Source organism: Phyllobates terribilis, unplaced genomic scaffold (genome assembly GCF_046119375.1).
Source record: "Phyllobates terribilis strain yellow unplaced genomic scaffold, ASM4611937v1 Scaffold_3__8_contigs__length_932513732, whole genome shotgun sequence".
Classification (NCBI taxonomy): domain Eukaryota; kingdom Metazoa; phylum Chordata; class Amphibia; order Anura; family Dendrobatidae; genus Phyllobates; species Phyllobates terribilis.
In genome coordinates this window covers 232,092,930-232,165,018 of record NW_027362763.1, presented here as the reverse complement: position 1 = coordinate 232,165,018, position 72,089 = coordinate 232,092,930, and the positions used below count along the sequence as shown (strand labels likewise).

Sequence of the window (72,089 nt, the reverse complement as noted above, 5' to 3'; positions counted from 1 at the left end):
CTCTTGTGCCACCACCTGACTCCGAATTCTGTTTAACATGTGCTCCAGCATGTAAATCACCGGAATAGTCATGCTGATAATGGCATCGTCAGCACTAAACATCTTCGTCGCCATTTCAAAACTGTGCAGAAGGGTGCATACGGTCCCTGATCTGAGACCACTCCTCCAGCGTGATTTGCCCCACCTCTGGATCTCGTTGGCCCAGGCTATACGTCAGAACGTATTGCACCAGGGCTTGTCGGTGCTGCCACAGTCGCTGCAACATGTGCAGAGTTGAATTCCACCGGGTAGGCACATCGCATTTTAGCCGGTGAAGTGGCAGGCCCAACGACTTCTGTAGAGATGTAAGTCGCTGAGCTGCGGGATGCAAACGGCGAAAGTGAGCACACAGCGACCGTGCCCTATGCAGAAGGCCATCTAGTCTGGGATAGTGGGCTAAAAATTGCTGGACAGGTTCAACACGTGAGCCATACAAGGCACGTGTGTGACATTGCCCCGGCGAAGGGCCGCACCCAGGTTTGCAGCATTGTCGCACACGGCCTTCCCTGGTTTCAGGTCCAGTGGAGACAACCATTCATGAAATTGGTTCTCCAGAGCTGACCACAACTCCTCAGCTGTGTGACTCACATTTCCCAGACATTTCAATGTAAAAACCGCCTGATGACGTTGAGCCCTACTGCCAGCATAGTAAGGAGGTGTGCAGGATCCCTTCTGCGCAGTTAAAAAGCTTGTGGCATGACCAGACAGGCTTTGGGTGCAGGTGGAAGACCGAGAGGAGGTTGAGGAGGCAGAAGCAGTGGAGGAACTTTGACATAAAGAGGATTGACGCACAACTCGTGGGGACGGCAAGACTTGGACAGCAGCCCCTTGTCCTGCTGTCACCATAGTTACCCAGTGCCCAGTCAGCGACATGCAACGCCCCTGTCCATGCCTACTCGTCCAAGTGTCTGTGGTGAAATGCACCCTGTCACACACAGAGTTTCTCAAAGAAGCGGTGATGTTGTGTGCGACATGCTGGTGGAGCGCAGGCACACCTTTCTTTGAGAAGTAGTGCCGACTGGGCATCTGGTACAGGGGCACTGCGACGGACATAAGGTCTCGAAAATCCTCTGTGTCCACCAGGCGGAAAGGCAGCATTTCTGTAGCCAAGAACTTGCAGATGGTGAAATTCAACCTCTTAGCTTTCTCATGGCTAGGAGGAAATGGTCTTTTACTTGTCCACATCTGAGGGACCGAGGGCTGGCTATTGTGCTTAGACGGGGTTGATAAGGGTGTCCCCGGCAAACTGCCGGTCTGTGAGGAAGATGCAGGCGGACATGTTAGGTTGCCTTGATCCAAAGGTGGTGCTATCGATGTCGGACAGCGCTCAACACCAGCTGGTGTTACCACCTCCAAAGAAAATGATGACCTGCCAATCACACTGGCTGTTGCGGGTAAAGAGGTGGCAGGTCTGCACCCCAAAACAGGTGTGACTGCTGTCCCCCCAGTCACAGAGGATGAAGAGGCCACGGATGCACAAGATATGGCAGACGGTGGTTGGCCCGGCCGGCTAGGCCGCATTGTAGCACACTGAGCTTCCCACTGCAACTTATGCTTCATGTCCATGTGCCGGTTCATGCATGTAGTACTCAAACTATGTATTTTTTGGCCTCTACTTAGCTTTTGCTGACAAATGTTACAGATAACACGAGTTGGGTCATCTTTATTGATCTGAAAAAATGCCCAGGATATGCAAGGCTTAGCACCCATGCGACCTGAAGAGCCACCACGACTTGTGGTGAGAGGCAGAGTTGTGTTTGAGGATGCAGTTGTTGACGTGCTTCCAGTACTACGTCTCTGTCCAGGAAGGCGCAACCTGACCTCGTCGTCACTAGCATCTTCCTCCACCTCCTCTGCTGACCTCATCTCTTGGCTGACTGTGGGTTGACAGTAAGTGGGATCTCCAACCTCATCATCATCACCCTGTGCGTTATCACACCCCTCGTCCTCAGAGCCAACCTGTTCCTGCCCTGACAAAAAACTAAAGTTGTCGCTCCAATCAGGTATTTGAGTCTTATCATCGTCTTCCTCATTGTCTCCACCAACAGGAGTTACAGTTTGGGAATGAGGGTCTACATTATGGTCAGAACCTTCTGCGTCTGGTCCTGGATCCGACTCATAAAGATTCTGGGCATCAGTGCAGATCATTTCCTCATCTGGATTCACAGAAGCGCTGGAGTCGACCTCTGATTCCCAGGCTATAGTATGAGTAAACAGCTCTGCAGACTCAACCATCTGTTCTACCTCATACTCAGACGGGCAGCTGGAGATTTGGGAGCTGTGAGGAAGCAAGTGCGATTGGGAAGACACCTTTGAGGACTGGAGTATTTGTGATGTTGAAGTTGATGTGGAGGAGAGCCCACTTAAAGGAGCACTTGATATACGTTGAAGCACCTGCTGTTTTTGTGACTCATCTGGAATTTGTAGCGATTGGCGTGGCCGTAAGAAAGGGATCTTATCACATTGTCCGCTAAAAGAAGTAGACATTTTAGTTTGGCTGGAAGATGGTCTTTCTTCTGCAGATGTTACTGTTGCTTTAACACCTACCCCACGGACACAACCTTTTTTCCCCTTCCCAACACGCCTATTCCCCTTTCCACCAGCAGCAGGCCTTTTTCCACTCATTTTGGTGGTTAACTAATTAACAACTCTGGAGTTGTTTGCACAAAAAATCAATGGATGGGAACCGAGCAGAGCTGAGTGGCCAAACTGTGGTATTAGGCCAAAACTATTGGCTGGGTTAGATGCAGAAAAAAATTATATTCAATTTGCAACCTGATGGAGGTCAGTATAGATGGACTAATAGAGAAAGTCCCACACACTGCTAGAAGGCCAAATATTTTTTCAGAGCTAGATGCAGATAAAAATTATTTTTAATTTGCAACCTGATGGAGGTCAGTATAGATGGACTAATAGAGAAAGTCCCACACACTGCTAGAAGGCCAAATATTTTTTGAGAGCTAGATGCAGATAAAAATTATTTTTAATTTGCAACCTGATGGAGGTCAGTATAGATGGACTAATAGAGAGAGTCCCACACACTGCTAGAAGGCCAAATATTTTTTCAGAGGTAGATGCAGAAAAAAATATATTCAGTTTGCAACCTGATGGAGGTCTGTATAGATGGATTAATAGAACAAGTCCCACACACAGCTAGAAGCCCAATATTTTTTCAGAGGTAGATGCAGAAAAAAATATATTCAGTTTGCAACCTGATGGAGGTCAGTATAGATGGACTAATACAACAAGTCCCACACACAGCTAGAAGCCCAATATTTTTTCAGAGGTAGATGCAGAAAAAAATATATTCAGTTTGCAACCTGATGGAGGTCTGTATAGATGGATTAATAGAACAAGTCCCACACACAGCTAGAAGCCCAATATTTTTTCAGAGGTAGATTCAGAAAAAAATATATTCAGTTTGCAACCTGATGGAGGTCAGTATAGATGGACTAATACAACAAGTCCCACACACAGCTAGAAGCCCAATATTTTTTCAGAGGTAGATGCAGAAAAAAATATATTCAGTTTGCAACCTGATGGAGGTCTGTATAGATGGACTAATACAACAAGTCCCACACACAGCTAGAAGCCCAATATTTTTTCAGAGGTAGATGAAGAAAAAAATATATGCAGTTTGCAACCTGATGGAGGTCAGTATAGATGGACTAATACAACAAGTCCCACACACAGCTAGAAGCCCAATATTTTTTCAGAGCTAGATGCAGAAAAAAATTATATTCAATTTGCAACCTGATGGAGGTCAGTATAGATGGATTAATAGAATGATGCTATGCCCAAAAGATTTTACTTCACTAGGTGCAGTAAACAAATTGGTATTCTATACACAGGTGGTATATCTTGCAACACAGATAGGCTACTCCACTGACTAACACACTCTGCAATAGGCCAAAAAGGATTAGCTTTGCTAGATTCAGCCAAATGCTGTGAAAAAAACTTGCACAGCACTGGCACAGACCTGCCTGGCAAAAACTGATAGGAACTGATGTAACCTAGTCCTGAAAAGGACTCCAATTACAATTAGTCTTTACTCCCACAATCTATCTATTTAAGAGCACAGACCTGCCTGATAAAAGTCGTAGAAAATGCTGTAACCTAGTCCTTAAAAGGACTGCAATCACAACTATTCCCTACTCCCAAGCTATCTGCAGATTTGTGCGAAAATTGGCTTGAAATTAACAAGGTATAGCGCACACAGCAACAGCGGTGCCGTCTAACACGCAGCTGCAGCAGTGAGAAAATGGTGGCGACGGGGAAAATGGCTTGGTCTTATAGGGCAAGGACATGTGACATACACTGCCAATGACACATGCCCTTGCTTGTGTGAAAAAAAGCACTTCGCTCCGTGTGTGCGCTGCTGATAGGCTGACAGATTGCACCTCCCCACTGTAAATGCGGGAAAGAGAAAAAAAAAATGGAGATCTTCATTGTTCCTGCAGAGATCCATCCCATGCCCCTCCCCCCACCCCGCTGTACACTCAAACTGCGTATTAACATTAATTTTCATCATTACTGAGAAAAAATCCAGTTATGATTTTGGTGCACGAACAGTTATCGAACATAACCTCGAACAGCCGAATTTTTCTCAAATTGTTCGTGTTCGCCGAACGGCTCGAACACCACCCAAAACAGCTCGAATTTGAGATTGGCGAACAGTTCGAGTAGAACAACGCTCATCTCTACTCTTAACAGTTGTTGTAGAGATGTGTCTGCTGATAGAACTCTGTGTGGCATTGACCTGGTCTCTAATCTGAGCTGCTGTTAACCTGTGATTTCTGAGGCTGGTGACTCGGATAAACTTATACTCAGAAGCAGAGGTGACTCTTGGTCTTCCTGTCCTGGGGCGGTCCTCATGTAAGCCAGTTTCTTTGTAGCGCTTGATGGTTTTTGCAACTGCACTTGGGGACACTTTCAAAGTTTGCCCAATTTTTCAGACTGACTGACCTTCATTTCTTAAAGTAATGATGGCCACTTGTTTTTCTTTACTTAGCTGCTTTTTTCTTGCCATAATGCAAATTCGAACAGTCTATTCAGTAGGACTATCAGCTGTATATCCATCAGACTTCTGCACAACACAACTGATGGTCCCAACCCCATTTATAAGGCAAGAAATCCCACTTATTAAACCTGACAGGGCACACTTGTGAAGTGAAAACCATTTCCGGTGACTACCTTTTGAAGCTCATCAAGAGAATGCCAAATGTGTGCAAAGCAGTCATCAAAGCAAAAGAAGAACCTAGAATATAAGACATATTTTCAGTTGTTTCACACTTTTTTGTTAAGTATATAATTCCACATGTGTTAATTCATAGTTTTGATGCCTTCAGTGTGAATGTACAATTTTCATAGTCATGAAAATACAGAAAAATCTTTAAATGAGAAGGTGTGTCCAAACTTTTGGTCTGTACTCAGTATTCTGTATTCTGCGGGGGCCCCATGAGCAGACGCACAAGAGGGGGGCCCCAACGGAGCTCCGGGGGGGCCCCGGCCGGCCGGGTTCCATACTGGAGTCAGGACAGTCATGCCCTGATGGCGGCCCTGCTGGAGTCTGGAGGGAACCCCTCTCCCTCGGGGCCCCCGTTCAATGAACGGGCTGCACGGGCGGTAGGTCCGCCCCTGTTTCACTCATCTTTCTTTGTATCCTGAATGGAAAGCCTGCGTGTCCATGAGTGAGATACATATATGTATATTCTTTATGTATATACTACAGAATCCAGTTGTATCAGTAGTAGTGTTGAGCCACCCCCGTAGTGTTCGAGTTCGGTTCGGTTCGTCGAACACCCGTGTGTTCGCCGAACTGTTCGTCGAACTGTTCGTCGAACACCTTCGAACACCGTTAAAACCAATGGCAGGCAAACAAAAACACATAGAAACACATAGAAAACACCTTCAAATGTGTCCAAAAGCTGACAAACTGCTCAGAAGACATAACTAACACATGGAAAAGTGACAAGTACATATAGTCATGCGAAAATAAAAGAGGTGGAGGAGTAAAAGGAGGGGGAGACACAGATATAGGCATGTCATGCCCTTCTAAAATCCAAAAAGTGAGAAGCCGACACGGCCAGTCCGCTCCTGCCCGTGCCACCTCCGTGTCGCCGGGTTTGTGCCAGAGCCGCGGTGAACCCTGACGGCCAGCCCCCCTCTCCCAATACTGGTGCCTGTCCGCTGGTGGGTCGAGCGAGCCCCCCTGTGGTGGAGGCAGCTCTAAGCTTTTTAATTTAAATTGTCTCTCTAATTTGAATGAATACACTTTAAATCCATTTACAAGGATCTATTGGAGGGCAAGTCTCATGCCAGCAGCCGCGGTAATTCCAGCTCCAGTAGTGTCCACTAAAGCTGCTGCAGTTAAAAAGCTTTTATAAGGATCGAGCTCGGCTGTCCACCACAAGGCATCCTACTGCCAGTCCCAGCCCCTATGCCTTGGGGTGCCTCCTGATGCTCTTCACTAAGTATCACATGGTCCCGAAGCATTTCCTTTGAAAAAATTAAGTGTCTAAACTACAGGTGGTGCAGCTTGCTTAACAGCCGGGATAATCCGCTCACTAGCAGACACTGCTACTAGGCACAAAGTATTTCCTGGGCTAGATGCAGTTAAAAATTTGTAATTAGATACTCTCGTTGGATGCTGAGAAAGCATTCCATAGAGTCTCCTGGCACGCCATATATGATTCTCTTAAAAAGCTTGGGGTAGGGGTCTAGGGGACCCTTTTATAGCCAAAATCACGGCCCTGTATCGCAATACGTCACCTAGGCTGAAGATAAATGGAACTGTAGCACCCTGAGGGCTCGGTTGCTACAGACGTATTGCACCTCACCCAGAGGTGTGATATCTCACTCTCAGGTAAGGATGGAGTGTGGATCAGGACCCGACACCTGCATGCATTACACCACATTGCCGTGGGGCAGGGCGACCAATATGCCCCTGAGATGGGCACGACAGTCCCTGTCCCTGGCTGGAGTGGGGGGAGTGAACACTGAGGAAGGGGAACCCTGTAGTGCAGGAGCAGGGAGGAAGCAGTTCCTGGGTGCATTGAGAAGGGAGTATAAAAGGTGGGCACCATCTTAGTTCAGTGCAGAGAAGTCTGAGCAGAAGTGGCAGGGAGCAGGGGCTCTGCATGAGCTCTGCTCCGGAGGCGGGCCTAGTAACAGAGGCCCAGGCCTGGAAGAGGGAGAAGGAAGGAAGAGGAGCGGAGAAGGCTCCAGGAACGAGGAATGAAGGGATCCCAGGGGTGCGGACGGGCGAGTCGCCACCGCACGCCCGAATCCACCTGCGTGGAGGGGTCAGGCCAAAGGGGGAGACCGGTCCCCGAACTAGTGGAGGCAGGAAACGACCCTCAGCTAGAAACCGGAGGCTCTGACATTTTATGTGGCGCAGCCCCTCGCTACACCCGCTAGGAAGGCACCACATAGGGTCAGGGAAACTGGCGCCAAGTTTACCAAGAGGAGGCCCAAGGCAGCCGGACAGAAGTGTTGGTAAGAAAGGCCAGACAAAGGACACACAAAGGGGGTCCTGTGAAGTGCTCCAAAGTTATCTGGGAGTTGTCTGAGCCCCTCACCTGGTGAGCACAGTACGACGTGGGCAGCCGTTACCTGCAGACGTGGTCTGGATAATAAGAACTGTGAGTAAAGGCCCTGAACTGCATCACTGACTCCGTGTCGTTACTGCTGCTGCCCTGCACCATCACCCCCATCCTCCGCATACACTGCCCTGAGGCTATACTCCTCCCGTGGGGAGTTATGCTACGCTCTGCTGCACCCACAACACCAGCCTCAGTGGTCTGCCCTGTAGCGGCGGTTCACTCTGACCGCAATCCACGGGTGGCGTAGTCGGACATTTAAACATGAAAACCACATAAATAGTTCCGCCACTGGTTTGACCGCCCTGAGCCACGGAACTGGGTCGCCGCCACGAAGACTACAACCACCAGCATCCACCAAAAAGGGTCCGGCTCCGGGTGTCCCAAGGCCCAGGGGGTGCGTCAGAACATTTTCATCACCTTTCACAATCACCAATGGGACAAGGCAGTGATGTCCTCTGTCCCCTCTCTTATACATCCTAGTGACGGAGCACCTGCTCTCATCAATTCGCCATAACCCCAATATTAGGTGGATTGAGGTGGGAGGCACCGAGTGCAAGTGCTCTCTATTTGCTGATGATGTCCTAGTATATATCACTCAATCACATATATCCATCCATGCTGTTATGGCTGAAATAGATCAATTTGTTACATGGTAAAATTTTAAAATCAATGCAGCGAAGTCTGAGGCCCTCGATGTCTCCCTCCCCAAATCCATATAGGATTCCATCCAGTCCAACTTTCCCTTTGCCTGGCCCTCACAGGGTATCAAATACTTAGGAATTCCTATTCATAGAGACCTCTCCCATCTATGTTATCTTAATTTTGGGCCCTTTATTGAACAACTCCATACAGACCACGGTTGGCAAGTTAGAACTGTAAGATTCACTACGTGAACCACTGGTGTTTTGTGGAAAAGCACATGTACACTGCGTTCCAAATTATTATACAAAAAGTGTTTAGGAGTGATAAGGGAAGAATTTGTTTGTTTGTCAGTTAAACTCATTGATGGTGATGTGTGTCAGGGCTCTTTATATCACTGTAAGCAATTGCAGACACCTGTGCTAATTAGTTTGGCAGGTGTGTCCAATGAAAGGCAAGACTACTTAAGAAGGCTCTCTCACATTATTAAGCAGCCTATATTTTCTGCCAAAATGGGAAAGAAAAAGGATGTGTCGGCTGCTGAGAAGCAACAAATTGTGGAGTGTTTAGGTCAAGGCATGACTACAATCAACATTGTGCGATGATCAGGATGAAGTGTCTTGGCAATCAAGAAGTATGTAGCTGATTCACAGTACACACGTGTGCGTGCTGATAAGGGCAAATTGAGGACTCTTTCCTACAGGCAATTACGTCAGGTTGAAAGAGCAGCGGCAAAAAAGCCTTGTCATAGCAGCAGACAAGTTTTTGAAGCTGCTTGTGCCTCCAACGTCCCCCGAACAACAAGATGCAGGGTCCTTCAGAGGTTTGCAGCTGTGCATGCGCCATCCTGTCGACCTCCTCTATCCACTTCACACAAGCAGAAACGGCTCCAGTGGGCCAAACATTACATGAAGACTGATTTCAAAACTGTTTTGTTCACGGATGAGTGCCGTGCAGCGCTCGATGGTCCAGATGGATGGAGTGGAGGATGGCTGGTTGATGGACACCCCACGCAAACACGGCTACAGCGCCAACAAGGAGGAGGTGGAGTAATGTTTTGGGCTGGAATCATGGGGAGAGAGATTGTCGGCCCCTTTAGGATCCCTGAAGGCGCTAAAGATGAACTCCATAATGTATGTGGATTTTCTCAAACAGCACTTCCTGCCATGGTTCAAGAAGAAGAACCGTGTATTTCACAGCAAGATCATTTTTCTGCATGATAATGCACCATCTCATGCTGCACATAAAACATCTGCATCTCTGGCTGATATGGGCATAAAAGGGGACAAACTTATGGTGTAACCCCCATGCTCCCCTGACCTCTACCCCATTCAGAACCTTTGGAGCATCATTAAAAGGAGTGTCTATGATGGCGGGAGGCAGTTCACATCTAAGCAACAGCTCTGGGAGGGTATTCTGTCCTCATGCAAAACAATTGAAGCAGAAACCATCCAAAACCTGACAAATTCAATGGACGAGAGAGTTCAGAAGCTCATTTCGAACAATGGGTCCTATGTGAAAATGTAACATCACCTAGAATAAAGTTTTGAGTTGAAAACTGTTTGATTTCAGTTTCTAACAACCTGCTAATGCTTATAATTTCAAAAATGATCATTTTTTTGGTCTTTATTAAAATGAAAAGGTTGATCGAAAAGTTTGGGGGATCTAAGAGTGTGGCAACCCAGTAGTCATGATTACTTCGAATTCTGACAATATGAGGGTCATGCTGCAGGTAGTGCAGCAAGAAGGCACTTATGTGCCTTGCGCATCTCGGAGCCCCAAAATTATTTTCCGGGCTAGATGCAGCTAAAAATTATTTTTAATTTTAAATCTGCTGAAGCTTTAGTATAGATGGCCTAATAGGATCAGTGCTGCACACTGCTACAAAGCCCAAATTATTTTCCAGTCAAGATACAGATAAACATGATTAGTAATTTGAAAGCTTAAAACGGTTGGTAGGGTGATTTTAACCAATCATCAAGCTTTTACTCTCCCCAGGATGACACAGGGGTAGAAAAGTCGTTTCGGATCCATGATTTGTTCATCTTTATGAACGTGAGTCTGTCTACATTATCAGTGGAGAGCCGCGTGCGCTTATCTGTCAGCACACCACCAGCAGCGCTGAACACACGTTCAGACAGAACGCTGGCTGCGGGGCATGACAAGATCTCCAAGGCGTAAGTGGCTAGCTCCGGCCATTTATCCAGATTGGAAGCCCAAAAAGAGCAAGGGTCCAGTGACACAGTCGTGGCTTCAATGTTTACTTGGAGATACTCCTGTACCATCGTCTCTAGGCGTTGACTATGTGTCAGACTTCTTGTCTCCTGTGGCCTTGCAAAGGATGGGCTAAAAAAGTGGTGAAATGATTCCGCAAAATTGATGTTACCAGCAGATACTGTGGTTCTGTTACGGTTTGAGTGCTGAACACTTGACGGTCCCACGGTTGGCAAGTTGGAACTGTGAGATTCACTACGTGCACCACTGGTATTTTGTGGAAAAGCACATGTAAGATTCTGCAACAGTCTCTGCTGATACTCCTGCATGCGTGCATCCCTTTCTATGGCAGGAATAATTTCTGCAAATTTACTTTTGTACCGGGGATCTAACAGTGTGGCAACCCAGTAGTCAGGATTATTTCTAATTCTCACAATTCGAGGGTCATGTTGCAGGTAGTGCAGCAAGAAGGCACTCATGTGTGTTGCGCATCCAGGAGCACCAAGTCCCTGTTGTGTTGGTGGCGAGGTAACAATCATGCTTCCTTCCTCTGTCCTCTCCCCCCAACCTCGCACAACAGAAATGTGATCAAGGTCTCCCTCATCTGATGAGTCTTCCATCAGTTCGTCCTCCACTTCTTCCTGGGCTCCTGCACCTTCCTCACTAGTTTGGCTGCTACCATGCGCCCTGGTAAAACCATCTCCCCCACCCTCACATGCCTGCCGCCTTGGTGCTGCCGACCGTCTGGACCTTGCAGATGTTAGCCCTTCCGCATACAACTCCTCCTCCTCTACTTCCTCCACCTCCTCTTGTGCCACCACCTGACTCCGAATTCTGTTTAACATGTGCTCCAGCATGTAAATCACCGGAATAGTCATGCTGATAATGGCATCGTCAGCACTAAACATCTTCGTCGCCATTTCAAAACTGTGCAGAAGGGTGCATAGGTCCCTGATCTGAGACCACTCCTCCAGCGTGATTTGCCCCACCTCTGAATCTCGTTGGCCCAGGCTATACGTCAGAACGTATTGCACCAGGGCTTGTCGGTGCTGCCACAGTCGCTGCAACATGTGCAGAGTTGAATTCCACCGGGTAGGCACATCGCATTTTAGCCGGTGAAGTGGCAGGCCCAACGACTTCTGTAGAGATGTAAGTCGCTGAGCTGCGGGATGCGAACGGCGGAAGTGAGCACACAGCGACCGTGCCCTCTGCAGAAGGCCATCTAGTCTGGGATAGTGGGCTAAAAATTGCTGGACAACCAGGTTCAACACGTGAGCCATACAAGGCACGTGTATGACATTGCCCCGGCGAAGGGCCGCACCCAGGTTTGCAGCATTGTCGCACACGGCCTTCCCTGGTTTCAGGTCCAGTGGAGACAACCATTCATGAAATTGGTTCTCCAGAGCTGACCACAACTCCTCAGCTGTGTGACTCACATTTCCCAGACATTTCAATGTAAAAACCGCCTGGTGACGTTGAGCCCTACTGCCAGCATAGTAAGGAGGTGTGCAGGATCCCTTCTGCGCAGTTAGAAAGCTTGTGGCATGACCAGACAGGCTTTGGGTGCAGGTGGAAGACCGAGAGCAGGTTGAGGAGGCAGAAGCAGTGGAGGAACTTTGACATAAAGAGGATTGACGCACAACTCGTGGGGACGGCAAGACTTGGACAGCAGCCCCTTGTCCTGCTGTCACCATAGTTACCCAGTGCCCAGTCAGCGACATGTAACGCCCCTGTCCATGCCTACTCGTCCAAGTGTCTGTGGTGAAATGCACCCTGTCACACACAGAGTTTCTCAAAGAAGCGGTGATGTTGTGTGCGACATGCTGGTGGAGCGCAGGCACACCTTTCTTTGAGAAGTAGTGCCGACTGGGCATCTGGTACTGGGGCACTGCGACGGACATAAGGTCTCGAAAATCCTCTGTGTCCACCAGGTGGAAAGGCAGCATTTCTGTAGCCAAGAGCTTGCAGATGGTGAAATTCAACCTCTTAGCTTTCTCATGGCTAGGAGGAAATGGTCTTTTACTTGTCCACATCTGAGGGACCGAGGGCTGGCTATTGTGCTTAGACGGGGTTGATAAGGGTGTCCCCGGCAAACTGCCGGTCTGTGAGGAAGATGCAGGCGGACATGTTAGGTTGCCTTGATCCAAAGGTGGTGCTATCGATGTCGGACAGCGCTCAACACCAGCTGGTGTTACCACCTCCAAAGAAAATGATGACCTGCCAATCACGCTGGCTGTTGCGGGTAAAGAGGTGGCAGGTCTGCGCCCCAAAACAGGTGTGACTGCTGTCCCCCCAGTCACAGAGGATGAAGAGGCCGCGGATGCACAAGATATGGCAGACGGTGATTGGCCCGGCCGGCTAGGCCGCATTGTAGCACACTGAGCTTCCCACTGCAACTTATGCTTCATGTCCATGTGCCGGTTCATGCATGAAGTACTCAAACTATGTATTTTTTGGCCTCTACTTAGCTTTTGCTGACAAATGTTACAGATAACACGAGTTGGGTCATCTTTATCGATCTGAAAAAATGCCCAGGCTATGCAAGGCTTAGCACCCATGCGACCTGAAGAGCCACCACGACTTGTGGTGAGAGGCAGAGTTGTGTTTGAGGATGCAGTTGTTGACGTGCTTCCAGTACTACGTCTCTGTCCAGGAAGGCGCAACCTGACCTCGTCGTCACTAGCATCTTCCTCCACCTCCTCTGCTGACCTCATCTCTTGGCTGACTGTGGGTTGACAGTAAGTGGGATCTCCGACCTCATCATCATCACCCTGTGTGTTATCACACCCGTCGTCCTCAGAGCCAACCTGTTCCTGCCCTGACAAAAAACTAAAGTTGTCGCTCCAATCAGGTATTTGAGTCTTATCATCGTCTTCCTTATTGTCTCCACCAACAGGAGTTACAGTTTGGGAATGAGGGTCTACATTATGGTCAGAACCTTCTGCGTCTGGTCCTGGATCCGACTCATAAAGATTCTGGGCATCAGTGCAGATCATTTCCTCGTCTGGATTCACAGAAGCGCTGGAGTCGACCTCTGATTCCCAGGCTATAGTATGAGTAAACAGCTCTGCAGACTCAACCATCTGTTCTACCTCATACTCAGACGGGCAGCTGGAGATTTGGGAGCTGTGAGGAAGCAAGTGCGATTTGGGTGACACCTTTGAGGACTGGAGTATTTGTGATGTTGAAGTTGATGTGGAGGAGAGCCCACTTAAAGGAGCACTTGATATCCGTTGAAACACCTGCTGTTTTTGTGCCTCATCTGGAATTTGTAGCGATTGGCGTGGCCGTAAGAAAGGGATCTTATCACAATGTCCGCTAAAAGAAGTAGACATTTTAGTTTGGCTGGAAGATGGTCTTTCTTCTGCAGATGTTACTGTTGCTTTAACACCTACCCCACGGACACAACCTTTTTTCCCCTTCCCAACACGCCTATTCCCCTTTCCACCAGCAGCAGGCCTTTTTCCACTCATTTTGGTGGTTAACTAATTCACAACTCTGGAGTTGTTTGCACAAAAAAACAATGGATGGTAACCGAGCAGAGCTGAGTGGCCAAACTGTGGTATTAGGCCAAAACTATTGGCTGGGTTAGATGCAGAAAAAAATTATTTTGAATTTGCAACCTGATGGAGGTCAGTATAGATGGACTAATACAAATAGTCCCACACACTGCTAGAAGCCCAAATATTTTTTCAGAGGTACTGTAGATGCAGATAAAAATTATTTTTAATTTGCAACCTGATGGAGGTCAGTATAGATGGACTAATAGACCAAGTCCCACACACTGCTAGAAGCCCAAATATTTTTTCAGAGCTAGATGCAGAAAAAAATTATTTTTAATTTGCAACCTGATGGAGGTCAGTATAGATGGACTAATAGACCAAGTCCCACACACCGCTAGAAGCCCAAATATTTTTTCAGAGCTAGATGCAGAAAAAAATTATTTTTAATTTGCAACCTGATGGAGGTCAGTATAGATGGACTAATAGACCAAGTCCCACACACTGCTAGAAGCCCAAATATTTTTTCAGAGCTAGATGCAGAAAAAAATTATTTTTAATTTGCAACCTGATGGAGGTCAGTATAGATGGACTAATAGACCAAGTCCCACACACCGCTAGAAGCCCAAATATTTTTTCAGAGCTAGATGCAGAAAAAAATTATTTTTAATTTGCAACCTGATGGAGGTCAGTATAGATGGACTAATAGACCAAGTCCCACACACTGCTAGAAGCCCAAATATTTTTTCAGAGCTAGATGCAGAAAAAAATTATTTTTAATTTGCAACCTGATGGAGGTCAGTATAGATGGACTAATAGACCAAGTCCCACACACCGCTAGAAGCCCAAATATTTTTTCAGAGCTAGATGCAGAAAAAAATTATTTTTAATTTGCAACCTGATGGAGGTCAGTATAGATGGACTAATAGACCAAGTCCCACACACTGCTAGAAGCCCAAATATTTTTTCAGAGCTAGATGCAGAAAAAAATTATTTTTAATTTGCAACCTGATGGAGGTCAGTATAGATGGACTAATAGACCAAGTCCCACACACCGCTAGAAGCCCAAATATTTTTTCAGAGCTAGATGCAGAAAAAAATTATTTTTAATTTGCAACCTGATGGAGGTCAGTATAGATGGACTAATAGACCAAGTCCCACACACTGCTAGAAGCCCAAATATTTTTTCAGAGCTAGATGCAGAAAAAAATTATTTTTAATTTGCAACCTGATGGAGGTCAGTATAGATGGACTAATAGACCAAGTCCCACACACCGCTAGAAGCCCAAATATTTTTTCAGAGCTAGATGCAGAAAAAAATTATTTTTAATTTGCAACCTGATGGAGGTCAGTATAGATGGACTAATAGACCAAGTCCCACACACTGCTAGAAGCCCAAATATTTTTTCAGAGCTAGATGCAGAAAAAAATTATATTCAGTTTGCAACCTGATGGAGGTCAGTATAGATGGACTAATAGAATGATGCTATGCCCAAAAGATTTTACTTCACTAGGTGCAGTAAAAAAATTGGTATTCTATACACAGGTGTTATATCTTGCAACACAGATAGGCTACTCCACTGACTAACACACTCTGCAATAGGCCAAAAAGGATTAGCTTTGCTAGATTCAGCCAAATGCTGTGAAAAAAACTTGCACAGCACTGGCACAGACCTGCCTGGCAAAAACTGATAGGAACTGATGTAACCTAGTCCTGAAAAGGACTCCAATTACAATTAGTCTTTACTCCCACAACCTATCTATTTAAGAGCACAGACCTCCCTGATAAAAGTCGTAGGAAATGCTGTAACCTAGTCCTTAAAAGGACTGCAATCACAACTATTCCCTACTCCCAAGCTATCTGTATATTTGTGCGAAAATTGGCTTGAAATTAACAAGGTATAGCGCACACAGCAACAGCGGTGCCGTCTAACACGCAGCTGCAGCAGTGAGAAAATGGTGGCGACGGGGAAAATGGCTTGGTCTTATAGGGCAAGGACATGTGACATACACTGCCAATGACACATGCCCTTGCTTGTGTGAAAAAAAGCACTTCGCTCCGTGTGTGCGCTGCTGATAGGCTGACAGATTGCACCTCCCCACTGCAAATGCGGGAAAGAGAAAAAAAAATGGAGATCTTCATTGTTCCTGCAGAGATCCATCCCCTGCCCCTCCCCCCACCCCGCTGTACACTCAAACTGCGTATTAACATTAATTTTCATCATTACTGAGAAAAAATCCAGTTATGATTTTGGTGCACGAACAGTTATCGAACATAACCTCGAACAGCCGAATTTTTCTCAAATTGTTCGTGTTCGCCGAACGGCTCGAACACCGCCCAAAACAGCTCGAATTTGAGATTGGCGAACAGTTCGAGTAGAACAACGCTCATCTCTAATCAGTAGTGGCAGCCCTCGTGGAAGACCAATAGCTTTCATATACAACCCCTGGCAAAAATTATGGAATCACCGGACTCAGAGGATGTTCATTCAGTTGTTTAATGTTGTTGAAAAAAAGCAGATCACAGACATGGCACAAAACTCTGAAAGAAATCAAGAAAAAAATGTGGTACTCAGTAAGGGTAATTTTTTTCTGACCAAGCTGAGGAAAAAATATGGAATCACTCAATTCTGAGGAAAAAATTATGGAATCATGAAAAACAAACACACAAAAGAACAGTCCAATACATCACTAGTATTTTGTTGCACCACCTCTGGCTTTAATAACAGCTTGCAGTCTCTGAGGCATGGACTTAATGAGTGACAAACAGTACTCTTCATCAAACTGGCTCAAACTTTCTCTGATTGCTGTTGCCAGATCAGCTTTGTAGGTTGGAGCCTTGTCATGGACCATTTTCTTCAACTTCCACCAAAGATTTTCAATTGGATTGAGATCCGGACTATTTGCAGGCCATGACATTGACCTTATGTGTCTTCTTTCAAGGAATGTTTTCACAATTTTTGCTCTATGGCAGGATGCATTATCATCTTCAAAAATGATGTCATCATCCCCAAACATCCTTTCAATTGATGGAATAAGAAAACTGTCCAAAATATCAATGTAAACTTGGGCATTTATTGAAGATGTAATGACAGCCATCTCCCCAGTGCCTTTACCTCACATGCAGCCCCATATCATCAATGACTGTGGAAATTTGCATGTGCTCTTCATGCAGTCATCTTTATAAATCTCATTGGAACGGCACCAAACAAAAGTTCAAGCATCATCACCTTGCCCAATGCAGATTCGCGATTCATCACTGAATATGACTTTCATCCAGTCATCCACAGTCCACGATTGCTTTTCCTTAGCCCATTATAACCTTGTTTTCTTCTGTTTAAGTGTTAATGATGGCTTTTGTTTAGCTTTTCTGTATGTAAATCCCATTTCCTTTAGGAGGTTTCTTACAGTTCGGTCACAGACATTGACTCCAGTTTCCTCCCATTTGTTCCTCATTTGTTTTGTTGCGCATTTCCTGTTTTGGAGGCATATTGCTTTAAGTTTCCGGTCTTGACGCTTTGATGTCTTCCTTGGTCTACCAATATGTTTGCCTTTAACAACCTTCCCAAGTTGTTTGTATTTGGTCCAGATTTTAGACACAGCTGACTGTGAACAACCAACATCTTTTGCAACATTGCGTGATGATTTACCTTCTTTTAAGAGTTTGACAATCCTCTCCTTTGTATCAATTGACATCTCTCGTGTTGGAGCCATGATTCATATCAGTCCATTTGGTGCAACAGCTCTCCAAGGTGCGATCACTCTTTTTTAGATGCAGACTAACTAGCAGATCTAATTTGATGCAGGTGTTAGTTTTGAAAATGAAAATTTACAGGGTGATTCCATAATTTTTTCCTCAGAATTGAGTGATTCCATAATTTTTTCCCTCTGCTTGGTCTGAAAAAAATTACCCATACTGAGTACCACATTTTTTTTTGTGTTTCTTAAAGCCATAAAGTTGCCATTTGAAATGACTTTAGTTTTGTGCCATGTCTGTGATCTGCTTTTTTTCAACAACATTAAACAACTGAATGAACATCCTCCGAGCTCAGTGATTCCTTAATTTTTGCCAGGGGTTGTAGTACTAATATTTGTTGTATGTGGTGTGTCAATTACGATCAGGGTTGCCGTCTTGACTTTTTAATTTTTTTGGACGGCTTAGCAAAAATAATCACAGACAGACAATTTTTATTATTGTGAAACCATGATAAATCATTATGATTATAACTGATATATTTTGTCAAGATATCGCAGCTCGGGAAGGTCACGCAGAACCACCCACTGTGATTTTTGTGTCGAACAGCTTTCTGCTGCCCCCTATCATCTGGTCAATTATACGATTGGCTGACGGTTAACGGAGGAGGCCACGGGCTTTCACCACTACTAGGCCAGTTATCAGGAAACTAACAGCGAGTGTATGGTATATGCACTTCCGATTCTAACACATGGAATGTATGTATATACCTCCGATATGATCACTGTGAATCCACAACAACCCAAAAAAGATAATTAGCTGCCACGACAAGTCGCTTATATAAGCTGACAGGAGACCTGGTAGGTAGCGTATGGCTTCGAGGCACAGTTTACGGAACAAAAAGAACATTTTATATTTTTTCAAAAAGTGGTAGTGTTTATGAAAATATACAAAAGATTTTACAAAGGGGACAAAACAATACAGCATATACAGTTACAGAAAAGAAAAAGGATTAACCAAAGTACTTACTATGCCGTTCACAGAAATGAGTCAACTTACTGTATGGACGTTGAAAACATCTGGCTAACGGGATCAAGCCTACACTGTCATGTGTATTCCTCAGCATTGAACACAGATCATAATTTGCCTTGATCTTTTATGAGCACCAGAGTTACACCCGCCTGGGATGACCTCACATGAACTGGGTTGTGGACTGTCCTCAGCCCTTCAGGATTTTATGAAAATTCCAATTTATGAGAGAACTTCTCTCTGGATGATTGGTGAAGTTCAAGATCACTGCCATATTTTTTATTGGGATTTTAACATTACTCAAATATGACCTGGCTCTTGTCAGTTATCTGGTCACTATTGATTTGTGGGTTATAGGCAGAGGTTACAGTTACAAAAAAAATATTAATCTTCTTCCCTGATTCACCCTGAAGGTGAAATGTATGTCCCATCCCTATCTGATTGATACAAACTTCAATATTCATAATTTTCTTTTGGAGACATACATCTGCCAAACTCAAAATAATTTGTAGAAGTTTCTTCAGCTTCATAAAAAATCATAGACCCCTTAAATTTTTTTTACAGACAACTCCTGGAGTATGGACAAGTTATTTTTACAGACTGTTCTGGAGTTTTTGCACATTTGGCATCCCTGATTAGAATTCGCAGGATACGACAGACTATAGCAATGCATCTATAAGATGGGGACTAAGGTTCAAGATACTGTGCAGTGCCCGGCTTTATCTGGCATTCTTCATAGTCCATTGTCTGTTTAGGAAGCATATTTCAGTTGCTCTTAGTAAGATACTCCCTAACGAGTATGACTGGGGCTTGTAAATCTGATTATAATCCTTAAAGGGGTTATCCACTACTCGGACAACCCCTTCTCAATCTGAGCGTATGCCCCGGTAAAATAAAAATACTTAAACTCACATCTGGTGCCGTTCCAGCAGTGTCGTTACTCTTGTTCCCGGGCACACGTCACATTGTTATGTTATGTGAGACTTGTGGACAAATCGAACATCAAGAGGAAGTCAGAGAGCAGCCGCAGTCCTGTTCGAAACATCCAAAGGCGGGCCAGTGAAGCCAGCGCTGATTGTGTGGAGGGCTTACCTGATGTAACAACCTCGTGTGATCCTCAAGAACGTGAGTGCCAACACCGCTGGAATGGCACCGAAGGTGAGTATTCAGTTGTGCTCAAAAGTTTTTGAGTTGCGCAGAATTTTTGCTTTCTTGGCCTTGTTTTAGAGAATATGAATGGTAACAAAAAAAAATTTTTCTCCACTCAAGGTTATTGGTTGGGTGAAGCCATTTATTGTCAAACTACTGTGTTTTCTCTTTTTAGATCTTAATGACAACCAAAAACATCAAAATCACTTAGATCAAAAGTTCACATTCCCCAGTTCTTAATACCGTGTATTGAACTCTCTAACATCAAGGACAGCTTAAAGTCTTTTGTGGTAGTTGTGGATGAGGTTCTTTATTTTCTCAGATGGTAAAGCTGCCCATTCTTCTTAGCAAAAAGCCTCCAGTTCCTGTAAATTCCTGGGCTGTCTAGCATGAACTGCACGCATGAAATCTCCCCAGAGTGGCTCAATGATATTGAGATCAGGAGACTGAGGTGGCCACTCCAGAACCTTCACTTTGTTCTGCTGTAGCCAATGACAGGTCGACTTGGCCTTGTGTTTTGGATTGTTGTATGTTGGAACGTCCAAGTACATCCCATGCGCAGCTTCAGTGTTGATGAGTGCAAATTTGCCTCCAGTATTTGCTGATAACATGCTGCATTCATCTTTTCTTCAACTTTTACCAATTTTCCTGTGCCTTTGTAGCTCACACATCCCCAAAACATCAGCAATCCACCTCCATTTTTACAGTAGGAATGGTGTTCCTTTCATCATAGGCCTTGTTGACCTCTCCAAATGTAACATTTATTATTATGGCCAAAAAGTTACCTTTTGGTCTCATCACTCCAAATTACACTGTTCCAGAAGTTTTGAGGCTTGTCTCTGTGCTGTTTGGTATATTGTAGGCGAGATACTTTGTGGCATTTGCACAGTAATGGCTTTATTCTGGCAACTCGACTATGCAGCCCATTTTTCTTCAAGGCCTCCTTATTGTGCATCTTGAAACAGCCAGACCGCTAGTTTTCAGAGAGTCCTGAATTTCAGCTGATGTTATCTGTGTGTTTTTCTTTGCATCCCGAACAATATTCCTGACAGTTGTGGCCGAAATTTTGTTGGTCCACCTGACCGTGGTTTGGTTTTTACAGATCAACTGATTTTCCATTTGTTAATCACAGTTTGAATGCTGCTGACTGGCATTATCAATACCTTGGGTATCTTTTTGTATCCCTTTCCTGTGTTATGCAGCTCAACTACCTTTTCCTGTATATCCATTGACAATTCTTTTGCTTTCCCCATGACTCACAATCCACAAACGTCAGTGGCTAGATGAAAGATGCAAGAGTCTGTCTGGATCCCAGAAACTCATTTAGCTTTTATGCACACACACTGATTACAAGCAAACAGGTCACTGGTGAGGATGTTACCTTTAGTAGCCATTCAAACCCATTTGTGTCAAATTCTGTGCATGTTATCAGGTCAAAATCACCCAACTTTTGATCAGGGTCATTTGGATGTTTTTGGTTGTCATTAAGATTTAAAAATAGAAAACACAGTAGTTTGATAATAAATGGCTTCACGCAACCAATAACCATGAGTGGAGAAAAAGTTTTTTTTGTTATAATTCATATTCTCTGAAACAAGGCCAAAAAAGCAAAAATTCTGCCAGGGTATGTAAACTTTTGAGCACAACTGTTAGTGTTTTTATTTGAACTGGGTGCAAACATTCAGATTCAGATTAACAATGATCATAGCATCAATAAGTTATCTGTAGGTTCATCATCCTCCAGTCTTAATATTTTTTGGTATAAGGGAATATGTTGAAGTCTCAAACGCTTTTTGCTATGTTTTCACATGTCATTTACACGCATTTGAAGACAGCAAAGTGGGTCTGTGAGCTGTGCTGCATCAATTGGATTGTAGAAGTCTGAGTTTATCTCTTTATTTAACTTTTATCTTTTATATAGTGCCCGTACAGACATCATTCATTATCACTGTCCCCACTGGCTCACAATCTAGATGAGTTATGCAGCAAGGGGCCACAGTGGTTAGTAAGGTGCTGCTGTTGGCACCTCACTGCTAAGGATTACCAAGGTGCCAGTTTGTAGACAGCCCAATAGTGTCTTTAATATCAAAGTTGAAATATAAAAAGGAATATATCGTTTGATCAAATGACAAGTACAGTCTTCAATTTTGTCTTGCAAATCTGTCATCACTGATGTGCCATTTATACACTCTGTAAAGAGAGAAAATATACCAAATATTAGAGGGAATAAATATGTGTCGGACTGTGTTTACACAGTATATGGAGTTCTACACCATAAAATCTGTGAAATGTACAGTGTGATACAGCCAAATCTTGCTCTTCAAAGCCATACTATCATGCTGAGTAAAAAAATCTTTAGATTTTCAATTTGCCCGAAACACCGTGTCTGCAAATTGAGATTCTGTTTTGGCTTTTATCCTAAGTCATATTGCACGACTCGTTAAAGGGTTGATTGTGACTTGTAGGATTGCTGCTTCCAATAGGTGGCGCTATAGAGTACAAGTCCTCTTTTTCTCTGAAGAGGCAATTTGCATATTAAATTTCCCAGAGGAGCATTGCATGGTGAATAAGCCTCCTTACCTTGACGTGCCAGAGCTGGTGCGTCACTCTCCATAAGGAGAAACGCTACCAATTTGCCTGTACGATCTATTCTACCATTATTTTTTGTTTACATTTAAAACTGGATTTAACTCTTTCTATTGCACAGCCAAATCAGCAGATACATTTCTGACAATATCGACTTTCATGCAGTGCTCAAGAACCCAGTACATCGAGCATGGGTCGGACCCATAGTGTCATCTGAGGTGGCCTTGCCTGGTGACAGACGCACTGATGCAATGGTGGGCACATGGCGATAAATGTGCGAGTATGATGTCAGCATTACTGTTCCTATCTGTATAGCACTAAAGGTTTTAATGAAAGTGCCACAGACAGTGATACCTCTCCCCCTCCCAAACCCAGTTTACACCCCCATCCCTGCTTTTAATGGCCACCTTTCTCTTCTATTGGCTCAGAAGCCTTGCCAATAGATTTGGTTCTGCCCTCTGGGTTTATAGACTTCTGATATCCAGACTCCATCCTCTTCCCCCATTACCTGGGATCTGGTAGCATTTCCTTCCCTCCCAATTTTCATGTTTCATTACATCAGATCAGTTGGTTAATGGTGTTTTCTTTGTTATTTCCTAACATTTCCTATGGAATTCTATTTGTAACAAGTCACAGCAACGTTCAAAATGATAAAAATCCGGGCTTAGTGCGAAATTCCGCACCAGGATCGGTGTCGGCATATCCCTTATGGCCAGTTGTGTTGGAGGTGGATTGCTGATGTTTTGGGGATGTGTGTCTGTCATTTTTATGGCTTTTATGGGAAGGGGTGAAATTGATATTTTGCTGTTATGTCTTCACAGTCTGTCACATTAGTGGTAAGGTTAACCCTTTATTGCCTGCTGGGTATTATACAATAAAACAGTGCAATAATTCAAGTATTTATGTCATATTTCATGAACATATAACATTCTGGGGAATTACACTCGCAGCTTTGATTTACGGGCTTTGATTGGTTCAACAGTGGAAGTTTTGGCTTGTACGGCACTGTTTGGACTTTCTTAATGAACTATGGGCCACGATCTCTTGGGCTTCAAACATTTACTTATCATCAATTATGGTAGAGCAAAAGAATATTCTTAATAATAATACAAAATATTAGAAGGAAGTAGCAAAATCTGAAATTTTATGCTTTACGAAGTCTATTTTAGGCTGTACTGTCAAGTACTGGCAGCCATCAGGAAAATGACAAAACTAGTATTTCACCTGTAATTACCAGGAAGACAACCTGTTTTTAAAACAAACAAACAAACAAACAAACAAAAAAAACAGTAATTCAATATAAAGAATGCAAATATTTGTCTCATTGATCCTACCAATGAGAGTACACCCATAAAGTGACACACTCTGGCATAGCTATTTTAATGATTAACTAAAAGATTAAACTTACAAAAAGTAAGCAGGCTGCTAGAATCGCCGCCTTCAACTTCACATCAAGGTCCGAAGAAAAATGAGCATGAAAATTTCTTTGAATTTTACACATGCCGTCCCAAGAGCTCCACACAATCCTTCCAACCTCAGATTTATCCTGAACAAATGTTATCTGTGAATGAGATGTTAAAATTAAAAAAAAATAAGGTAAGGTGTACACATCAGTTGAAGAGACAATTTTATACTTTTATTACCGGGGACATAACTTTGGAACACAGGGGCACAGAAGAAAAATCAAAACTGTTACAGAACCAGTGGAGCAGCAATAATTAAAAGAAGTATTCTGTTTAAATTAAAAATTCAAATGAAAGATCCTCTTTAATTAGAAATTAGTCTATGAAGTGCAAGCAATAGTCAGTGTGCTCCACAAAATTTTGGTTCAATAACCTCAAATGTCTTTTAATAGGCTCATCTATATCACTGTTAAAACAGCACAACTACGTGCATCACAAGTCTGCGCCCTGGCGAAGAAAGCTGGGTCAATACAGGGGGATTTTTTTTGTCCTGGAGACCGCCTTATACCTAGCCTAGGACATCACACTTCTAGACCTGGGGGGGATTTTTTTGGACAAGTCTACATGGATACCATGTTTCTGCTTGGAATATGCGCCATATAATATGGATTTACCAATAGTAACCAAAAACCAAGCATCCCTATTTACTAATCCTAGGAAGCCTCAGCTGTTGACATTGGTTAGAAGGGACTAATAGAAGAGGCATGCGTGACCCAATGTCAGACTGAGTAGCCTCACTTATACCATTTACTCAGGTGAGGCTACTTATTTCTTGTATGTGGTCATTCTGCTATTGTATCCATCCAATCAACTGGGATAAAAACAAAAAAGACCCATAGAAGGTATTGCTTGGACTAGTGGTTGTATTGTTTTCACAGTGGTATATGTGCAAATCCGAGCAAATTGGAGGTTACTGAACCAAGATTACTTGGTGGGTACACATCATGGACTTAAAGAATATATCCCAGAGGTTAGTGACAACTTAGTCTGCAGCAGCCTTCATTTTGTACTAACATTGCTAGATGGCGTAAGTGTTATGGTTTATATTCCAATGAAAAATAAGGTTTGAAAAATTCCTGTAATTTACCATTAAATCTTCAGTTATTTCCAGCACTTCTTCGCTGTTCTCATTCAGAATTCTAATTGTCGTTGTACATAGAGGGTGTTTTATAACTATATATGCCATGGGCTCCCCAGATGCTGTCCTCACTTCAACCTTTAGAAAATAAAACAAGTCTAAATATTAATTATCAACTATTAGCAACCCTCTGTCTTCAATATTCCCTGATAATGTCAGAATTTAAGAAATTGGTTGGTAAGATACAAGACTGCTGCCCTAGTGATTAGTCATCAGTATTTATGCGCGTGTTCCCCAATGCATTGGCCTTTTTATCTTGTAAATAGTATAATTTTAATCAGAATGTGCTGATTGTTTCCCCATTTTTCTCCTTGACATTTGTTTCAGCTTACAGTTGGTATCACCAGTCGGTGGCAGCTCTATTTATTGAAGTAAACAGTGGGCAAAGTTATTGCAAGATCTTACTCTTTGAAGATACAAGATATGTTAAAACCAAGCACACCATTGTTTTTCTTATGAAATTCTCAATAAATTTGATGTGTCACATGACCCTCTTCCCATTGAAAAAAATAAAGTTGGATCCAAAATGGCCGACTACAAAATGGCCGCCATGGTCACCAACCATCTGGAAACGTTTTCCCCCTCCCATATAGTAATGTGCCACAAACAGGAAGTTGATATCACCAACCATTCCCATTTAATGTAGGTGTATCCATATAAATGGCCGACCCTGTACATGCTGACACTACATTAAATCTACATATGATTTCATGATTGCTTCTCTCGCAGTGGCATGGTTAATTTATTCTACATTTGGGTGGGGTTTATGAGAATTCCCAACTACCACTGCAGCACTCTCATTGATTTGGCTGTGCCAAACCATTATATTTACTGATCTCTGTGGATGGTGCTGACTCAAGGGTTGAGCCGCAATAATTTACAGCACCTACACTGCAACAGACAGAAGTTCATATACCATTTATGTTCACATGCCATTCTCATTCTATCAACTGTGGAGAGCTTTGTGTGTAAAAGTGATCAGTTTATATAGGATTTTGTAGTGGATGCCCGGGTTACCGCCATCTGTGCCAGTCTGTTCTGTGTGTAAGGGTTGCAGCATCATCAACGGCAATTTCCAGTGTTTTATTATAATGTTTCAGAGTTGATTCGGGACTTGAGTAAGAGAAGATTGGGACCAATGATGACTGTAGATTGTTCATAAGTTGCTGGATATTGATGGGATATATATTTATATAAGTGCAGTAAGTAGGGGTTTCCTGAGCGGGGTGGCATTTATTGACAGAGAAGGAAAGAAGGTTGTGGTCAGAAAGAGGGAGAAGGGAGTTAGTAAATCATGCACTGAGCAGAGCCAGGAGAATACTAGGTCCTGTGTACGCCCAAGCTCCCAAGTTAGCAAGCTGTGAAAGGCCAAGAGATGAGGTTATAGACAGGAGATGAGGTTATAGACAGGAGATGAGCGTCAGATGGTGAGATCAGATCATCAATGGAGATATCAAAGTCCCCCAAGATGAGTGTAGGAGTGTGCACAGGGTAGATAGTGAGGAAGCCTGGTGGCATACAGTGATCCAAGAACTGGTGGGCTTGGCCCAGAGGGTGGTAGAGAGCCTCCACTTACAGGGAAAAGAGCCGGAAAAGTCTGACAGTGTGGACCTCAAAAGAAGGGAAGATAACTGAAGGTACAGGGGGATGACCTAAAAAGCAAATTTTGATGAAAGAAGCAAACCAACACTTCCTTGTCTGTTCTCAAGTTTAGGGGTTTGTGAACAATGTAAGCCACCATATGAGAGGGCAGTAAAGGAGGTGGTGTCTGACTGCTGGAGCAAAGTTTCAGTAAGAGCTAGAAGGTTAAGACAATTTGAAAGTAAAAAGTCATGGATGTAGGAGAGTTTGTTACACACAGATTTGGCATTCCAGAGGGCACAGTTAAAGGAAACAGGAGAAGGCATGCACTGAATATTAATGAGATTGGCAAAGTTTCTGTGTGCAGCAAAGACAGAATTAAATTTAGTAGTACAAGGAGGCCCCGGGTTTGGGAAGAAATCTCTTGAGACTAGGAGGATAATAGAGAGAGTAAGGAGATGGTTCAGTGATTTATGAAAGCTTTTTTTGTGTTGTACGCTGGGAGTGGATTGGTTTGTGTGGTTTAAAAATGTGAAAAGAGCTTGTGAGTTGTACATGAGAGAGGGAAGGAGAGAGGGACTAATATGGATAGAGTGCACAGAGTGTGTGAAAGGACGATGAGTTTGAAAGAATGAGGCTTCAAGAACATAAACACTTGTCAGTAGCAAAGTCCCTCCACATGGATCATCATGTAATTCCTGCCATTGTTCCAACCAGCCATTAAGAATCAATGCAATAGAAGTACAGTAGCTTCTTCTCAAAAGTGCTGGACACAGGTGAAAGAACTAACAGGGAATCAAAAGAACTGCGGATGGCACCACATTAAGAATATAATCACAATATCTAGATACAGTGTTTTTTATTTCACTCATGAAATATATCTCTTAATATTTTATTTTAGATACTGTTTTCTAGAGGTTTCAGTACAGATCTTGTAAAAAAATGGCCATGGTTTTTATAAGTGGAAGGCACATTTCAAATATACATGCTACCAAGATAAAATCATACATACCTTTGTTGTCTGACAATAAGGAAATATTGGGCTTTCAAAGGGTTTGTAGACTTCCATAACAAGACCTCCTGTATTATCAAAAATCTTCCTAGTAAAAGATTTATATTCAAGACAAAAATATTGGTAGGGGCAATTATAGTCTTCTGTGACGGTGTACACTTGTTGACCCACGCTGTTTTGTATCTCATATTCAATTCTTTTACAGACTGAATTGAAATGTTAACATATTATATACATGTATAGAAAAAACATAATCGATTATAATTATTAAGTATTTTCTCAGAATAAACATTTATCAATGTAAAGACAAAAAAAGTCACAAATTGTTCCGCAAAACAGTTTAGATGCATTCAAATATTTATCTATTGTCCCATGTGGTTTCACACATAGCTTACAGGGACATTCCAACAGATAGATTACGTAATCAGTGGAACAAGTTACATAGTGTTTAATAAAGAATACTTTCTTTGTGGCTGGATGTTGAAAATGATCCCCTTTTATAATTTTAGTGCAGTTAGCGCACCCAAGGTATGGGTAACAACCTACCCTACATCTGCCTGTTAGAAAGGTCCGTGTGGAAGACTTTTTTTACTTTATATCTGAACTGACAAGTCCGTCCTTAATATTATTTGCACATTTATAAGAAATGAGCTGCGTTAGTTTATATTCATCAATCTCAGGCAGACATCTGCCCAACATGGGCCAATGACGTCTAACTATCCAAATTATTTCACTACTCTCCTCTGTTACGGGTCTGGATGGTGGAACCTCTGTGCTTCGGTGCAAGGAGGGACCAGAGGGGCGTAACTAAGTGCCTACTCGGACCGACCCAGTCACACGGCGGCTAAGTCGACTCCGTAAACCAGGGAGGTACCGGGCAGGTGGACCAGGTGCCACTCTGGGACCGACCTTGTGTGAGAGAAGGTGACTCCCACGGGTCAGATGGCAGGAATTGACCGGTACAGCGGATGAGCAGGCAGGAAGGCTGATGGGTGGTCCTGGTGGATAAGCAGGCTGGTTCGGCAGATAGCCAGACGGGTGCTCCGGGTAGGCAAGCAGACGGGAATGGCAGGTAACTGGCAGGTGCTCCGGGTAGGCAGGCTGGCTATCGGTTGTCCAGATGGATTATTCATTGATTTATGTATCTTAGGTAGTGTATATATGACAGAAGTGATAGTGTTCTCCACTATTAAAACTTTATATAGATTTTCATCGATAATGTCACAATATTTAGCCTTGTCCAGTATGTCTTTTATTTTTTTAATAATCAAGACTTTAGGGTCTCCGATTGACGTCTCATAAACATTTGAATCAGATAACTGAGGTTTGATTTCAGTCACATAATTGTGTGTGTCCATGACAGCGACCGCACCACCCTTGTCGGCTGGCTTGATGGTGATGTTGTCATCATGGACCAATTCACACAAAGCAGTATTTTCATTACGTGTCAATTTAGGGCTTCAAAAGTGGTTTTTATCATAAGTTTCCTTCAATAAATTAATATCCTTATTTACAGCAGCAACATATGCATCGATTACCGGTACAGTGACAATTGGCATGAAATCACTCTTATTGGAGAGCATGAATTGTTGTAAATTAAAGACATATCTAGCTGGAGGTACTACCGCTGGGTTTTGTGAATACCAATATTTTAACTTAATTAATCTAAAGAATCTAAATAATTCCATTTCTAATCTAAACCAGTCAACATGACTACTTATACTATAGGAAAAGCCTTTACTAAGCACAGAAATCTCATTTTTTGTAAACACTTTAGAAGACAAATTTACCACCAAATCTAATCCTTCTTTTTCATTGCTGTGGAAGTACACAGCCCTTTTGTTATTTCTCTCTTTGTCCACGATGGTGTTTTCAACATCCTCTTCTGTTCCTCTGACATAGTTCCAAACTCTACTCTGCAAGCTATTTTACTACATTCTTGTAATATCGTTTATTAGAGTTTGTTAAATATTTGAACTTTATTATATTAACTACTTCAATTATCCTGTTTCGTGTGTAACATATGTGCAAATGTTCCTGAGTAAAGGAGCCAGGAGTTCCGTGGATCCGGGACACTGCCGCTGCCAAAAGTTAATCCAGCTGATGAGTATAAAAATTTCCAATTTATTGCAACGTGGTTTGAAGTAGAACCTACTCTTTCCTCAGGATCAGAAGGAGAAGCTTCTACTCCCAAATGCATTGCAATAAATTGGAAGTTTTTTATACTTTCCCCCTGGATTAATCTTTCACAGAGGCAGATTCCAGGATCTACCACACTCCTTTCTACTTTACTTGTTATGTCCTCTCTACTTTTGCAGGAGCAGCAGCCACGATTGGATTATACTCCTACATCACTCTTTGCGTAGTTGTGCCATGAGGTGAGCGATCAACCCTCCGACTCATCATCACCTGTTGCCCACAGTGTTACACAGGAAGGGCCTCTTGTTTTTTATTTCTCCATGTGCAAATTTTCATGTGACTTTATAGAAATTTGACCCTTCTAAGTGTAAATTAGTGTAAGTTACCAAAAAGTAGAGGACAATGGTGGGTAAAATGACTGCAGGATCAAAATACACAGTTTTGTTTGTAAGATGTTACTATGAAAACACACAGGTTTGCAGATGACCTCCAGCAACAAATCTAAAATAAACAGTTGCCAAGATAATAATAGTCTTGAAAGGAAAAGTAATTAGGTCCAGACTCACCAAACATAAATTTAGGTATTAGTTGAACCAGCATTTGGGATTCCTGTAAAGCAAAGTTGATGCAATGATTATAAGATTGCAGGATTATTGAACAAATTTCATGTTTCAAATTTTAATCCATATCACATCAACAAGGTAATAAACATACACATTTCATGAAGCTGATTTGTTGAAATCAGGAAAAAATGGGCAAGCTTAACCCCTTCTTACCTGGGTGATTGTTTTGTTTTTTTGTGTTTTTTTGTAGTTTTGTTTCTATCTCCTCTTTTTCCTAGAGCCATAACTTTGTATTTTTACATAAACATGGCAGCTTGAGGGTTGGGTTTTGATTGTTTTTTTTAGATGTGGGATAAGTTGTGGTTTGAGTGACACCATTCATTTAACCACTCAATGCACTGAAAAACAGGAAAATAATTCCAAGTGCAGTGAAACTGCAAAAAAAAAAAAAAAATTCAAAATTGTTTTTTGTGGTTTGATTTTATAGCATTTATTGCACAGTAAAAAAAAATGTCCTGACAACATAATTGTGTAAGTCAGTGCAATTACGGCGATATCAGACGTGTATATATTTTTTAAGTGGTGAAAAAAATGTGTCAAAAAAATAATTAGTTTGCTGCCATTTTCTGAGACTTTTAATGCTTTCTTTTTTGGGCGATAGAGACGTGTGATGGATTTCTTTTTTGTTTTTTTGCATAGCGAGCTTCACTATTTTGATTGCTTCTTATTGCATTTTATGACAGAATTGCAGTGATAGAAAAACAGCAATTCTACCATTTTGGTTTTTGCTCTTCACTTAATTGCATTTAGCGATCCCGTTAATTTTTCAATAGGATAGTATGAGATACTTCATCAAATGCCTTGCTGAAGTCGAGCTATACTATATCTACTGCATTTACCTGACCAACCCAGTCTGTGATTCCATTGTAAAAGGAAATTAGATTATGGGTTACAAACCCATGCTGGCTCTGGTTAATTACTGTATTTTTATCCATGTACTTTCAGCATGGTGGCTCAGTGGTTATCACTGCAGCCTTGCAGCACTGGGGTTCTAGGTCCAAAGCCCATCAAGGACAACATCTGCAAGGAGTTTGTATGCTCTCCCTGTGTTTGCATGGGTTTCCTCTGGTTTCCTCCCACACTCCAAAGACATACTGATAGGGAATTTAGATTTTGAGCCCCAATGGGGACAGTACACATAATGTCTGTAAAGCGCTGTAAAATTAATGGCACTATACAAGTGAGTAAAATAAATAAATACATGCTGTATAATAATTTGATTAAAAAAATCTCTCCTGGTATAGAAGTAAGGCTCACTTGCCTGTAAGTTCCTGGCACTAGCTTTTTTCCTTTTTTGAAGATAAGAACATTTGCCCTTCTCCAATCTTCTAGGACTTCTGTTCTCAAGTGTAAATATACACACTTATGCGCCTTTTCTGCTGTCAGTGAGGTTATAAATGGTTGTCTGAGGAATGTTCTGCCACTGAATGTAATTGCTCATGAAAATCATCAAGATCCACTACGGCAGCTCCATTTGAAAATCTGACCAATTATGTCCCAGATGTGAGCAATGGGAGAGAAGTCTGGAGATGCTGCAGGCCATGGTAGCTTGCTTAGGCCACACTGGCTGCTCACAGTGGCAACAACAGCCTGACATTGCTGTGCTTAAAAACAGCTCCTGTGAAACTATGAAGAAATTGACTTACCACTGGTTCTATGACCAAATCAATGTAACGTCAAGCTGTTACTGTACCTGGTGTGAAGACTAGAGAGGTTCAGATAACATACATTATGCCACCCCACACCATAATCCCAGCAGTAGGACTAGTTTGACATTTTCTCGTGAAGGCCTTTTCATGGCGTTTGCCTACTTGGTCTCCAGACCAATCATTGGCTATCACTGCATCCAAGAGAAAAGCTGCACTCATTGCTGAAAAGGGTAGACCTCAATTCCTGCCTCCATTGCTGTCTTGCTCTGCACCATGATCGCCTTTGTGAGCGGTGGTGTGATGTCAATGAAACACCAGCCGCTGAACACTTGGCTAGGAGTCCTTTATTGTACAAATGCCTCCTGATGATTTGTGTAGACACTGTTTGATGCCTTAGGCTTCGTATGTGACATCCAATTTCAGCTGCAGTACTGAATGAATCAATCGTGGAACTTGTGCTACTGCCATTTCTCCAAGTGTCACAGGAGCCTGTTTTTAACAACACAATGCCAGGCTGCATGTTATTTGTGCTACTATGAGCATCCTGTGTGGCTTAAACGTGCTACCATGACCTGCAGTGTCTCCGTATTTGCCTCTCATCGATAACACCTGGAATGTCTTCAGTGTCCTGTGGTGTCTGGCACCAAGATATTAGTAGCAGATCTTTAAGGTCCTGTAAGTTATGAAGCATATTTTTTTTTAAATCAATGCAATATAATAAATTACATAAGAATACATTTGGTATTGCTGTAATCATACTGACATGAAAAATAAATGTTATCAAGTAATTTTTACCGCAAAATGAACACAGTAAAAACAAAACCCAAGTAACAATGCCAGGAATGCATTTTTCCACCATTTCTCCCCATGTGGATTTTCCCCCCATTTTTTTGTAAATTGTATGTTATAATGAGACACATAGCCTGACATCTTCCAGTAACCCATCATTGTGTCTATGCTGCTACAGATGTTTCTCACAGCATTGGCTACGGCAGAGACATGCTGTATATGAGATGAGACTGGCACACTTTAGTAGGCAAGTACTGATTATTGTGTAATGATAAAATTAAAGCATTCCTGGTCATATTTGTTATAAAAAACAGACATTATTAGTAGTAAAAAATTTTTTTTTTATATTAGGGTAAGAGCTGTTCACAGGTGAATAGCACCTTATAGTTTCGCATCTAGTGCTGTACATAAACCCCTCACTATTTTTTTGCAGCATTGTGCTTTATTTTACTGTTTGCTGTGCGGAAAACTTTATCCCCACTGGAAAATGAGAAATGGAATGTTACATTTTCAGGCTACTTCAGTAATGCATAGCTGGAATCTAAGTCTCCATCTTCTTCCACTTTAAACACAGTATTGCCTTAGGAAACCCTTACCTGCCGGAGGTATTCCAATCCTTGTGAGGAGCTTGGCATTGGTGCAGGAGTCCAAGGGGACACAGTTCCACCAGACCGTGGCTGACTCTGCACCGGTTCATTTTTTCCATGAAGATTTTTTTGTTCTGTTGAATAAATTTGATAAAATGAGCTGTGACCTCTGTTTAACCGTATAGAGTTTAGTTTTTCAGAATCATATGGAAAATAGCATAGGAAAACAGCCTGTTTAAAACTTAACTTTTACTAATGGTACAATACAATTCTAAGAAGATATTTGACCACCAACAACATAAATTAGACGCATATTGTGCATGTATCGTTCAAGAGCACTGTATGCCTCCAATAACCTATGGAAAATACACCAAATTGAGAAAGTGCCTGTGCATTAAAAATAGAAAAAATGTTTAGATCTCACCTATTTGAGCCGATTGGCCTCCAGTTCTCGCACTCCACGGAAGGACAGATCCAGTCTCGTTTTGCTATCTGCCCTGTCGTACCCCATGTGTTTGCTCCCGCCCTGACAAGGGCAGTATCCAAGTTGGCTTTGTAGTTAAACCCCACAAAAAAATGTCCATTGGCTCAAATGGGTGAGATCTAAACATTTTTTCTATTTTTAGTGCACAGGCACTTTCTCATTTTGGTGTATTTTCCATATTGACGGCATACAGTTAATATGGAAAATACTATCTTAGAATTTTATTGTATCTTTAGTAAAAGTTATTCTTTAAATAGGTTGTTTTCCTGTTGAATAAATTTGATAAAAAGAAAATGTTTGGTAATAACATAATCCCAATTTGTCACGTGCACATTTACCATCAATAAACTCCAGCATTTATGGTACCAGAACCTCATGAATCACAATCATATAATACAAACAGTAGAAGCCAGGTCACCGAGAAGCCCCTACCTTCCCTAGTCTTCAGGCTAGGGTTACACGACGGTATAAAAAATCATTCTGATTTTCATCCAAAAAAGTGGTACGATTTTTTTCTCCCTTGTCATCTGTGTGTCATCCAATGTCTCTGTAAAAATCGGATGTTATACAGTTGCTTCCGATTTTTTCTTGCACCCATATACTTGAATGGGCAAGTTTCATCCGATTTCAGAGTAAAATCACAGCATGCAGACAGATTCTGTCAGTGAAAATAATCAGTCATCAGCACTGCCCCATTGAAAAATATTGGTCCCAGTGCTATCTAATTAAAGAAATAGGATAGCACCTGTCTAATTTATTTGGTGGTGTGAGTGAGCCTTTAAGATAGTTATTTGCTAGGATTGCACTTTTTTAAATAATACTTTTTATTAAATTATTCATAAATGCTGGGTAATCCCAGCAAATTCAGGACCTCAAGAACTTCCTTTGCCATCCATCAACATAGATAGGCTCAGGTAAAATAGTTGCTCTAGCTATGTCAAGAAAGATTTAAAATGTAAATGTAATTTCATGAAAAATAAAAAAGTTGATGTTGGTTGTGAGAGATAGATTGAATGTCAGATAAGATTCAGCATTTTTTATGTGTTTTACTACTTATTTTCTCTTTTCCTGTACTCTTCTAAAAACTATTCTAGAAGGCGGTGAGGGCAGGCATGTTTCCCATATAGTCTCCCAGCTCCTGTGTACTTGCCCTGCATTCCTTTACCTCCCACAATGCAGTATGCTCATTTGTGAGTGTACATGTGCAATGTTCTAGTTACACATACCGACAGCCCAGCTTAAGTGTAGAAGTACCCCAAGGTAACTCACATATATGCTCTACACACTGTACACTAAAACTATTTTATATGTATCTATCTATTGTGGTAGATCTGCTCTCTCAGCCCCTTAATGAGGTAGTCACAGGAATGCTTCTCATTTAAATTTTCAACTGGTTTATTAAAACAAGTTTCATAAACCAATCCAGTACAAACTAGACAAATTCAGTCATCTTGACATAAACCAAACAGCTCTCACTATAGTCCTTATAAATGCAGGGGTTCGCCGTCACAGGAAACAGGATTCAGCTCTGTTTACCAAGAGCCCAGATCTGGAGGTCAGCTCCCCTCCAGAGTACACAGAACAATCATTTGGTCCAAAGACTTCACTTTTTACCTCCTGGATCCCTCCCTAAGGTGAAAATATGGGGAACCGCTGTCCCGGCCAACTCTCCAGCTGTTCATAATAGGCTTAGGCCTGTCATGACTGATTAACCCCACATAACATGTTGGAGCAAAACCTCCAGGTTTATATCACTGAAGCTAATAACCTCAGTGAAGCATATCTCCCTTCCAGCACATTACCAGTGACCCTCTTAAAAACCTGCACATGGAATTTGTCAGTTGGATCACCACTCCTAAGCCGTCTATATGGACTAAGTCTGGACACGAGAGGGAGGAGATCAGAGCTAAAGATGATTTTAGAATGGTAAAATCCCGCATGAAGAGAGTGGGAATATCACAGATTTGGAAGCGTGGAAGCTACGTGGCAAAGTGATTAATGAACTTTTTGGTTTTACCTGGAGGGAGACATACAACTGTCACTCACAGGGACAAGGGTTTGAAGAGTCTAACTGTATGGACCTCAATGGCTGAAAACATAAGGGAGGGTACTGTGGGGATAACCAGGAAAGCACATTGTGAAGAAATGAGCAAACCACCACTTCCACTTTGTCTGCTCTCAGGTCTGGGGCTATGTGAAAATGTAGACCATCATACAAGAGAGCAGCAGTTGTCATGGTGTCCAACTGCTGGATCCAGACTTCAAGGAGAGCAAGAGGGTTAAGGGAATTGGAAAGGAAGAAGTGTTGGTTCTAGGGCAGTGTGCTACACACTGACCGTTAGTTCCAGAGAGCACAATTAAAAGAGACTGGAGAAGGCATTCACTGAATGTTAAGATTTGCAGGATTTCTATGTGCAGCAGGAAGAGAGTTATATTTACTAGTGGAAATAGGGCAAATGTTAGGGGAGATGTAATTATTAGCAACCAGGAAAGGGAGAAAAAAAGAGAAAGAGCAGGTGATTTAGTGATTTGTGCGAGCATTCTGTGTACAGTATTGTGGTAGTGAATGGTTTGGAATCAGTGTTTGAGAAATGTGAGAAATGTGAGTAAGGCCTGAAAGCTATTTATAGGAGAGGAGAGAGTGATATGGAGAGAATGCATGGAATGTGTAAAAAGGTAATAGATGTGAAAAAGCAGCAGCTGGGACATAGAAGTAAAAATATATGTAAAATAAATAACGCGGTACAATGTGGATATCTTGATGTGTGAATATCTTGATACAGGTCAATGTGCCTCGTTTAACGAATAATCAACTAGCTAGAGACCAGAGCAAGCAATACTATGCAAGATAAACAAACACCCATGCTGGACAGAAAGCAGCATAAAACATCAAGTGATTGAGATAACCGAACATTTACAACAGACACATGAACAATTAGTACATACCAAACATCAAATCATACAATATCAAGGGTAGATATTCACACTTGACAGATGTAAAACAAGTAGAATCAGTGAATATATAACAAACATGAAAGGTACAAGAAAGAAACATTATGTTAGTCTTAGTCTGCATATTAAAGGGATTATCTGGGAATTTTTTATTTTCTTTGTGGGGTTTAGCACTTATTGGCTGATAGTTGGTAACTACTAGTGATGAGCGAACGTGCTCGCCACTGCTCGGTACTTGCCCGAGCATCACTGTGCTCGACAAGCTCAGCGCTCGGCGAGTATTTCCGGGATGCTCGGGTGGGAACTCGGGTCCCCTCCCTGCATGCTTGGCGCTCTTTAGAGCGCCATGCACAGTAATGCCGTAGTCATGTTGGTTGTGGCATTACAGTGATTGGCTGGCCGCACAACGTCATCAGGTCTATATAAGACCCGGCGCTGCTATGCTCGTCACAGTCTACCCCGGAATTAGTCAGAGTAGGGAGATGTGCTGCTGCGTCAGGGAGAGATTTGCTTGTTTATAGTTAGTATAGGTATTCCACAATATATATATATATATCCAACTGAATTAACAGTCCTTCTGAGGACTAATCGAGCTGCATATATTCAGTGGTGATAGCAGGAGTTAGGCAGGCAGGGTATGAGGCGGACTGCAGTGCACGATACAGCACAAGAAGGTCCATTGAATGTCCTGTTAGTATAGGTATTCCACAACATATATATATATCCATCTGAAATAACAGTCCTTCTGAGGACTAATCCAGCTGCATATATTCAGTGGTGATAGCAGGAATTAGGCAGGCAGGCAGTGTATGTGGCAGGCTGCAGTGCATATAGTACAATAGGGTCCATTGAACGTTCCTGCTGCTGCTGTTCTTACAGATATTTGTAGACATAGCCTCAGATGTCATGGTCCAGGGAAATTTTTTTTTTTATCTTAATCCTGGTTATTGCTTAAAAAGCAATCCAGAGTAAACCATTTTTCTGCTCCATTTGCTTGTTCTCACTGCAGAATAAAGCCAGATCTGTTCCACATTTCAGCGATAAAAATCCAGACATTTAAACTGAACGTGGAAAATATTGGCTTCCTTTTCCATTCTGTTGCAGTGTGTCAGTCAAGCTATTCACACTAGGTGTCTGTGAAGAATAGTATTAGTAAATTACAGGCCTGCTATTTAAAACCGTGGTTCTCTGTCAGACATATCACCTATAAGAGGGTTCCAAAATCAGACATTTCTTCCTTTTTTATTTTGATGCAGTGTGTCGGTCAAGCTATTCACACTAGGTGTCTGAGAAGAATAGTACTAGCAAATTACAGGCCTGCTATTTAAAACAGTGGTTCTCTGTCAGACATATCACCTATAAGAGTGTTCCAAAATCAGACATTTCTTCCATTTTTATTCCGTTTCAGTATGTCGGTCAAGCTATTCACACTAGGTGTCTGTGAAGAATAGTATTAGTAAATTACAGGCGTGTTATTTAAAACCGTTGTTCTCTGTCAGACGTATCACATATAACTGGGGTTCAAATCCAGCCATTTGTAGTGAAAATATTGTCCTCCATTTATAGATTGTAGCAGTGTGTCAGTGTACATCATTTTACAGCTCCATTTGCTTGTTCACAGATTACAGCCGGATTTTTTTTGTTTTATTCATATTACTGTATTGTGGAAGCAGAGGAACTTTTTTCAATGATCAGATGCACGTTATCCATATGACTGCCATAATAATGCAGAAATTTTGTGGAGCGTGCCAAATATTCCACTCCTTTTAAAATCAGCCACCTGTGTTTTGTTGAACAAATTGACACTTCGTCGCTGACAAATGCCATACTATTAGGCAACTGCCTGAAACTGTGGCCATCAGATGTTATCCCATATGACTGCCCTAATAATCCAGCAATTATTGTGAGCGTGTCAAATATTACACTCCATTTAAAGTATTGCAGTTGAGGGTTCAAACCTGTTATCAATGTTGTCAGAGTAGTACGCCACTTTTGCGGACTAACAAAAAAAAAACATACAAAAAACAAGCTAAAATGGAAAAAATGTTAAGAAACATTCTTTCCAGGGTAATGACTTGTACATAAGGCCAAAGAAATAAAAAAAATAAAGTTATGGACTGTGGAAGATATTTATGTGACCAGAATGAACACTCATGTGTAGATGGTGATAATACCACCTAGCAGCAGCACCTGTTCCTATTGTAAATGCATCTGACAGCGTTATCGATAGGGAAAAGAATAGATTTTAAAAAATTTTGGGCAGCAGCACGCAGTATAAGGCAATAATACCTGGCTGGATAGGTGTAATACGCTATCCATACTGCGATACCTCACCTGTAAAAGAATTTCAGATAAGACAGTTAATATTTTAGAACACAAAATCTATTTGAATTGTCCTTTCTATTATTAAGGAGTGTGTCTCCTATACTGTTATTGTATACGCAACAATTTCAAGAGCTGCCAAAAATTAGGACGCACTCCAATATACATTTGAAGAGACGAAAAAAAAAATAAACAAATAAATAAAAACACAGTATGATCTTTCTTTAGTATAAAAAACAGACTCGCCAATGTAACCTCACTGTAATAACATTGTTCAGCTCCTGCACCTCCTCCTGTTCGGCCTCCATCCCCAAAATGACCACATCAGTCACAAGCTGGAAGCACTGCAGCACTGCCTTGGCCAAGCGGCAGCAGGCTATGCTGAAGATAATATGCTTAATGCTTAGGTGACAAACCGCTCACCGCTGCAGAGTTGTTGAAAGCTGTAAAACAGCAGCCTGATCTCTGGCTCTCACTGCTGAATATACAGCCAAGCATGGTTTTGTGTGACAATGGGTGAAACCTGGTGGTGGAGAAATGACAGCCGGAGTACATACGGTTTCCCTCTATGACAGTCCTTTCACTGAGCTAAAGAATATGGCTGTGGTGAATTGCAACTCTCACCGAGAAGCAGTGTCAGTGAAAAACATTTGGCCCAGCAGAGGATTTGATTTTGAGGGCCCATCTTTATCCCCCGCTCAAGAACCCCATAGCAGTATTGCGCTATCATGAACTCTCCTGATATAGAAGCCAGGGCCCACCCGAGGATTCTCTGGTGGGCCCATAAAACCCTGACGAGAAGCAGCCCTGGCTAAGAAAAGTCTGTGGGAAGGCTCCTGAACACTCTATGGCTGCTTTTTTTACTGTGGACTGGCTCCAGCAATCTATAACATTGCAATCACTGGCTCCCCATTGGCCAGAGACTTCAGTTCAAAACCGTAACTATGACATGCAATGTCATCCACAACCTGTCTGTTCCATATATCTGTGACCTAGTCTCCCGGTACATATCAGCACACAACCTCTGATCCTCACGAGATCTCCTTCTCTACTCCCGTCTTCTCTCCTCTTCCCACAATCGTATACAAGATTTTTCCTGTGCATCCCTTCTACTCTTGAACTGTGTACCCAAACATATCAGACTCTCGCCTACTATTGAAACCTTATAAAGGAAGTTGAAGACCCACCTCTTCCGACAAGCCTACAACCTGCAGTAACCCACACTCCACCATACCGCTGCATGACCAGCTGTACCCTCACCTACTGTATCCTCATCCATCTCTTATAGACTGTTTCTGTGCCCTCACGGGCAGGGTCCTCTCTACTCTTGTACCAGTCAGTGACTTCTTTTCACATGTAAAGCGCAATGGAATAAATGGTGCTATAATAATGAATAATAATAATTACACTACTTGTACTCTGGGTCAATTGATGGCACTTTCCTGGTGACTGCCTCTAAATTGATGTGTTTTGGCAGCTTTTGGTCCAGTTTGAAGGTGTTGTGTATATGTTTGATTTTGGCACCCATTGAATCCAATGGCGTTTGGCAATGTTCAGCGAATATTCGACAATTACATTGGCGAATATTGCAAAAAACGGCTATTGTAATCCGAAACGAATATTGAAGTATTTGCTCGTCTCTAAATAGAAACACCCTTAAAAAAATTATGTGGGTGTGGCATCACGGTCTCCCTGTTGATATGGTGGTGGAGGATGAGGAGAAGGAGGAGGGTGACATAAAATTGAGCAATTCCTGAAGGGTATACCCATGTCTGGGTGTGAACGGGTGCATGGGAATAGACCCCCAAAAATATAACCACTAAATTTGAGTTTATGCTTGATGCTATCATCTAGTGGTGTTGAGAAGTCTTGCCCAATTCAGCCCTTGTTCATTTTTATAAGAGTCAGCCTGTCATCATTTTCCGTTGACAGGCGGATGCGCCTATCAGTTTTATCAGTTATAATGCCCCCGGCAGCACTAAAAACTATCTCTGACAAAATGCTAGCGGCCAGGACCTCCAAGGCGTAGAAAAACAGTTCATGCCACGTGTACAGCTTGCATCTTCCAAAACTTTTACCTCCTTGTCAGAGTACCCCATGTATCAGGGCCTGGACGCTGTGAGGGTCTGAGAAAACTGTCCTAGACCTTTGACAGTGTTCTCCTGCCTCTGCCGCATCTGGTTTGTGTCTTCCTCGCTTGTACTCCTTGGTTGTCCAATGAACTGTCTGACTGTGACCTCTGCCGTCAGCGTTGTCAGATGGGAATTTTTTTTTGTTATAATTCTTCAACAAGAGCTTGATCTTAATATCTCCCAAAATGAACTCCTTCAGTTTTCTCCCTCAGGTAACCTACCTATACCTGACTTTGCAATTTCCTTTAGGTGCTGCCACCATAACTCCAACTCGGCACGCCTGCTATCTTGGAGTCATATTTGACTCACAACTTTCCTTTATTCAACTTGGAAAATCACTCACTCGCTCATTTCACGTGCACATTAAAAACTTCTTTAGAAGTCGACCTTTTCTCTCCTATGATACTGCAAACACTCTTACTGTCACTCTTATTCACTAGTGCAACTCTCTTCTAATCAGTATCCCTCTAAACAAACTGTCTCCTCTCCAATCCCTTCTGAATGCGGCAGCCAGGGCCGTATTTCTATCAATCTGCTTCACAGGTGCCTCTACCTTGTGTCAGTTATTGCACGGGTTAGGTTAAACAATCACTACAGAATACAATACAAACTCATCTCTCTCACCCACCAAGCTGTCCACAGTTCTGCACCGGCCTATATCTCTTCCCCCATTTCTGTGTTTCACCCCTCCTGTACCCTCCATTCGGCAACTGATCTAAGACAGACATCCTCCTTAATCAGAACCTCACACCTCCGTCTCCAAGAATTCTCTCGTGCAGTGCCAGTTTTCTGTAATGTCCAAAATGCATACAATGCGATGGTCACGGTAAAGGCAGGGGAACATAAAGTCGGCCTTGTGTGCCAGACTGCCAACAGCCAAGACTTTTCTGTTCTCACCAAAAATATTACTGTCTATGTTCTCTTCCTCCTCCTCCTCATTATCACCCAATCCGCGCTGAGATGAGGCTGGGCAGGATATCATGACCATGTACAGTTCCTTGCTCTGCCTGCAATGCCTCCTCTTTAATTGTGAGCAGCGAACATTTCAGTAGACAGAGAAGCGAGATGGTGGTGCTAATTATGGCATCATCGGCGCTCACCATCTTGGTGGAGTCCTCAAAGTTTTGGAGGAGGGCACAGATGTCAGACATCCATGCCCATTCATCAGCTCTTATGTGCGGAGGCTGACCTGAATGCCAACGAACGTGTTGAAGCTGGTACTCAACAACTGCTCTCTGCTGCTCAAAATCATTCCATTCTGAAATGGCCACACGCGTGGCATACTTTCACAAGCAGATCTGGCAGATCCGTGTATATTTTGAGAAACTGCAGAACCACTAAGTTGAGCACATGGGCCAGGCATGGTTCATGTGCGAGCTTGCCTAGCTTCAGAGCTGACACCAGGTTCTCTGATACAGCTTTCAACAACTCTACAACACTGTGCGGTTTGTCGCCTAAGAATACAGTCCTGCTTATTGTTATTGGCACACACAAAGTTTAAGTAAATAATCTGGAATATGTCCTGAAAAAATGAATCAAGTGATGGAGATGGAGGCTGAAGAGGAGGAGGTGGCGCAGGAGCTGTAGAATGTTGGGGTAACCCTGATTGATCCAGGTCCCGCAATCCTCTGTGTCAAGAGTTTTCCATCCCACGGTCCCACTGGGTCCCGGCTTCCACAATATTAACCCAGTGGAATGCGCCAGTGAGATGAACCGTCCCTGGCCTCATTCACTTGTCCACGTGTTTGTGGTTAGGCTGTCCTTCCCTCTTAAGTGCACGGGTAATGTTCTGGGACTCGCGCTTGTAGAAGGCGGAGACGATACCGAGAGAAATAGTGGCGGCCGGCGACCGAGTAAGGAGACCTAGTTTCCACCGGCATGAGGTTGTGAATAGCTTCCGCCTCCTCAAGCCTAAAAGGCAACATTTCAAGTGCAAGCAGCTGTCCAGAAATGGGGCAGTTTAGCATTGCAGCCTGTGCGTGGCTGGCTGCATACTTGCGCTTGCATTCCAAGTAACAGAAAACTAAGCAGATTGTGGCTTCTATCATCATCATGACCTCACCTCGGCACTATGAATTCTCCTGAAGGAAAAGCCAGGGCCCACCGGAGGATTCTCTGGTTCTCTGGTTTGCCCTTTCAACCCTGCTGAGAAACAGCCCTGGCTAAGAAAAGTGTGTGGGAAGGTTCCTGGATACTCTACGGCTGCTTTTTTACTGAGGGGGAAACCCATGCAAAGACGGGGAGAACATACAAAATCCTTGCAGATGTTGTCCTTGGTGGGATTTGAACCCTTGACCCCAGCTCTGTTAGGCTTCAGTGCTAATCACTGAGCCACTGTGCTGCCCTCTCAGCTCTCCCTCTGAAATCTAACACGCTGGACAAACTTGCACCTACTGCCACTCAGTATCTTCAGCTCTTTTGTGAGAAATTAATGTATTTGGGCAGCCACTCAGTCTGCCAAATAAAATTCCTGAGAAGAAAATTGTGGATGGCTTCGCTTCAGGTACTGGGTGCCAATACCAAACCTCTGGAAATATTCCAGGCTGGTAGGAGCTAAGCTGATTCCCACAGAAAAGTACCAGCAGCAAGATAAGGAGATGGTGACCTCTATAATCACCACGACCTCACCTCGGCACTATGAACTCTCCAGATGGAGAAGTCAGGGTCCACCGGAGGAGTCTCTGGTGGGCCTGTCCAACACTGCCGAGAAGCAGCCGTGGCTAAGAAAATTGTGTAGAAAGATTCCCGGACACTCTATGGCTGTTCTTTTTTTTTTATTGTGGACTGGCCCCGTACCATCCCTGGCCACATTCACCTGTCCACGTGTTTGTGGTTAGGTTGTCCTTCCCAGTAAGTGCACTGGGGACGGCATGGGTAATTTTCTGGGACTCGAGCTTGTGGAAGGTGGAGACGATACCGGGAGAAATAGTGGCGGCTGGGACCGAGTATGAACACCCGGTCGCCACCGGCATGAGGTTGTGGAAAGCTTCCACCTCCACAAGCCTAAAAGGCAACATTTCAAGTGCAAGCAGTCCAGAAATGTGGCAGTTTAGTATTGTGGCCTGTGGGTGGGTGGCTGGCTGCATACTTGCGCTTGCATTCCAAGAACTGTGGTAGGAACAACAGAACACTGAAAAGGAACAATGACTTGGACGGTGATGGTTGCAAGTCTGCAATGACAGATTCAGGGCGGGAGACATCTTCGCATGCGCCATGGACAGGGGATTGGCATGCATGTACAACAGTGAAAGAGGCAGTGGTCTCACCCACAGACACTGTTTCTGGACCTTGGTGTTTTGCCCAGCTTGTCATGTGCTTTGCTGTCATGTGCCTGAGTATGCTGGTGGTGGTCAGGCTGGTAGATTTGGTGCTCTTGCTGATCCTGGCCTGGCAGATGTTGCAAATGGCCTTTTTGGGGTTATCTAAACAGTCTTTAAAAAAGAACCAGACTCGGGAAAGCCTAACAGTTGTCCAGGCAACTTCTGTTGTGTTGGTGTTCTGGGGAGCAGTTGCTCACCTTGTGTCTGTGGCCACCACACTGCTTTATCCTGCCTGTTGTGGTGCTACGCCTCCCTCCCACTGTGTGCTGCTGTCCTCGCTCTTCATGTCCCCTTGCCAGGTTGGGTTAGTGACTTCAACCTCCACCCCTTCGTTTTACACTTTCGCATCCTGGTCCTCCTCCAGACTTTCTGTCCATTGTGTCTCATCATTATCCACCTCTTGCGACAGTATTTGCACTTTCCCACCGTCACCTTCGGGTGACCACGGCTCCTCAAATCGCTACATGTGATTTTCTGTTGCCCTGCTCGAAGCTGGCCAGTTGAGAGGCCCAAATTTATCGATGGAAAAGAGAACAGCTCTTGGGGTAACCTTGGACTCTACTCTCTCCTTCAAACCACATATTCAAGCTCTTTCCACTTCCAAGCGGACCCAGCGAGAGGCCAGAATCTATAAATGAAAAGATGAACAAAACATATTTTCGAAGTGTCCAAGTGTGAGATCAGTTGCCTCAGGGCACTCAGAATGGTGGGAGGAAGGAGGATCAGGGTGAAGAAGATGCCGATTCCAAGTAAAAAAAATCTCCCGGATATGCACATTGCTCAACCACAAATCTACAAAAACACTAGTGCACGTGCTCATCATCTCCCTTCTCGACGAGTGGAACCTCCTGCTCTGTGGCCCCCGTTCTAACACTCTTGCATTCCTCCAATCTATCTTAAACTCTGTTGCCCAACTAATCATACTTATCCCCTCCCTATTCCCTGGCCTCTCCTCTCTGACAATCCTTTCACTGGCTCCCCATTACCCACAGACTCCAGTTCTAAACCCTAACCTTGGAATGCAAAGCTATCCACAACCTGTCTCCTCCATACATTTGTGACCTAGTCTCCCGGTACTTACCTGCACGCAATCTCTGATCCTCACAAGATCTCTTTCTCTATTCCCCTCTTATCTCCTCTTCCCACAATCGCATACAAGATTTCTCCCGTGCATCCCCCTTCTCTGGAGCTCTCTACCCCATCATTTCTGACTCTCACCAACTGTTGAAACCTTTAAAAGGAAGCTGAAGACCCACCTCTTGCGAAATGCTTACAACCTGCAGCAACCCTCGCTCCACCATACCGCTGCAAAACTAGCTCTATTCTCACCTACCATATCCTCACCCATGCCTTGCAGACTGAGCCCTCGCGGGCGGGGTCCTCTCCTGTACCAGTAGCTGTCACATTTTTGTTCAAGATTATTGTTATTGTTTTTGCGACGTATACCCCTTTTTCACATGTAAAGTGCCATGGAATAAATTGCGATAAAGTAATAATAATAATGTGATCCAGACTCACATTTACTGAGACTGGACCATATGGAACACAGGGTGGTGGTGGTGGCAAACTGTCTGGAAGCTTTATCTGCTATCCAACCAACAACCTTTGCACACTGCTCTGGCTTCAATAGTGGTGTTCTGCGGCCCCCTAGTAATTGGGACAGGAAGGTAGTTCTACATAACGTGGGTGTTTGTTGTGCTCCCTCAGCTTGTACAATTTCATCTTGCCCACAGCCTCTGCATGCACTATCACCATCACCATAACGTCCACTTCCCCATCCCTTGACATACATCTTGCCCATTTTAAATGGAGTTTAAGATTTGTCACGTTGCCAAAAATGTCTGTATTATTAAAGCATTAATATAGGATCACGCCTGATGAGATGACCACAGTTTTAGGCAGTGCCCTAGGAGTCAGAGATGCTTCCAGCTCCAGGGGTCTTCCCCATGCTGTTTCCCATTGCTAGATAAGGTTGTAAAATGTTAAAATGACATTTCCCGGTGAATGCATTTGTCTTGGTTGAAAGCAATGCAAAAGTGCAAAAACGCATCAAAAACGCTACATGTGAACATAGCCCAAGGTGTGAAGGAGCATTTTTGTTTTTGTATATTTATTTTGCCTTATATGCAAGTCATTACCCTGGAAAGGATGTTCCTTAACATATTTCCCAGGAAAATCCATTTTGGTTTTGTTTTTGCATGTTTTATTTTGAGTCCGTAAAAGTGGCGTAATACCTCTGACAATGTTGTTGACAGCAGTGACCTGGGAGTCAGAAATGCTTTGAGGGGTCTTCTCCAAGCTGTTCCCAAGCCATTTGAGCACTGTTCCCATCGATTTGGGCAATTTTTAGGCCCTCTGAAAAATGCTCGAGTTTCCCATAGACTTACATTGGGCTCGTTACTCGGACTGAGCACTCGGGCATTCCAATGTGCTCGACTCGAACAATGAGTACCCGAGCATTTTAGTGCTCGATCATCACTTTTTTGTACCCATCATTCTTCCTCAGCTGGTGTAAAGTGAAGGAAAACAAGCATTGAATGATTTCAATATTGTTGATCACGCTCGTTTTGAACTCAGCGCATATAAATACAACCAAAATATTTTTGTGTGATGGCATAATATGGTAGCATTTGGTGCCCCACTTTGTCTAAAACTGGCCATGGACCTTGCTATATATATGCGGACGTGGCTAGTTCTGATTGCTGCAGTTGTGGGCAGATACTGGCTATGCACAGCTGCCATTTGCCCTTCTTGGAGAGGGCACAGCTCCCAACCCCACTACATACATGCATATACTGATCATGTATGTATTTGTACTGAAAAAGTGCATGGAGTCGTTATTATTGAAAATAGTTACAACTAGTGTTATCCAACCTTTGGGATTCTGAACCACTGTGTATGTAAAGAATTAGAATTTGTGGATTTTTTTCCTAGATGTTTGAAGCTTTTAAAGGTTTGTATGGTTATATAATATAATAAAAAATATAATACCTGTGTTTTGCATCTTATTCTCGGTTGGTTCTGTAAAATAATAACATTGATCACACAGAAAATTCTTAACAAAAACAAATTACAGCATTAGTGCAGCAATATATGCAGCAATGTCTGCAAGAATTAAAAGTATTAACCCATCTCATAAAGTAATAGAATATTGCTAGAATGTCTGTGGGGTCCAACCTGAGCTTGAAGCAAAGCTGTGGAGTCTTCAGTTCGGACCCCCCATGAGCAGGAAATGATGGTGTAGCATAAAGATGGGAAATCCCTTTTAAAAAGTAAATAACATTTCTGTAAATATGGCCTAGTAATTGATTAGTGAAAAAGTTCTGAAAATTTCTAATTTATGTGTTTTATTTTTTTTGCAATTTTCAAAATTTCAGATTTCCTTGGATTAAAATCTTCTGATTCTAGTCCTAAAAATAAACAGTGCAATAAAATATTATAATTCATAGACCAAATTATTAACAAATTACTGTTATTATTATTGTTATTATTAAAATAAGAGAAGCAAATACAACAAAAAACAGAAATGCATGCATCCATATAGTGTTACTTACATTCTACAAGACTCGAGTGGCTCATAGAATAAACATCAGCAGAGTGTCTTATGTTCCTCTAGCTAAAAGAATGTACTTAATCAATATGTAGAGACGGTCAGTTTCTCTACAACAAGAACATTACCTAGACTGCAGTTGCTAATTGTTAAAGTTTATTTACTTTGACAACTTGTTATGTAGATGATCTACACAGAAGAAAGAAGTCTCCAAGGAGGCAGAAATCTCATATTTACGATTACTATAGATTGTGTCAGATCAGATGAGTCCTGGGAGCATTTAGTAAAATAACTAAGGGGAATATCACATATTTCATCTTATTTCATTGAAGAAGCTCTCCCACAAAATGTTATATTCCCTAAACTTATCTAAATTATATAATCTAGTGTAAGGGCATTGATATACTCACTGATTGACATATTCCCTAGTTTACAGTGCTGCTCTGGTCTTCTTTTCACACACATGACTGAGTACCCGGATAACGCTTCGGTAAATGTCTGAGCAGGGCCGCCATCAGGACTGCTGTATTGGGCCCAGTGAGCAGAAGTATGGAGGGGAGACCCGGACCTATTCCGGGCCCCCTCTCTTGTGCTTCTGCCCACCGAGTCTCAGGGTGTAATAAAGTGCTGTGCACCGGCGCTGGGTGCTTTCTTGGAGCTCCACAGCCGTCAAACCTGAACTGCTGCGCAGCTCCAGCTCCCTCTGCCTCTTCTGGATATCTGGTAACGGCGTGTATGTAATGACGTCATCACGTACACACCGGCATGTACGTGCACCACTGGCCATTGCCAGTGAAGGGGGGACGGGGGACTGCAAATGATGAAGTGAAGGGGAGACGGGGACTGCAAATGATGAAGTGAAGGGGGGACGGGGGACTGCAAATGATGAAGTGAACGGAGATGGGGACTGCAAATGATGAAATGAGGGAGGGGACAGGGGACTGCAAATGATGAAGTGAAGGGGGGACAGGGACTGCAAATAATGAAGTGAAGGGGGGACGGGGACTGCAAATGATGAAGTGAAGTGGGGACGGGGACTGCAAATGATGAAATGAAGGGGGGACGGGGACTGCAAATGATGAAGTGAAGGGGGGACGGGGACTGCAAATGATGAAGTGAAGGGGGGATGGGGACTGCAAATGATGAAGTGAAGTGGGGACGGGGACTGCAAATGATGAAATGAAGGGGGGACGGGGACTGCAAATGATGAAGTGAAGGGGGTACGGGGACTGCAAATGATGAAGTGAAGGGGGGATGGGGACTGCAAATGATGAAGTGAAGGGGGGACGGGGACTGCAAATGATGAAGTGAAGGGGGGACAGGGACTGCAAATGATGAAGTAAAGGGGGATGGGGACTGCAAATGATGAAGTGAAGGGGGGACGGGCACTGCAAATGATGAAGTGAAAGGGGGACTGGGACTGCAAATGATGAAGTGAGGGAGGGGACAAGGGACGGCAAATGATGAAGTCAGGGGGGAATGGGGTAATGCAAATGAAGAAGTGAGGGGTGGATGGGGACTGCAAATGATGAATTGAGGGGGGTGACTGTGACTGCACATGATGAAGTGAGGGGGTGACAGGAGACTGCAAATGAATAATAGTCATGAATATCAGTGTCTCTTGCTGCCTAAGACATCTAGACGAAGGAAAACTATCTCTTTTGACAACCCCGTACATTGGAAATATCGGTTTGACTGAACGTTCCTGTAAATGATGAATTGGGGGTCGGGGACAGGGGACTGCAAATGATTAATTGAGGGTGAGGGTCAGCAATTGAATTGAAGGTTGGTGGTGGGGAGAGCAAAATTAAGAATTGGGGGGGTTAAGGAAGAGCAAATAATGCTGAATTTTTAGGGTGGGGGAAGTAAATGATGATGTATTCAGACTGAGGGATGGGGGACAGTAAATGATGATGAATTGAGGGTGGGGAACAACAGACGATGATTAATTGGGAGAGAGCAGGTGATAATGAATAGAGGGTGGGAGTTGGAGAGAGAAGACATGACGTAATGAATTGGGGCAGAGGGGGCAGGTAAATATAATGAATCGGGGGAGCGGGAGGTACAGAGTTGGGGAGTTGTGGATGCCGTGTTTGGTATTGAATTGGGGGAAAGAGTACAGATGCTAACTAATTTATTTATTTATTAGGTGGGGAAAGTGGCTATTTATAGTTAGCGGGGACACAGTGTGGAATACAATTTTGTGTTTGGAATGGTGGGTTGCATAATAACTAATTATACGAGGGTCAGTCAATAAGTAATGCCTCCTTTTTTTTTTCTCCTTTTAATTGGCAAGAAATTCAAATGCAATTACATTGGTTGAAAACCACAACATTAACGATTAATTTGTCACTTTTCAATATAATCTCCATCCATTTCCAAAGTCTTGGTGCACCGTTTAACAAGGGTATGTATTCCAGCATGGTAAAAAGCATTCTTGGCACCCACCGTGCACAAACTTTTCTGTATCCCAGTTGTCCAATAATTTTCATCACACTGCCTTTACTGAGGCAGATAATGCCGCACAATTCATCTGCAGTCACCCGGCGGTCACCACGAATGATGTCATCGACTCGCTGAATGTTGCTTGGAGTCACTGCGGTTACTGGCCTGCCACTCCGCATTTTATCTGCCAATGGTGATGGCCCTTCAGTGGTGTTACAGCGACGAACCCATCGTTTAACAGTACTGACATCCACTGTTGCATCACCGTACACATTTTTCAGTCTCTCATGAATTCGAATGGGCGTTTCACCTTCTGCATGCAATAATTCAATCGCAGAACGTTGTCTAATACGAACATCGATGTCAGCCATTTTGCAAACGGATACAGTCCTGCCACCTGTTGGTGCAGGAAGTTGCAATTGCTGTGGATTGGAGAAGAAGGTTTGAGGAATTGTGCCAAATTCGAATATTTAACATAACTACCTTATTTAAGGAGAAAAAAATAGGAGGCATTACTTATTGACTGACCCTCGTATATTAAAGGTGGGTGAACGTCTATATTCAGCTGCATAGTGTAGAAGAAAGGGAAAAAGGGGGGAATGTGCTCTGGAAGCGGTGCTCTAGATAATTGTGTGTTATTTTATGCAGAGAAGAGTCCTGGCTGGAAGAAGTGATAGCGGTCTTTGCTGGATGAAAAAGAAAAGCGAAGCTGAAAGACTTGAACTAGAAACATCACTGGTGAGTCAGTGTGTTACCTGATCTAAAATAGTATAAAAGCCATCCCACCACGGCACGGTGACCCCAATCAGGATGGTCCTACTCTGTTTAATATTTAAAACCTTACCAAGTGTCAAAGTTGACCTCAGTGTGTGATTAAGGGCAGACAACATGATAGCTTTTGTACTATTTTTGATCAAAAAGTGTTGCTAAGTGTGACTCCAGAAGTGGAGTTTTTCAAAGAGTGGTCGGTGGGACTTGTGGAAGGTTTGAAGAGTGGAGGCAGAGCTGGGGTGGAGCCTGGATGGAGTCTCGAGGGGGGCCCAAAAATGTTGCCGGTATGGGCCCCTGAAGTTCCTGGTGGCAGCTCTGTGTGTGAGCCATAAGTGGCTTTTACAATATAAGCCTATGGTTTCTTGTTCTCCTGCTCCAAAGACTTGTATTGTAAGGCCGATGCCACATGGCCGTCGATTCTCTCATCCCAAAGAATTAGGCCAATTATGCTAATGATATTCTGCTCAGTGCTCAGAGTCTGAGCTGAGTGTCATCTTACCGTGCTGCAATTCTCTCAGATGAGAAAATCGGAGCATAGGTGTGGAGAAGACAAATAACTTAATTTCTCCAAAAATGCATAGACAACACCTAGAAATGGGAACAAAAGCTGCCAAAATACATCAAATTAGGTGTAGACACCAGGGAAGTGCCATCAATTGACCCAGAGTACAAGTACTATAATTATTATTACTGTGACAACGACATTTATTCCTTTGCACTTTACATGTCAAAAGGGGTCATCGACTGGTACAACAGGAGAGAGGACCCTGCCTGCGAGGGCGCACTGTCATGAACGTGGTTTGTGGAACCACTGTGCCACGGACCCCGGAGAGCCTGGAAGGCGTGATTAAGCGAGCACAGGACTGTTCACTAGAGCCTCTTATGGTGAGGTTAGACTTTGCTCCCGATGAACGCCAGGTGCCACTCCTGGACAAACCAAGGGACGCGCAGCTGCTGGACCCAGTAGGACAGACTAGATGGTGCAGCAGGAAGAGTCTGTATCAGGAGTGCAGCGGGCAGAGTCTGCATCAGAGTGCAGCAGGAAGAGTCTGTATGATTATCAGCCTATCTAAATTGGCTTAAAGGGGTTCTCCCACGAATGAAAGTTCATTTTAATCAATAGATCTTGGAATAATAATAACTTCCCCAACTGGATGTGTTTACATAAAATGTTCCCGTGCTGGGATAATCTTATAAATGTGCCCCTGTGTAATGGCTGTGTTTGACTGTGTACCGAACACGGTCTGATCATATCACAGCTCCTGGACAGGGGGGGGAGCAAAAGAGTATACAGACATTACAGCACGGGATCAAAGCTGATTCTTTTTGTGAGGTAAAACATTTCACTGCCTGTTTTTAAACAATATTTGACTTCAAAGAAAGAATCAGCTGTGATACCATGCTTTAATGTATGTATAATTTTTTGTGTTCTCCCTGCCCAGGAGCTCTGGTATGATCAGTCCATGTTCTTGCACAGTCAGACACAGCCATTACACAATACACAGCAGGGGCACATTATAAGATTATCTCAGCACAGGGACATTTTATTTAAATACATTCAGTTGTGGAACTTATTATCATTCCAAGATCTATTGATTAAACTCAACTTTTGTTTGTAGGAAATCCCTTTAAGGGTAAGATTAGACATTGCATCTATTACTGTGGTAAAGCATGGTGGACACCAAGAATTATTTTCTCTGATGCGCCCAAAGTACTCCAATCCGACACTGGGTCTAAGGATTAGGTCATCTAGCAAAGATCAGGGTGAAATCATTATAAAATGAATCTAAATATTGTTATGGATAAGTGGAGATTTTATGTGTCAGAGAAAAATTTCTGTTTTTCTATCACCATGGCATAATGTTTAGATTGGACTATAATTTTGCCTCCAATAACTGTTTAGGCGTAATTTCATTGTCAGAGATCTGTGATCACTCGCTGGAGAGGATAGCAGTGAAATAAAAACTTCAGGATGGACCAATTTTTTGCTTTTTATACACTTTCATTTTTCCTCCTCTTCTTCCTACAGCCATCTATATAGCCATATACTGTTTTTGCAGTACGAGATGTAGTTTTGAATTATGCAATTCATTTACCATATCATGCTAAAAAATGAAAAAATCCAAATTGTGGGGAAAAAAATTGCACTTCTGCCATGATTTTTCTAGTTTTGTTTTTACACAGTTCATTGGGGCTGCATTATACTCTAGGAGGGGGCTACATTACACTCTTTGGGGATCTGCATTACACTCTATGGAGTGGCTGCATTACACTCTATGGGGTGGCTGCATTACACCCTATGGCGTGGCTGCATTACACTCAATGAGCGGCTGCATTATACTCTATGTGGGGCTGCATTATACTCTATGGGAGGCTGCATTGCACTCTATGGGGTGGTTGCATTACACTCTAGGTGACTGCATTACACGCTATGGGGCTGCATTATACTCTATGGGAGGCTGCATTGCACTATATGGTGCTTCCACTCTATAGAGTGGCTGCACTATACTCTATGGAGTGGCTGAATTATACTCTATGAGATGGCTGCATTATACTCTATGGGGGGCTGCATTGCACTCTATGGGGGGCTGCATTGCACTATATGGGGTGGCTGCATTACACTCTATGGGGCTGCATTACACAATATGGGGCTTCATTACACTCTATGGGGCTTCATTTAACTCTATAGGGATGCATTACACTTTATGAGGCTGCAGTACACTATATGAGGCTGCAGTACACTATATCGGGCTGCATTATACTCTATGGGGTGGCTGCATTGCACTATATGGGGGCTACATTATACTCGACGACTATGAGGAGTGCATTATACTATATGAAGGACTATGTGGGGTACATTATCCTAGTGGGAGTTCATTGTACTATATGGAGGGATATGGGGGTGAATTATACAATATGGAGGAATATGGGATGCATTATGCAATATGGAGGACTATGGAGAGTGCATTATACTATAGGTAGGACTATGGGCTGCGCATTATACTGTAGGGAGGATATGGACTGTGCATTATACTATATGGAAGACTATGGGGAGTGCATTATACTGTATGGAGGACTATGGGATATGTACTATACTATATGGAGGACTGTGGGGAGTGTATTATGATATATGGAGGACTATGGGGAACATTATACTAAATGGAGGACTATGGGGCACATTATACAATATGAAGGACTATGGGGGGTGCATTATACTATGTGGAGGACTATGGGGTGTATTATACTAAACAAGAAAAATGCTGCCTATTCATTGATTGATTGGATTGTTTATGCTGGAACAAAAATCATTGTTCTCAGCCTCATATTGCCCTGTGAAAACTGCAGATATGCTGCTGATAACATGATACTGTATGTACAGAGATTGTTCTATTAGTGATTGTTCTGTACCCATCATTCTTCCTCAGCCAGTGTAAAAAGGAGGCAAACAAGTGTCGAATGATTTCAATATTGTCGATCACGCTTGTTTAGCAGCCTGTACTCAGAGCATGTAAATACAACCGAAATGTTTCTGTGTGATGGTCCAATATGTTAGCATTTGGGGCCCCACTTTGTCTAAAACCTGCCCTGTACCTTCCTATATATATGCGAGCGCAGCTAGTTCTGATTGCTGCAGTTGTGGGCAGATACTGGCTATGCACAGTTGTCATTTGCCATTCTTGGAGAGGGCACGGCTCCAAATCCCACTACATACATGCATACACTGATCAAGAAGGGGGCTGGAGGCATGGGAACCTAGAAGGAAGCCCCACATGACCGGGATTGGCCAGGAGGGTGCAATTTTTAAATCCCAATGGTCGGGATTGGGTATAGGCTTGGAGGGGCTGGCATTTGGATGGGGGTGGGGTAAAGGGGGGGGGAGGTATAATAGGGAAAAGTGCGGGAAAATGGGCAGTCCAGGGAAGAAGTCATTGAGAGAAGTTCTGGAGCACTGATCAAAAAAAAAAAAAAAAATTATTTTTACCTTTCTAATTGCTTGGACACTCTTCTCGCTATTATGGAGTCCGTGGAGTCCCTTATCGCCAGGCTGAGGGAGACTGCCAGATCCAGGCAAGGAGGGTGGCTTGAGGCCCAGCTGGCCGGACTTCTGGGGAATGCCGGAGAGGAAGAATCTCCGTCGGATTTGGGAAGAATTGCCAGGAGGACGCGGCCCCCCGAGAGGCTTTCCCTGGAGATGGTCGGTACGGGCAGCAGGCGCAGGCTGCGGAGCCCCTCAGGGGACCCTGTGTCCGGGGAGCATGCTGGCGGAATCCCCTGCCGGCGTGCCCGCCGCGGCAGGAATCCGCCCAGCCGGTCTGCGGGCTCCCCCTGCATCGGGTCGCGGTCCGCGACTGAAGTTCCCCAGTCCGTCGTGGTGCGGCCACCCCCGTCGGCGCGCCGCAGTACTAGAGCCCAGGCCGCGCCGGAAGCAAGGCCCGGGCCGCAGACGCGTCATCCGGGGGGCGGGGCCTCACCAGAAATGGGGACTACGTCACTTCCGGCCCCGGAGACAGATGAAAGGGACGCACAGCCAATGAGCGGCGGGCGCAGGGACACGCCCCCCGCTCCAAGATCCAGCGGCATTCAAGACGCCAGTTATTCAAAAGAAAAAAGGGCGGCAATCCTGCAGCGGGGAACGGAGGGACCACAAGCGCGGCAGGCACACCTGGCGATGTTCCTGTCGGGGTGCCTGCCAGACAGACCAGAGGGCGCAGACAGCCGCGGAGCTACACGGACAGGCAGCAATAATTCCTGGACCTGCTGCCTGGCTCAAGTTTCTCCAGGCAGAGGAATGGAGCGGCGGGCAGCAGCACGGAGTTGCCTGACAGTTATCCACGGACCAACACGGATCGGGCTGGTGAGTCCAGGTCTAAAAATCGCGGATGTGTACGGTCGGCGGTGAGGACTGGAGCAGGGACGAGCGGAGGACGAACGGTGGGGAGGTCGGCAGGGGCTCGGGTCCCCCCTGGTGATGAGGAGGCCAGGGGCGTGGGCCTTGAGCGGCAGGGGTCGGTCGGACTGGATTATGGAGAAGAACAAGATGAACCAAGGACTCATCAGGACTCGGGGAGTACGGCTGGCGGGGACACAGCACCTGCGCAGCTTTGTGAGTATGCGTCTATGTATGGTTTGTCGCCCGCGGGGTCTGTAGCGGATGGGGTAGGAGATAGGCAGGTGTCTGGGCCCAGCAGGGAAAATGTTAGGGGAGGTAGTGGGTCAGATGTAAGCGGGTTTAGGGATTCGTTGGTTAGCATGTCGCGCATTTTGGCGAGAATAGACGGCGGGGGAGCCATTCAAAGGGGGTTGTCACCGGCGGGGGCTTGGCTACCTAGTCAACCGGCGTTGTTGCAGGTGGGGAGCGAGTCGGCCAGGTCGGCGGGGTGTACAGCTGGGACACCTTCTGGGGTATCGGTTTGTGTGCAGACAGAAAAGGAAAATGCGGATACTATAAAACTGGATGATAGGGCGAAAGGGGAGGTATATGTGTGCTTTGAGGGGCCGTTGGGGGCGCATTTAAAAAAAGAGGTTCAAGAAAAAATTGGGCGAGACGAGTATGTCGAAATTTTTTCCCTTCTTCCGTTGGAAAAGTTTAACCTGGATAAGGGAAAAAAGGAAGACAGTAAAAAAGAGGAGGAGGAGAAGCGTAGGTGGAGGTTGATTTCACAGACGTTTGTCAATTGGTTACAAGCTTTTGCCATAATGGCTAGCGTTATTGGAGAAAAAGCTCCTGATAATTGTTCGGGTTTGTTTTGCTACCTTGATGCTATTGGGGAGGCTCATAGGACTTACGGGGGTCAGGCGTGGTTACGATATGACGAGCAATTTCGGCAGAGGAAGGCAGTCCGCCCTGAGATCAGATGGGATCAAAAGGACATTGGTTTGTGGCTGAAGGTTATGGCCCCAGTGAGGTATGGGCAGTCCTTTCACGGGAGCAGCAGTAGTGGTAACCAATCAGCAGGACACGGGGGAAGTAGCCAGGGGGCACAAAGCACTAAGAAGGAAGTGGGAACTTGCTGGTAATTTAATGACGGCCAATGCAAGTACGGGAGCTCCTGTAAATTCAAACACGTGTGCTCCCATTGTAATGGAAGCTCACACGGAGCATCAAAATGCTTTAAGAAGGGTAAGGGAAAGTCGACAGTGGGTACCGGTCAAAGGGTTGACTCCGGTGAGGGTGCACGCGATGGCCCCCTTTCTAAGTAGGTATCCGGATCAGTTGAAGGCTAAGGTCATTTCGGATGGGTTTTTGGAAGGTTTTAGAATCCCTCCTCCTGAGCACGAGGTCCCCTTTTCAGTAAAAAATTTGACGTCGGCTTCCCTTCATCCGGATGTGGTTAGCGTGAAGTTGGCTAAGGAGGTGGAATTGGGCAGGATGGCGGGACCGTTTCGGGTATTACCTAGCAGCAGGGTGATTATTTCGCCGTTGGGGGTTGTGCCCAAAAAAGAGCTGAATAAGTTTCGTTTGATTCAGCATTTGTCATACCCGAAGGGGCTCTCGGTGAATGATGGCATTGCACAGGAATTATGTTCAGTTGAATATACATCATTTGATGCGGCGGTGCGATGGGTACAGCGATATGGGTTAGGATCGTTGCTAGCCAAGACGGATATCGAGTCTGCTTTTCGGTTGCTGCCAGTTCATCCGGATAGTATCCCGCTGTTAGGTTGTTTTTGGAATGGGGCATATTACATGGATAGGTGTTTGCCAATGGGTTGTGCAATTTTGTGTTCTTTGTTTGAAACGTTTAGTACCTTTTTGGAATGGGTGGTGAAGGACCTGGCATCAGTTAATTCAGTCATTCATTATTTGGATGATTTTTTGTTTATAGGCCCTCCGCAATCGTTATTGTGTAGGAATTTGTTAGGTACTATGGTGTGGGTAGCGGAGCATTTTGGCATACCATTGGCAAAAGAAAAGACGGAAGGCCCTTGCACAATCCTAAGTTTTTTGGGCATTGTTATTGATACGGAAAGGATGGAGTGTCGATTACCTGAAGATAAATTGTGTCTGCTCAAGCAGGAGGTCGATAGAGTCGGGAGGTTGCGCAAGGTGACCCTGAGGGAGCTACAATAGCTGTTGGGGCGCTTAAATTTTGCATGCAGGATTATGCCAATGGGCAGAATTTTTTGTCGCAGGTTGTCAGGCGCCACAGCAGGAGTGCGTGCGGCTCATCATTTTATCCGCCTAAATAAGGAACACAAGGAGGACCTGAAGGTTTGGAAGTTGTTTTTGGAAAGCTATAATGGCAGGTTGTTAATCCAGCAGGAGTTTGTAAACAGTTTTGATTGTGAGATATTTACAGATGCTGCAGGAAGTGCTGGTTAAGGGGCCTACTGGAAAGGGCGGTGGAGTGTTGGGGCATGGCCGATTGGGTGGACGGAGAGGGGACTTACGAGGAACCTGGCGTTTTTGGAATTGTTCCCTATTGTTGTTGCGGTTACTATTTGGGAGGAGTGTTTTGCCAACAGGAGAATTCGGTTTCATTGCGATAACATGGGAGTGGTGTCTGTCATCAACAGCTTGTCGGCCTCGTCCCCGCCGGTTATTAGGCTGCTCAGGGAACTAGTTCTTTGTTGTCTCAATTTGAACGCTTGGATTACAGCGGTCCATGTTCCAGGTGTACAAAATTCCATAGCAGATGCCTTATCTCGTTTTCAGTGGGACCGTTTTCGGGCGCTAGCACCAGAGGCAGGGGACGTGGGTCAAGAATGCCCTTCGCATTTGTGACAACTGGTTATGGAGGAGCCGGATGGTTAATAAGGGAGTCCATTACGAGGCAGACCTGGACATCATACGAGGCATCGTGGCGAGTATGGCAAAGTTGTATTCTGGAGTGGGGTGTGGTGGAAAGTGAAGGAGATAGAGAGATGGCGGTGTTGTTTCTTGTGGGAAGGGCAGCAGAGATTGGATAGTCTGTGTCAAAAGTTAGTAAATTTGTAGCAGGATTGGCATTCGCTTTTAAATTGCAGGGGATAAAAGATGTTACAAAGTCCTTTTTAGTGAAGCAAGCACTTAGGGGCTTTAGGAGAGGAAGTAAAGTGTTAGATAAACGAAGACCAGTGACTTTTAGTATTTTAGAGCGGTTGGGTTTAGTGTTGGATAAGATCTGTTGTTCGGTTTTTGAAGCCACACTGTTTAGATTGGCTTTTTCATTGGCGTTCTTTGGCGCACTAAGATTAGGTGAGTTGGTGGCACCAAGTAGGAATAAGGTTGGGAGTTTGTTTGCTGAGGATGTGAGCGGTCGGAAAGGGGGCATCGAATTTTGGATTAGGAGGGGGAAGACGGATCAATTGGGCAGAGGCAAGCGAGTGGTATTGGGGGAGGTTAATGGATCTTTTATTTGTCCTAGGAGATGTTTAATGGCTTACTGGCAGGTTTGCTCGGGACGTAAGGGCCCATTATTGTGTCATAAAAACGGAGAGTTTTTGTCACGTTTTCAATTTATTGCAATATTTAAAAAAGGGATCCGGGAGTTGGGCCTTAGTCCTGAGGTGTACGGGTCGCATTCTTTCAGAATCGGTGCGGCGTCAGAAGCGGACGGTTTGGGTTTAGGAAAGGATGTGATAAAACGCATCGGGAGGTGGAGTTCTGATCGTTATCTGTCCTATGTACGGCATTAGGTATGCGGAATGGTGGTTTTTATTTTGTCCAGAAGTGAATACCCCCTTTTTGGTTGTCTTATTGCAGGTGACGTCCCGTTATTAGTCTGGATTCTTGGACACTCTTTTGTTCATTGGGGGGCGCTGCGGGCGGATGTGAGGCCAAATGGTAGGCAATTGAGTTTTAGCAGAGAGCAAGTGGTGGTCCGGTGGCTGGGTTTTAGAGGGATGGTATGGAGAAGGGTGCTGCCTGAATTCCATAAGGCAGCTCGTTTGGACCGGGCGCCGGACATTTTGGTGGTGCATATGGGGGGGAATGATTTGGGGGTTCGGCCGGTTAGGGAATTGATGAGGGATATTCGAATTGATTTTTTAAGGTTATGGACATCTTTTCCTGGGGTGTTGATGGTTTGGTCTGACATTGTGCCGAGAAAAAATTGGAGGGAGGTCAGATCTGTGAAGGGCATTAATAGGGCACAAGTAAAGTTGAATAGAGCCATAGCAGCTTTTGTTGGTAGAAATGGGGGTGTAAGTGTTCGGCATCTTGATCTTGAGGCAGGGGTTGGTGATTTTTGGGCGAAGGATGGTGTGCACCTGAACGATATTGGGATTGATTTATGGGCATTATCTATGCAGGAGGGGATTGAGAGGGCTTTGGCAGTGTTGGGGCACTCATGAGCCTGAGGTGGTCAGGGCTGTTCGCTTGTGGCGGGGGGTGGGGTTCTTGGAGTTGGCACAGAAGTGTCGGTGGGAAAGTTATTGGAAATTTACAGGCAGTGGCTTGATTAAGCGGGGTGATCTGGCATTTGGTTTTTGGGGCTCTGGACAGGGTTTTACCCTGGGAGCTTTTGGTGCCCTTGAGCTGGTGATGGACGGCTGAGGGTAATACGGTGGTTCGATTTTGGTTTAGTTATGCCAGATCTAATTTTTAACTCCAAGAACCCTCCCTTCTTATTTATTTGAATAATAATGTTTATATGTTAATGTTGTTTGTTAATAAAGTGGCCGCTGTGGCCAAATTTATCCAAAGAAATTACAGGTGCAGTGTTTTTATTTGTTAAGGTACTTGAGGTCGGTAAGATGGGGAGGGGTCTTACGGAACCATGGAACCCGGGTTGGCCATACACGGTCATGATGTATATGTACTGCAAAAGTGCGTTACTATTGAAAATAATTACAACTAGTGTTATCCAACTTTTGGGATCCTGAACCACTGTGTATGTAAAGAACTAGAATTTGTGGATGTTTTTCCTAGATGTTTAAAGCTTTTAAAGGTTTACATGGTCATATAATATAATAAATAATATAATACCTGTGTTTTGCATCTTATTCTGGTTCTGTAAAATAATAACATTGATAACACAGAAAATTCTTAACAAAAACAATTTACAGCATTAGTGCAGCAATATATGCAGCAATGTCTGCAAGAGTTAAAAGTGTTAACCCATCTCATAAAGTAATAGAATATTGCTTGAATGTCTGTGGGGTCCAACCTGAACGTGAAGCAAAGCTGTGGAGTCTTCCCCATAAGCATGAAATGATGGCATAGCCTAGAGATGGGAAAGCCCTTTTAAAAAGTATTTACTTTCAAATAGTAAATAACATTTTTGTAAATCTGCCTAATAATTGCTGGATGAAAAGTTCAGAAAATTTCTCATTTATTATGTGTTTTAATTTTTTTGAAGTTTGCAAAATCTCAGTTTTACTTGGATTAAAATCTTCTGATCCTAGTCCTAAAAATAAACAGTACAATAACATCTTATAAATCCTAGACTAAACAATCCTCTGTGTTCAAATTCTTATTGTGTGGGTCTGAACAAAACAACTAATTATCGTTATTATTATTGTTATTATTATTAAAATAAGAAAAGCAAATACAACAAAAAACAGAAATGCATGCATCCATATAGTGTTACTCACATTCTACAAGACTCGAGTGGCTCATAGAATAAACATCAGCAGAGTGTCTTATGTTCCTCTAGCTAAAAGAATGTAGTTAATCAATATGTAGAGACGGTCAGTTTCTCTACAACAAGAACATTACCTAGACTGCAGTTGCTAATTGTTAGTTTATTTACTTTGACAACTTGTTATGTAGATGATCTACACAGAAGAAAGAAGTCTCCAAGGAGGCAGAAATCTCATATTTACGATTACTATAGATTGTGTCAGATCAGATGAGTCCTGGGAGCATTTAGTAAAATAACTAAGGGGAATATCACATATTTCATCTTATTTCATTGAAGAAGCATTCCCACAAAATGTTGTATTCCCTAAACTTGTCTAAATTATATTATCTAGTATAAGGGCATTGATATACTCACTGATTGCCATATTCCCTAGTTTACAGTGCTGCTCTGGTCTTCTTTTCTCACACATGACTGAGTACCCGGATAACGCTTCTTTTAATGTCTGAGCAGGGCCGCCATCAGGACTGATGTATTGGGCCCAGTGAGCAGAAGTACGGAGGGGAGACCCAGACCTATTCCGGGCCCCCTCTCTTGTTCTTCTGCCCACTGAGTCTCAGGGTGTAATTGTGGCACCCCAGGGGTCTGGTTACCACAGTAATAGAAATATTACGTCTGAGAGCAGGTGGGAGGTTTCTCTGGTCAGGAGCCCTTAAGCAAGCAACACTTCCTGCCCAGACCTGGGAGGGGAGGAATCTGCCCTTATAAACTGGGTCTGGGGCAGGATTAGTCAGTTGAGTCAGAGCCTGGAGACAGTTCTAGACACAGGGAAAGTGTCAGCAAGGAGCTCTGTAGGAGCTAGGAGCAGAAGACCAGGGGCTGGAAGCTAAGCAGAGATATAGCTCGCTCTGGCAGAAGAGATTACTACCAGACAACGGAGTCTGAGGCTGTGGGGACGTATATTCACCCAGCAGCAGAAACCAGCCGGCAGGGGATTCCAGGTCCTCTGGCCATAGAAGCCCGGAGGCTCAGTCACAAAGAAGGGACCAACACCGCCATCGAGGAGCGGAGGCTAACAGAAGGCCCCAAGTCACCAGCCATACGGGTGAGCACCACACGGTATACTCAGGGACGTGGGCTACTTCTACCCGCTTACAGCAAGGTAGCCAGGAAGAGTGCAGATAGACGGGGAGGCCTACAACTCCACCTGGCCAGGGGAACTCCTGTTTGCTCGCAGACTGACCAGGCCCCTTATGCTAGCCAGTACTCCCGGGAGGGTCTGCATTAATATCACCAGTAAAGACCCTGAACTGCACTGCAAAGACTCTGAGTCGTTCCTGCTTCATCGCCGCACCAGCACTAATAGTGCTGGGACTCCCGTGCACTATCACCCTCACCATCAACTACACTGCCCTGGGGCTGCACTCTTCCCGTGGGGAGTCACACTACCTCAGCTGCATACACCTCAGCCCCAGCGGTCTGCCTTGCAGCGGCGGTCCGCACTGACCGCAATCCACGGATGGCGTAGTCGGACAATTAACCTAAAACCCCCCCACAAAATACCGCCATTGGCCTGACCACCCTGAGCCACGGGACCGGGTCACCGCCATGGATACTACAACCCCCAGAGACCCGGCTCCGGGTATCCCACACACCTCCACACTAGGCCCAGGGGGCGAGTCAGCTTTGGCATAGTCGGCAGGATTTCGTGCCCGCAACCACCGGGGACTGCGCGCCTTCAAAAGACTGTCATACCTGCCATGGTGAAGGTCCCCGCCATCCGGAGCCGTTTCCCGCCATCTTCAGTCGGTTCCCGCCATCTGCAGCCGTTCCCCGCCATCCGGAGCCGTTTCCCGCCATCCGCAGTCGTTTTCCCACTATCGGATGCCATCGTCAGGACGCCGTGCGGGAAGAAGAGGGGCGTGGACGCCGAAAGCGCCCGAGACCTGATGCTCCGCCCTACGCACCGACGCTGCACAAGGTCCTGGAAGGGAGAGAGAGCGACGCTGACGTCACCAGAGCGCGACGCAAGGTCCTCCACCCTGACGATCGTCTGCGGAGCCGCGGCCTATGGAGAAGAAGCAACAGAAGGTAGGCCACACTTAACTAGGGGGGAGGAAGATGACGGATACGGAGGGACCCTCTACCACCAGCGCCGCCGCTGCCGCAGTAATGCCATTTACAATGCCCTATATCCCCGGAGCGGCCTGGCTGCCCCAGTACTCAGGGGAGTCGCATACCCTAAGCAACTTTAAAGAGAGACTGTACAGCCTGTTTAAGGTATACCCCCTGACAGAAGGACAAAAAGTGAGCATATTGGTAGGCCAGCTAACCGGGGCAGCCCAACGTGAAGTAAAGCCCAGGTCAGTCCGGGACAAGGAGACTGTAAAAGAGATCTTAACCCGTCTGAGGGACACTTTTGATACCCGTACCTCAGCAGAGATCAAAATTAAATTTTATGGGTGCAAGCAGCGGGCCAAGACAGTATAAGAGACTATGCTTTGAATTTGCAAGAGGCCCTGGGAGCCATTAAACAGGCAGACCCTGACAGTGTGCGGAATGCAGATGAACTGTTAACTGAGCAATTCATTGAGGGTCTGCTGTCCAATGCCCACCGAACCCAGTTACGTGCAATGGCCTTGCAGAACCCTGGTTTAAACTTTGCAAAGTTCAAAGACAGGGCCATCCGGGTGCTCAGAGAACCGGCACCGGGTAGCGCTGTAACCCACCGGTGCCCTGCTATTACCTATCATCAAGAGGTGGCGCCCTTGTCTGCAGAGCCTGTAGGAGCTGGTGCGCAGGCTTTGGACAACAACCCGGCTACAGACCTGCACCATCAGGTCCAAGAGCTGACTAAAACCGTAGCCGCGCTAACCCGAACTGTGCAGTCTTTACAGGTCTCCCCTCCAGGAAGGATCAAGCTGGCCACCAGTCCAGAGGACGTCCCGTGGCACCGACAGAGGAGGATCCCATCGTCCAGAGGAAAACCCAGCGACAGATACAACGAAGACGGACAACCCATCTGCCGCCGCTGCAATCAACCCGGACATATGGCAAGGTACTGTCATTTAAACGGGCACAACCTGTGGCAGAGGGCCAACCCCCAGGCATAAGATCATCAGGCCCATCGAATTGGCGTGATAAATACGTAGGGGGACGTCCGGTCTTGCCTGTGGTACTGGATGGCATTCCTATGAGTGCCCTACTAGACACTGGGTCACAGGTGACTACCATCCCGTACGTGCTCTTTAAGCGGTACTGGAATGACTCGGACATAACCCGCTACCCAGATGACGACCTGAGTATCATCGCCAGCAATGGTCAGCCCGTGCCGCAGGTGGGGTTCAAAGAGGTGACCATTAAGGTCGGTAAGGTCGAACTGGCGGCACAAGGACTGATTATTGTGGACATTGACCGTCATGAGAGTCACCCTAGAATAACCTTGGGAATTAACGTGATTGAAAATTGTCTTGCAGAGGTAATTCTCATTTTACAGCAGGTTGCCAAGAACGCCAGCTCCAGCCAGCGGCTTGTCCTCCAAAAAGAGATCCGGGCACTGATGAAACGGCAACAGGTGGAATTATCTGGTGGTGAGATTGGTAGTGTGAGAATGTGTGACCCGTTCCCTATTGCCATGCCCCCGAAAAGTGAGATGATGATATGGTGCCGGGCAGCTATTGGTCTAAGAGGTAGAGACTACCAAGCAATGGTAGAGCCCGTCTACTCAGACAGTAGGCCCACCATTTTGACAGCACAGGGAGTGGTCGATGTACGTTATGGGAGGGTACCTGTCCGCATCGTAAATATCGGGGAGAGAGAAGTACACCTGCCCTGGTATGCCACGCTAGCCAAATTGTTCAACATAAACCAAAATTCTGTAAAGGCTGTAGAACCCTTGCCTCCATCTCAACCAGAGGAAGGTAACGGCTCTAAGAAACAAATGGAGGACTGGTGTCAGCAACTGCATTTGGGTGCTGACTCCACTCCCTCACACCAAAAACAGGGAGTCTACCGGGTGGTTCAGGAGTACGAAAGAGTCTTAAGTAAACACCCGCTAGACTTCGGGCGAGTAAAGGGGGTAGAACATCACATCCCCACAGGAGACCATCCACCCATAAAGGAAAGATACCGACCTGTACCCCCTGCACACTATCAGCATGCAAAGGGGATGTTGCGGGACATGAAGGAGGCTGGGGTAATCAGGGACAGCTGTAGCCCCTGGGCAGCTCCACTAGTTCTAGTGAAAAAGAAGGACAACACAATGAGAATGTGTGTAGACTACAGAAAGGTCAACCGTATCACACACAAAGATGCTTACCCGTTACCTAGAATAGAAGAATCTTTAGCTGCATTAAAATCTGCTAACTTCTTCTCCACTTTGGATCTTACTAGCAGGTACTGGCAGGTTCCTGTAGCAGACGCAGACAAGGAGAAGACTGCATTCACCACCCCGATGGGTCTCAGCGAATTCAACTGTATGCCGTTCGGGATCTGCAACGCACCAGGAGCCTTCCTGCGGTTGATGGAATGCTGTCTGGGACACCGGAATTTCGAGACGGTCCTGTTATACCTGGACAATGTCATCGTTTATTCAAAAACCTACGAGGACCACTTGAAACACCTGGCAGAAGTGTTTGACACCCTGGCAAGCTACGGCCTAAAGGTGAAACCCTCAAAGTGTCACCTGCTGAAACCAAAGGTGCAGTACCTGGGACACGTGATGAGTGCTGACGGAGTGGCTCCTGACCCCGATAAGATCACCGTAATTAAAGACTGGCCAAGACCCTCCAGCATAAAGGAAGAGCGGCAGTTTCTCGGGTTGGTAGGCTACTACCGAAGATTCATTCACGGTTTCACCAAAATGGCAGCTCCTATGCAGGACCTCCTGATAGGTCAATCCAGGAAGGCCAAAAACCAGAAGCCGCCCTTCAGGTGGGAAAAGCTGGAAGAAGAGTCCTTCCGCCAGCTGAAGATGGCCCTCACGGGGGATGAAATCCTGGTGTACCCTGACTACAGCCAGCCCTTTATCCTCCACACGAACGTGAGCAACATCGGGCTAGGAGCCGTACTGTCCCAGATCCAGCAGGGGAAAGAATGGGTAATCGCTTACGCCAGCCGAAAACTACGGTCCACAGAGAGAAACCCTGAGAATTATAGCTCATTCAAGCTACAGTTCCTGGCAGTGGTGTGGGCAGTGACCGAACATTTCAAGCATTACCTTGCCTCTTCCAAGTTCACCGTGTACACGGATAACAACCCGTTGACACACCTGGACACTGCAAGACTTGGTGCCCTGGAGCAGAGATGGATGGACCGCCTGTCCAACTATGAATTCACCATCAAATACCGGGCGGGACGCTCAAATGCCAACGCGGATGCCCTGTCCAGAATGCCAAACTTACCGGACGTAGGGGAAGATCTAGAATAACTGGAAGAGGTCGAACTCCCTGCGTTCCACCGTCATGGGATTACCCTGTATTCCCACTGTGTAAGGGACAGGCGCTCTGCTACGTTTAATCCCTTACCCCACTACAGCTGGGCGGAGAAACAAGACAGTGATCCCGCAGTCCGTCTGGTGAAGGAAATGCTGACACAGGCTGATGCCCGTCTTGACCCAGACGCTCCGGAGGAGACAAAGCAACTGTGGAAGGAGAAAAGTAAACTGTTTCTTTACAAGGAGAAGCTGTGCCGGAGAATGGTCAACTCTAGAGCACATGAAGTGACCTGGCAGGTAGTGGTCCCAAGACGAGATGCGGCTATGGTTCTGGAGGCATACCACGACGGAGCAGGACACTTCGGATGGAAGAAGCTGGTGTTCCTGTTGCGTGGACGGTTCTACTGGGTAGGCATGAGAGGAGCCATCGAGAGGTGGTGCAGAGACTGTGGCCCGTGCAACCTAAGAAGGAAGGACCGCGCCAGCCGAAGACTCCCCTGCAGCCCATCATCACCAGACAGCCACTGGAACTGATAGCCCTGGACCATGTGAAACTGGCTCCAAGCAGATCTGGGTACGTCTACGCCCTCACCATCGTAGATCACTACTCCGGTTACTGGTGGTGGTCCCTGTCAAAGACTTAATGGCTCAAACAGCAGCCAGAGCCTTCCAGCTGCACTTCTGCCGTTCACACGGGTATCCGGAGCAAGTGTTGACTGACCAAGGGCCAGCCTTCGAAGCGGAGGTCTTCCCAGAGTTCTGCAATCTGTATGGCTGCAGGAAGATAAGAACAGCGCCCTATCACCCTCAGACCAACGGACTATGTGAGAAAATGAATCAGGTGGTGATAGACTTGCTAAAAACGTTGCCCCTGGAAGAACGCAGTCTGTGGCCTGAAAAACTGCCTGATCTGGTGGACTTGTATAATCACATCCCCGTAGTTTCCACCAACTGTACCCCGGCTTACCTAATGAGAGCAAGACCTGGTAAGCTGCCTATTGACCTGGATATGGGAGTCCTGACACCTGAGGACACCTCGCCAGAGGCAGACTGGGATACAGAACGGCAGCAGCAGTATCGGAAAGTACAGGAGAGCGTCGAGCGAAGTCTGTCTCAAGCAAGAGAAAGGCAAGAGAAGGCTTATAACCAGTATGCTCCCGCTGTTCCCCTGGTACCTGGAGAGCAGGTCTTGAAGAGAAAGAGGCGGCTCCACAAGTTGGACGACCAGTGGGAGAAGGACCCGTACACAGTACTGCCTTCAAGTCATGATAACCCAAAAGTGTGTGTCATCAGTAAGGATGGAGGAGAGACCACAGCCATTGTCTCCAGAGACCACCTGAAAAAGTGTCCCGAGCAGCTGCAAAGCCCTGACGAAGATCAAGAGAACTCTCAACCCGCAGAGGAAAGGGAAGAAATGATCAGTACAGTACTCGGAGACTTTCCCCGGTCCTGGACTCAAATCAACAACGCAGTCGTGATACCCGTCCTCACCTTTCTCCAGCCAGCCCCTCAAGGGCCTACAGAAGAACAGGAAGTGTCGGGAGAGCAGCCGGCCCAAGAGGCAGAAGAATCCATACCAGCAGCCCAGGAGAATCAACCCTCTGCTAGTAGTGAGCCTGCCGTGCCCCTAGTAAGCCAAAGAGTATGCAGAAAGCTGCCAGACCTACCCGTAACACCTTCTACACCCTGTAGTGCAGAACCAGATAGTGGGTTACGTAGGTCCACCTGGAGCACTAGAGGACAAATGCCCACTCGCTGGAGAATCTAAAATGTAATGCGAATTTGCTTGTAAATTGCCAATGTTGAAAAAGGTTTATGTTTTTGTTACCTGGTTACTAATTATGTTTCCCTAGTTGCCCTTCAGGTTTATTTGGACTGACAGGTTATGGACGCTGAGTAACCGGAACTACATTGTAGATAGTTGCACCTTGGTGCCTCTTGTGAAGATGGCCGCGGAAGAGAAAACCTGTCTGGCGTGGCCTCCTTGTGGCTCAAAGTAGCTAGCCTCAGCCTTGCAGCCATGCGCAGGGCCAACGCTTGGGGTTTGCTTTGGACAGGTCCCCTACTCTGTGCCAAGACTTCACCTTGTTGGGTGATATGGACACCAGGTTACAGACACGCCGTGACCTCTAAAGACTAAAGCTTCTTGTATATATGTTGTTGTATTATTGTTTATACCCTGTATTTGTGTTTTCTTAAAAATGTGTTTAGTCCCGGAGTACTAAAATTTACTATGGGGGAATGTAGCACCCCAGGGGTCTGGTTACCACAGTAATAGAAATATTACGTCTGAGAGCAGATGGGAGGTTTCTCTGGTCAGGAGCCCTTAAGCATGCAACACTTCCTGCCCAGACCAGGGAGGGGAGGAATCTGCCCTTATAAACTGGGTCTGGGGCAGGATTAGTCAGTTGAGTCAGAGCCTGGAGACAGTTCAAAACACAGGGAAAGTGTCAGCAAGGAGCTCTGTAGGAGCTAGGAGCAGAAGACCAGGGGCTGGAAGCTAAGCAGAGATATAGCTCGCCCTGGCAGAAGAGATTACTACCGGACAACGAAGTCCGAGGCTGTGGGGACGTATATTCACCCAGCAGCAGAAACCAGCCGGCAGGGGATTCCAGGTCCTCTGCCATAGAAGCCCGGAGGCTCAGTCACAAGGAAGGGACCAGCACCGCCATCGAGGAGCGGAGGCTAACAGAAGGCCCCAAGTCACCAGCCATACGGGTGAGCACCACACGGTATACTCAGGGACGTGGGCTACTTCTACCCGCTTACAGCAAGGTAGCCAGGAAGAGTGCAGATAGACGAGGAGGCCTACAACTCCACCTGGCCAGGGGAACTCCTGTTTGCTTGCAGACTGACCAGGCCCCTTATACTAGCCAGTACTCCCGGGAGGGTCTGCCTTAATATCACCAGTAAAGACCCTGAACTGCACTGCAAAGACTCTGAGTCGTTCCTGCTTCATCGCCGCACCAGCACTAATAGTGCTGGGACTCCCGTGCACTATCACCCTCACCATCAACTACACTGCCCTGGGGCTGCACTCTTCCCGTGGGGAGTCACACTACCTCAGCTACATACACCATCAGCCCCAGGGGTCTGCCTTGCAGCGGCGGTCTGCACTGACCGCAATCCACGGGTGGCGTAGTCGGACAATTAACCTAAAACCCCCCACAAAATACCGCCATTGGCCTGACCACCCTGAGCCATGGGACCGGGTCACCGCCACGGATACTACAACCCCCAGAGACCCGGCTCCGGGTATCCCACACACATCCACACTAGGCCCAGGGGGCGAGTCATAATAAAGTGCTGTGCACAGGTGCTGGGAGCTTTCCCGGAGATCCACAGCCGTCAAACCTGAACTGCTGCGCAGCTCCAGCTCCCTCTGCCTTTTCTGGATATCTGGTAACGGCGTGTATGTAATGACGTCATCACGTACACACCGGCATCTACGCGCACCGCTGGCCATTGCCAGGACACCAGAAGCGGAGCTTCACCTGCAGGAAATCGTATGTGAGATAAGTATGAAAAACTAATTTTTTCTATATAAAAACAATTAAATGGGTGAGGAGAGAGGGACAGGGGACTGCAAATGATGAAGTGAAGGGGGGATGGGACTGCAAATTATGAAATGAAGAGGGGACGGGGGACTGCAAATGATGAAGTGAAAGGAGATGGGGACTGCAAATGATGAAATGAGGGAGGGGACAGGGGACTGCAAATGATGAAGTGAGGGAGGGGACAAGGGACTGCAAATGGTGAAGTGAAGGGAGATGGGGACTGCAAATGATGAAGTGAAGGGGGGATGGGGACTGCAAATGATGAAGTGAGGGAGGGGACAAGGGACTGCAAATGGTGAAGTGAGGGAGGGGACAAGGGACTGCAAATGGTGAAGTGAAGGGAGATGGGGACTGCAAATGATGAATTGAGGGACGGGACAAGGGACTGCAAATGATGAAATGAAGGGGGGACGGAGACTGCAAATAATGAAGTGAGAGAGGGGACAAGGGACTGCAAATGATGAAGTCAGGGGGGAATGGGGTAGTGCAAATGATGAAATGAGGGGTGGATGGGGGACTGCAAATGATGAATTGAGTGGGGTGACGGGGACTGCACAAGATGAAGTGAGGGGGTGACGGGGGACTGCAAATGAATAATAGTCATGAATATCAGTGTCTCTTGCTGCCTAAGGCATCTAGACGAAGGAAAACTATCTCTTTTGAAACCTCCATACATTGGAAATATCGGCTTGACTGAACTTTCCTGTAAATGATAAATTGAGGGTCGGGGACGGGGGACTGCAAATGATTAATTGAGGGTGAGGGTCAGCAATTGAATTGAAGGTGGGTGGTGGGGAGAGCAAAATGATGAATTGGAGGTGGAAGGTTGGGAGAGCAAATGATAAATTGAAGGTGGGGGTGGGGATAGCAAATGATGATTTTGGGGGCTGGAGGAGAGCAGATAATGATGAATTTTTAGGGTGCGGGAAGTAAATGATGATGTATTCAGACTGAGGGATGGGGGACAGTAAATGATGATGAATTGAGGGTGGGGAGTAACAAACGATGATTAATTGGGAGAGAGCAGTTGATAATGAATAGAGAGTGGGGGTGGAAAGAGAAGACATGAATTGGGGCAGAGGGGGCAGGTAAATATAATGAATCGGGGGAGCGGGAGGTACAGAGTTGGGGGGTTGTGGATGCTGTGACTGGTATTGAATTGGGGGAAAGAGTACAGATGCT

The 72,089-nt window shown here is 44.9% G+C and overlaps 1 protein-coding gene across 8 annotated transcripts; it reads right to left on the bottom strand.

Annotated features, from left to right (window-relative positions):
• Window positions 1-21,464: 21,464 nt before the first annotated feature.
• Window positions 21,465-62,015, bottom strand: LOC141258055 (phospholipid scramblase 2-like). Of its 8 annotated transcripts, XM_073673056.1 has the most exons (10): window positions 61,930-62,015; window positions 61,322-61,346; window positions 47,823-47,907; window positions 47,637-47,666; window positions 33,445-33,569; window positions 30,354-30,396; window positions 27,649-27,854; window positions 25,005-25,133; window positions 23,863-24,015; window positions 21,465-22,058 (listed from the first exon to the last, which is right to left on the bottom strand). In XM_073673056.1, the coding sequence occupies exons 4-10, from the start codon at window positions 47,647-47,649 to the stop codon at window positions 22,050-22,052; spliced, it is 678 nt and encodes a 225-aa protein (XP_073529157.1). In that variant the 5' UTR covers window positions 47,650-47,666; window positions 47,823-47,907; window positions 61,322-61,346; window positions 61,930-62,015; the 3' UTR covers window positions 21,465-22,049. The 8 variants fall into 8 exon arrangements, with proteins under 8 accessions (XP_073529157.1, XP_073529154.1, XP_073529156.1 ...); XM_073673053.1 differs by lacking the exon at window positions 47,823-47,907 and having other exon boundaries at window positions 61,930-62,012; XM_073673055.1 differs by lacking the exons at window positions 61,322-61,346; window positions 61,930-62,015 and adding an exon at window positions 48,200-48,346.
• Window positions 62,016-72,089: the final 10,074 nt, after the last annotated feature.

Coding starts and splice junctions, on each gene's coding strand:
- LOC141258055 (XM_073673053.1), bottom strand. Junction 33,570..47,636: donor GAATAAGATGCAAAACACAG/GTATTATATTTT, acceptor TTTATTCAACAG/AACAAAAAAATCTTCATGGA. Junction 25,134..27,648: donor CTTATTGTCAGACAACAAAG/GTATGTATGATT, acceptor TATTTTCTAAAG/GTTGAAGTGAGGACAGCATC.